At 36.1% G+C, this 72,089-nt stretch overlaps 1 protein-coding gene across 1 annotated transcript; it reads right to left on the reverse strand.

Moving 5' to 3' along the window:
* Positions 1–15,531: 15,531 nt before the first annotated feature.
* LOC149542839 (putative fructokinase-7) lies at positions 15,532–25,197 on the reverse strand. The gene is made up of 7 exons (XM_089797728.1): positions 24,676–25,197; positions 18,261–18,466; positions 17,796–18,008; positions 17,416–17,613; positions 17,131–17,268; positions 16,913–17,029; positions 15,532–15,890 (listed from the first exon to the last, which is right to left on the reverse strand). Exons 1-7 carry the CDS (start codon positions 24,857–24,859, stop codon positions 15,756–15,758), a joined length of 1,191 nt encoding a protein of 396 aa, XP_089653854.1. The 5' UTR covers positions 24,860–25,197; the 3' UTR covers positions 15,532–15,755.
* Positions 25,198–72,089: the final 46,892 nt, after the last annotated feature.

Raw genomic sequence — 72,089 nt, forward strand, 5'->3', positions numbered from 1 at the left:
CAATGTATGACTCACCACAATCAAAGCCAAAGACATGTAGGGGCAAATTCTTCTCGCTAAACCAAACAAAATCAATTCAAACCCATGTCCTTTCACATCTATCTCTTTACCATAGTTTTAGGTGGTTCATCAAAGCTGACAATGCTCATTCGATGGTCACAGATGATGTTTTAGTGCCTGCATTTATCATGGTCTTCAAAACCAAAGGAAAATCTTTTAAAATATTAACAAGCTTGTATATTCATAGCGCTATCACCAAATTTTGGTGTGTGATAAAAAAAAATCATCAAATGATTAATAGAATGGGATGCAAGAACATACAAGGGGGGCGGTGGCTTCACCACATTGTTGTTATTGTCAGACTCGATATCACCATTGTCTGCTACAGAGATGAGAACGCCGATCAAATTTTTAGTGTGGTCCCTTGTCTTCTCTCGATGTTCCTGCACTAATTTATCCATAAACTCGCCTTACTATATACCGATCATCTTCTCCTTACACACACTCTACAAACTCTTGCATGGTTGTTTCCTCAAGAGGCTTCTGATCCTTGCATGCTTTGACGTAACAGAGGAATCAAAGTAATAATCCTCTGCCTCCTTTGCTTTCCCTCTTTTCTTTGCATCACTACACAACTGAACTTACCATCCGCCAACTTTCAAGCTTCTTGTCTTCTCACAACCTCCTTTTCATAAGCCCCCATTTTATTGTCCAAAGAAGGCCTGTCGAAAAAACTGCTTCTTTCCCTCTGCTTCGACTGGGTTTGGTCTAGATTACTGATGGAAATCTAGAGATATAAGTTGGTGTGCCAATAACTGCTATTATGGTCAGTGCTATTGGGCTTCAATACGTCGAATGGGAATGCTCTCCTCCTATTAGGCATTATATCGTCCTTCTGTTAGTGCTATGGAGTTTGAAACAAATACATTTTCGGAGTATTATAAATGTGTGTATTGCCTTTTGGTATAGGTTCGTGCCCCAATACTCGCTACCTTTCCTATGACACAACATCTAGTTTAATACGTGTAAAGTGACTCAGTGGAAACTAATGGATGAGATCATTTCTATGGCCGTCATGCCTCTCTAATAGAGTACCTACCGTTAGATGGAAAATTCAGCTCCTGCTTTTCATATAGGGAATGCCTACGGCGTAAATAGACTCCAACCAACATTCGTTATACAACTTAATTATTTGAAAATTATAATACAAGGGCCCATCTAAGTGTTGCGGAGACAAAGGTAGAGAAGTCTCTCTGACAAGATAAGCTGACTACTAATTATCTTCTTTTCCCACAAACCACCTTCAATCTACGAGCCTCACCAAGTGCACGAAGTGTTGATTGAACGTTGATGAAACTAATTTTAGAAACTGAATGGCAATTTATCCTACACTTGAAGACTTGCCTTGAGCATGAATGGTGTACTTCTTCTAATGAATTGATGTCGTTAGGCAAAAATCCTTATGCATCCCCCTATTTTTTTAACCACTTGGCACCTACGTTTTCAATTAAATAAGTTACGTAACTTTTATTCATAAGGCTGCCAGTGCATTACAAGAAAAGCATTAAAAAGCTGATTGAGCTCACTGTAAACAATTATAAATGCGTCTTTTCAATATTTTGTATTTCAGTATGGAGAAATTAGAGAAATGTTATGAAATTTTAAGCTGCTTCTAGTTTGACGATATTATTATAAGGCCAGGTTGTATGCATGGGGGCTTGCTTTTGAGATATTTTAAGAATATTTCAAAACTAATAGTCGCCTAAATTTACAAGTGCAATTCAATTCAACTTAAATGTAAGGGCAGAAGTTGAGGGAGACAGATATAAAGTTAAATAAATAAAAAATATTTTACCTTCAAATTTTAACAAGAAGTTCATCGGCTTGAATCTGAAGCCCCAAACAGTAAGGACTAGTATCATTCAGGAAGGCATTCCAATTAATCTCATAGCATTTTGAAGATCCTCCATGTAGTCATTGCCTTGCCATCCCCATGTCTTCCAATACTGCAAAATCAGAAAAATGCTACAAATTTAATCTCATGGCTTTTTTTATTTTGCATTTTGAAACCCCTTACTCCTTGAAAACAGATCTTGAAGCTTCTGGCAATACACCATCTAGTCATTACCTTGCATCTCTATATACCAATACTGCAAATTCAGAAAAAATGCAACAAATTTAATGTATCGTATGTACTCTTAAAATTTTATACTACTTGGTATGTTGTTATAATAGCCATTTCCTTGCCATCCTTGTGTCCTCCCCAGTACTTGAAAATTTAGAGAAATGCTAATAATATTTGCGTTTCTGATCTGTTAGTTTATTGATCTTGCCCTTGATGAACTTCCACATAATGTAGACATCATTTTTTTTGGAATTTTTTATGGAAATTATTGTATTGTTATTTTTAAAGTTTAAGTAGAAACTATTGCAACTTCAAGTAGAACCGAATAATAGGGGTTGTAGTTTCCCCAATGTTATTTCTATTTTTTTTTTTTTTTTGATGAATAATTCTTTTCTATTAATAAATTAACATACTAGCTACAAATTCACAAAAAAGGGGCTGGGGAATACAAGATCACCCTGCAAGAGTTCACACAACTGAAGCTGGATATAATAACTATTTATCAAAAAAATATTTAAGCAACTCCCTCAGGCTGCCAGAGCAATGCCAGCCAAGGGAGGTGGTTTATCACAATTATTAAAACCCCAAGCATCCCTAGGATTGGTAGGTGGACTAGGAACAGTCTAGCCATCAACATCATCATCAACAACTTGTTCTTTATTTTTGCCTTCTGCCTGCGACAGAGAGATAACCAAATTCAAGCAGAAAGGCCATTTGGAGCTAACAACACCAGGAGGAGCAGCAGGAGGGGGAGCCACAGGAACCAGGGACCAGCTAGAGTTGCAACAAGGTGGAGAAGCCAAGAGGCGTTGCCAACCATCATCACCACCGCTAGGATAGTGGTGGTGGGGAGCCTGCGAGCGGCAAGAAGAAGAACTGTGACCCCAACGGTGGCACCAGGGTGGAATATGGTCAACTGAGTTAGGAGGCATTCTACCGACCATGCACGGTGCATTACCCTAGTGATTGAGTAGCTCCTAAAGGTGAGCCACCTCTAGAGCCACCTTGTTAGCTTGGACCTGCATTTACAACATGACATTATTACAAATGCATGCTTTAGTGTACATAGCAACATTGATATCAAGAAAGTTGTGAGTGAAAAGAACAACATTCCTATCCTTCGATAAAGTAAACAAAATCTCCATTTTGAAAGTATGCTAGATCTGGGAAAATTTCCTAGGGATCCTAGGGGAATCACCCAGCACAATCATGTGCCAAGAAAAGGGCTCTAGCTTGAAAAGCTTGAAAAAATCATGTATCCAATTCCAATAATTTTGGGCACACCTACAACACCAAAAAATATGCAAAAAAGACTCAAGATGCCCACAAAAAGAATAGCAAGGATCCGGAACACCAAGATGCTTGAGTCGCGGCCCAAGGGGAAGCCCTTGAAACAACAAGCACCAGGAAAAATAGGCAACTTCAGCTCATTGATAGCACTCCAAAAAGTGTCAAATTGCATTCTCCAATTGTAAGTGGAAGACTGAAGATGCCAACTCTGGTTGAGAGTATCCACCATAGGAAGATGGGGAGAAAGCCATCAATATTCTAAGTTGGGTTTGTAATTGATGAAGGGCGTGGCAAAATACTGCTTCTAGTCTTTCCACCAAGGTCGCACAGACTAGATGCCCACCATGTGGATCAAATGATCTAGAAGGGTAGAGCACAAAATATCAAAATTATGTCGATCTAGATGAGCAAGATGAAACTGGACCTGAATATCCTCCCAAGATCTAAGACTTATGGAGATCCTAGAGAAGAAATCCTTAGGATTCTTGATGTCATGTTTGAAAAAATGCAAAGCATTGGCACCTTGAGTCTTGGCTAGAGAAACACCTTGAATGGAAAACAACGATGACCACCAAAGGTTTTTCTGATTTAAAGAAAACTCATCACAAAACCCATTGCAATTCCAGTGAAGCCAAGGCTTAACAGCTTGCCAAGCTTTCCAAATTCTTTTGATAACAAAGGAGCCCTCAATATGAATAGGTTCTTGCATAATGAGAAGGATCTGAAAACCAATCCCCTTCCATGTAGACCTGTTAACAAGGAAACCAAAAGAGATACAATGTTGAACCAACACTTTCCAAGCTTCATCACCAGTGAGGGCACGAATAATCTATTCAGCACAAAGAGTGAGCCCTTGCTTTTGTTAGAAACAATAGTCCACTAAGATAACTAAGAGAGGGGGATGAATTAGTTATCTAACAATTAAAACATATATCTTCTTCAAATAAGCTTAACCATTCAACCAAAGTAAACAACAACCATAATAAGATGCACATAAACAATTATATCATATATGTTGACTAGGGAAACCCTTGATCAAAGGGAAAACCTCGATGAGAATGATGCCCATAAGATGATGTACTAATATAAATATTCCTTGTTAGAGGATGAACCATGTTAGGAGTCTATTACAACATTTAGCACATAGAGTCCTTGTTAAGAAACTTTGAATCCCTGTTAGGAGATTCCAACCCTGTTAAGAGTTGTAGTTCAATGTATGCAAGATGAGCCTACTGCCCAAACATGCAATTTCAACTACAAGATGAGCTCACTGCTCAAACATGCAATTTATTATTATGTTATTTCCTTTATTCTATCAACCGAACCAATCACTGTCAAACCTTATAGACCAGGTCACGAATCTCGAATCCAAATATCAAGCCTCGGATCACTCAGCAAAACCTCAACAATGAAGTTTCTTTCACTTCCACTTTGCTCTGCTTAACTTCGCATTTTGCACTTGTACTACTTACACATTTTTCTGTCATACCTAATAAAGGAAATGTCCTTCCTTTATATCAAGTCCAAAAAAAAATTCTTGAGTCATCTCTTAGACCTTCTCAATTAATTATTATAGGACCACATTAAGAACACGTTACACTTAGCGATAACATAAATCTTTCGTCTTGCAACTTGAATAACTTTCCATACACGCAATATTATGATGAAAAAACTTAGTCACATCATCACCAACATGTCTTCTTTATGTCCTCAACCTCAATTCTCAGAATAACAACTCTGCTAAGAGATATGACAAGTTTACCAGAACATGCCTCTGTAAACTCTATCTCAGAACAGACATCACCAATACTTACATAATTTCTTTCAGACTTATCATTTCTTCTTCCGACATTAACTGCATATACTAGATACTCAAAAATATCTCTCATAACCTCGGATAGTTATAATAATCAACTAGTTGTCCATACCAACTTGGTCTTTCCGTAATTCTTTTGTCAGATACCACAAAAAAAACTACTATTTTGACATCGATGAAAAACTTAGTCATGAATGTAACATATAATTATAGCAACATATTTTCAATACTCCCCCATAGGAATATCATCAACATTCATGCTTGCAACAATCTCCATATTTGGCATTGATGGCAACATAGATGAAAAATATCTAGTTCTAAGAATACCAACAAAAGACTGTTCATCATCTTTTCAAATCCTCTTTATCATTGTCCCTTATTGATATACCTCGATGTGCTTTCTGTCAAACTATCATTCCATGCTATGCTTATGTCGAACTTCTCCAACTGTCATGTTGTTCATAATGTTTTTCATGCAATATTCTCCCCCATTGACATCAACGTCAAAGGTTTCAGCAACCAACTTTACTGTATCGAATTTTGCAATAACTGATTCTACTTAGCTCAAGTGTCCAAAGACACTATTTAAAATAACATCCAACAAGAGTCCTAGATAACTCTATCCATCAGAGATACTCCCCCATATAGGAAGCATCAACATTCGAGCCAAACAACAATTGTGCTTTGTTACACTGGACTAGTGCACTTTTGCATCTTCTACTCTAATGTAGGAAGGGGCATAACCCTAAGCATACCTTGCAAATACTCAAAAGTCTCTTTGGGAAGAGGCTTAGTGAATATATTTGTAATCTGCTATTTAGTGCTCACATACTCCAATCTAATTTCCTTTTCGAAAACTTTCTCTCTTAGCATGTGATACTTAATTGAAATGTGCTTAGTCTTCAAATGCAATATTGGATTCTTAGACATATTTATCATGCTTGTGTTGTCACAATGTATAACAACAGGTTCACCGATTTCTATCTTTATATCCTTTAGCATATGCTTCATCCAAACAACTTGATTGCAATTGTTTGTTGTTGCCACATATTCTACTTCCTTTGCACTTTGTGATGTGCAATCATGCTTCTTGATTAGCTAAGAAACTAATCTTCCTCCAAGAAAGAAGGCTACACCACTGGTGCTCTTTCTGTCATTCATACTACCTACCCAATCAACATTATTATATGCACTTACAGTGAAATCATTAGATCTATCATACCACAATCTAAACTTAGATATTCCATTTAGATATCTAAATATCCTTTTAACTGTTGCATAATGTGCTTCTCTCAGATCATCTTGGAATCTTGTAACAATTCCAACTACATTTGCTATATCTAGCCTTGTGTGAGTAAGATATTGTAATCCTCCAATTATAGATCTGTATTTTTTTTGCTCAACAATAGGTGTCTCATCCTTTGTAGATAACTTGTGTCCAGTTACCATAGGTGTTCCAATGGGTTTGCATGTTTCGAAACCAAACTTTTTCAGTAAATCTTTCAAGTATTTAGTTTGAGAAATAAAGATTCCTTCTTTATTTTGTACAATCTGCAATCCTATAAAATATTTCATCTCTCCTATCATACTCATTTCAAATTCTTTCTTCATCTCTTCTACAAACTTCTCACTTTCCTCATCATTTCTTCCAAATATGATATTATCAACAAATATTACCGAAATCATCAAGCCATTATCAATTTCTTTCCAATAGAGATTACTATTTTCCATACCTTTGTTATATCCAAGCTTTGTCAAATGCTTGTCCAACCTCGCATACCAAGTTCTAGGTGCTTGCTTCAAGCCATATAATGATCTCTTCATTATGCATGCTATGTTCTTGTCTCCTGTCAAAGGACATCCTTCAAGTTGTTCAATGTACACTTCTTCTTCAAGTTTTTAATTCAAAAATGATGACTTGACATCCATCTGATATACTTTGAATTTCTAAGAATAATCTTACTCCTTCTATTCTAGCCACTAGAGCATAGGTTTCTTCATAATATATCCCTTCTTACTGTGAGTAACCTTTACATACCAATCTTTCTTTGTTCCTTACAACTTCACCTTGTTCATTCATCTTGTTTTTGAATACCCATTTAGTTCCTATTGCATTCTTGTCTACTAGTATGGGAACCAATTCCCATGTCTCATTCTTTATTATCTGATCTAATTCTTCTTTCATAGCTTGTTTCCAATAATCATCTTTGCATGCTTCATCTGCATTCTTCGGTTCAACTTGAGGTATCAAACATAGTTCTTCATTGACTCTACTTCTTGTCATCACACCTTTGTCTTTGCTTCTGATGATCTATTCAGATAGTGATTCTTTACCATATTCTTTCCTAAAGTAGGAGTTGCTATCTCAACTCTTGGCTCCATTCAAGGTTCCAAGATTTGTTCTTGCCTTGGCTCTCCTTCATTCTACAAATCATTGTTAGTCTCAAGAAATACCTCATCATTCCTTGGCTTAGTAACAACGTCATCATCTAAATTGTAATCAACTATTCTCTCTTGTATCCTAAATTTCTCATCAATTCTCACATTTGCACTTTCCATATAGTCTTAGATCTCTAATTATAACATCTATAAGCCTTCTTTTTCAATGAATAACTAATAAATGTACCTTCATCACTTCTAGCATCAAACTTACCAATATCATCATCTCTTTTGATATAACACTTACTCCCAAAATTTTTGAAATACTTAACTATAAGTGAGTGACCAAACCACGGTTCATAAGGGGTCTTGTTTGTGTTTTTCTTGACTTGCACATTGTTCATAGTATAGACTATTGTATTCATAGCTTCTCTCCAAAATGTCTTAGATACATCATTCTTAGCTAGCATAGCTCTTGTAGCTTTTGTAATTGACATGTTTCTTCTCCCTGCAATACAATTCTATTCAGGGGTTATCAGAGCTAATAACTGTCTTTTGATTCCATTTTCTTCAAAAAATATGTTAAACTCATTTGAAGTAAATTGTCCTCCTCTGTCTGATCTTAAACATTTAATCTTCACATCAGATTCATTCTCAACTCTCTTTTTGAATATCTTAAACTTATCAAATGCCTCAAATTTCTCTTTAAGAAATGCAACCCACATCATTCTAGAAAAGTCATCAACTAGAATCATAAAATACCTTTCACCATAGAATCATTTAGTCTTTGTAGGACCATTGAGATCTGTGTGTACAATCTTCAACTTTGTTGTAGTAGTAAACTTCTTGCAGGGAAAAAAAGTTATGTTTTGCCAAAACACACTCTTTGCAAATTGTGTTAGTAGGCTTTATAATCTTAGGCAAATTTCTAACTACAAACACATTATTAGTATTCACAATACTATCAAAGTTTATATGACAAAATCTCTTATGCCATAACCGTCAGTCATCTACCAACCAAACATGTCATTTCAATAGAATTCAACTAAAATACATTACCTCTAGATCTGGTTCCTATTCCAATTACCTTTCTATCTGTCTTTGATCATGCATGTCTTCTCTGTAAATTGCAATTGATAACCTTTGTCCACTAGTTGTCCAACACTCAAAAGATTGTGTTTTAAACCATCAACAAAGTATACATCCTCAATGTTATTTTTACCAGCAAGAGTTATAGATCCAATACATTTAACTTGGCATGCTGCATTGTTTCCAACTCTAACAATTCCTCCATCATGACTTTTGAAGTCAACAAAATTGTTCATATCACCAGTCATGTGATGTGAACAACCACTATCAATTATCCAATTAGATTTCTTCTCAACCTATGATACCAAAGCTAATTTTTTCGGACTTTCTTCTTTAATTGCCACAAATCTAATTCCATCATCACTATCACTTAATGCTTGTTCATCATAATCATTATCTTCATTTGCATACAAACACTCTCTATCTTTTCTAGGCCTATAATTTCCTTTAGACTTTTTCTCTCTTTTCACTTAGATGCATAATGATAATATTCATCACAAGTCCAACATTTAAAAAATTTCTTACTTCTTTTTTCTCTTCTTACCAAAAGGGCGGCTACTCCTCAATCTTTATGTCCTCCTCAGATATGTTGTTGCTAGCAAAATCTCCTCTAGCACTTGTGCTCCTTGATAAATTAGGTTGAATATTTAAGGCACTAAAGGTTGTCTCTGTTCTGGTCAATTCTTTGGACTGTCTAAGTTCATTTTCAACTACTTCAAGTCTTCCAAGCAATGTTTCTTTTGTGAAATCTTTGGTACAAGATATCAACAACTCTATCATCTGAACTGCTGACTTAAATGGTGGTGTTAGAGTCTTCAATATTTTCCATATAAATCATCTTCTTTAGTTTCTCCTTAAGAACTAATACCTGCAGTACTTTATGACATCTTGCCTATATATGTTCTTACAGATTCATCTTCCATCATCTTAGCATCTTGAAATACACAAATCAAACTTTGTAACCTCAACTTCTTAGAATGTGCATCACCTTCAAAACTAGTTTCCAAAGCTTTCCAAATCAAATGTGAAGTAGCAAGTGATTTTGTTTGATTGTATTCAATTTCAGGAAGTGCAGTCAATATTGCTTCTCTAGCTCTCATGTCGCACATAAAAAGACCTCTTTCTGCCTCAGTGCAAGTTTCCAAATCTTTTTCAACAATGATTGTCTTTGTTGATTTTATCAAGAGCCAATATATCGGACCCATACACAACAAATGTGTCTTCATCTTTTCCTTTCAACTGTCATAATTTGTTCTATCGAACTTCAGACTGCTTTTTTTGAGCATGCTTGTCATGAATCTCCCAAAGTTGTTAAACTTTATCTTCAAGGACCTGATGCTTTGATACCAATTGTTAAAAACAATAGTCCACCGAGATAACTGAGAGTGGGGGGTGAATAAGTTATCTGACAATTAAAACATTTATTTTCTTTAAATAAGATTAACCATTCAACCAAAGTAAACAACAACCATAATAAGATGTACATAGACAGTTACACCAAATATGTTGACTAAGGAAACCCTTGATCAGAGGGAAAACCCCGGTAGGAATGATTCCCACAGGATGATGTACTAATATAAATATTCCTTGTTAGAGGATGGACCATGCTAGGAGTCTATTACAACATTTAGTACATAGAGTCCCTGTTAGGAGACTTTGAATCCCTATTAGGAGTTGTAGTTCAATGTATGCAAGATGAGCTCACTGCCCAAACATGCAATTTCAACTATAAGAAGAGCTCCCTGCTCAAACATGCAATTTACTATTATGTTCTTAATTTCCTTTGTTCTCTCAACCGAACCAATCACTATCAAACCTTGTAAACCAGGTCACAAATATTGGATCCAAATATCAAACCTCGGATCACTCAGCAAAACCTCTGCAATGAAGTTCACTTTCGCTCTACTCTACTCAACTTCACATTCCACACTTGTATTGCTTCCAAATTTCTTTTTCATGTCATACCTGATAAAGAAAAATGTCCTCCCTTTATACCGAGTCCTCAAAACAATTCCCTGAGTCAGCTATTAGACCGTCTCAATTAATTATTATAGGACCACATTAAGAACATGTTACACTTAGCAATAGCATAAATCTTTCATCTTGCAACTTGAATAACTTTTTGTACACACAATATTATGACGAGTGAACTTGGCCACATCATCACCAACATGTCGTCTTCATGTCCTCAACCTTGATTCTTAGAATAACAACTCTGCTAAGAAATATAACAAGTTTACTAGGACATGCCTCTGTAAACTCTATCTCAGAACATACATCACCAATACTTACATAACTTCTTCCAGACTTATCATTTCTTCTTCTAACATTAACTGCATATACCAGATACTTAGAAGTATTCCTTTATAACCTTGGATAGTTATAATACTCAACTAGTTGTCCATACCAACTTGATCTTTCCGCTATTTTTCTGTCTAATACCACAAAAAAAATTGCTATGTTGACATCAATGACAAGCTTAGTCATGAATGTAACATATTATTATTGTAACATATCTGCAATACCCCCCCCAGGAATATCATCAACATTCATGCTTGCAACAGCTTCTATGTGGAAAGAAGGCCAAGACCTCTAGACTCTTTGGGGAGATAGCAAAAATTCTAGGCAACCTTGTAAAAACCGTGATGATCAGACCTGGAAGCCCAAAGAAAGTCACAATGCAAACGCTCCATCTTGAGGTAGGAAGCTTTGGAAGGAGCCTAGGAAGAAGAGTAATACACATGAGTAGCCACCAACACCTTAGAGAAAATTTAGAATTTACTCACAAGAGAATGGGGTTTAGTAATCCAATAATCAAGTTTTTTCTCAATTTTCATGAGCACAACATTCCACAATTCCACTAGAGAAGCTTGAAAGGCAAAGGGGATGCCTAGAAAGCAAAAAATCTCCTCATGGATAACCCATTTCCACTCGAATTGAGCAAGCTAGGGTGATGCCAAATGGAAGGATTGCCTATAATAGAGTGGCTTGTGCCATTGAATAGCTGAGCTAGAAGCTTGACAAAATGTGTCCAAGCATTGCAAGGCATTAGTGATATTTTTCTCGTCCTCTAAGAGAGTGAAAAAAGAGTCATCAACAAAGTGGTCATTGACAAGTTTAAAAGAAGACTTAGGCAAGGAAATTCCACGAACCAAACCAACAAAAACAAAGTGGGCAAGTAAGTAACCAAACCCTATGGTAGCAATAACATACAAAGTCGAGGCCAGAGGGCAACCCTGCCAGATAGATTGAAAAAGCCTAAAGGCTTCATATTGAGAGTTGTTAATAGTAATACAAGCATTAGCATCACCAAAAAACATTTCTACAGAGTGAAGAAAATTACGGTCGATACCCAAAGGTTGAAGCATAGCCAAAATGAAGGGCCATTCAATTCAATCATAAGCTATGGAAAAATCAATTTTCAAGAACATAGTTTGTTGATTGGACTTGCAAGCCCACTCCATGCCTTCTCAAACAACAATGATGTTGTCAAGAATATACCAAGACTTGATGAAACCGGTTTGTTCTAGGTGCACAATTAAGAGAAGAAGATGTCGAATTTTGAGAGATAAAGCCTTAGCAATGATCTTGTATGACACATTAAGTAAGGTGATGGGCCGCTAGTTGCAAATATCCTTAGGGTCACCAACTTTAGGTATGAATTTAATGTTTCTTTTGTTAATGATGGCTCCTAGACTCTTAGTGTGGTAGGCTTCAAGATATACTTTGTGTAGGTCTGGACCAATAGACTCCCAGAGGTGTTTGTAAAATTCACAAGGGAACCTATCACATCCAAGGGATTTGTTATTAGACATAGAAAAGACAACTTCCTTGAGGTCCCTAATGGTGAGAAATTGTTCACCGAAAACCTATTGCTCAATTGCTAGGCGGTTTGGAGTAACATAAATACAATTTCTGAGGGCTTCCTCCCAAACAATTGAATTTCCCTACGAAGCAAAAACATTTTCATAATGATGAACAAACACTTGCAAGATATCAAGGAGATTGGAAAGAATAGCATTGCCCTGTTTAACCTTTTTAATCCCAAAGTTGGTATGACGAGCTTTGAGAGCTTGGAAGAATTCTTTAGAAGCTTAATTGCCAACCTCCACCCAGTGGAGTCGAGCCTTGATTTGGGCACCTCGAGCAACATAGTTATCAGAAATTTGTTTCTCATGGCAAAGCTAGGCAAGTTGGACTTACAATTCAAAATCAAATGGGCTAAGGATAAGAGCTTCAAAAGCCTTCCTGAGAGCCTTGGTATTGGCTTCATAAGATCTTTTTATGAAAACAACCAATTGTCGCCCATAGATGCGAAGAAATCTAACAGTTCTAGTAACAACATCATTACACCATTGAATCCAACCTATTTGAGAATGGGGACGTGGCTCCTAATACCAGATGCGTAGGATGTGAGTAATAGTGGAAGCATGCATTAGCACTGACGTGTTGAGAAAAATTTGTGTTTTGATAGCTCGTTGGATAGTTGTTTGCCAAGAATGGTAAAATAAATGGGATAGTAGTCTAATAACATCACATTCAGCATAGGAATGACAGGTAACTCTCGATGTTCAAAAAAGGAAAAAAAAAGATTGTGTAGTAATCATAGCACAATCAAGACTTTTTAAAATGTGGTCAGAGCCAACTTGAAAATTAGACCAAGTGTGCCAAACCACACTCTACCAGTGATGGTTTGCATTGGGATCAAAGGCCCAATTTATTGTGCATATAGCACCATGCTTCCTTTTCCCCAACTGTCCAATGAAAGAGCAAAATACCTTCCTTGTCAAAAGCCAACTCTACCATATTAAAATCACCACACATAACCCAAGTAGCTACCAACAAGTTGTCAGCCATCTAGCACCAAAGTTGAGATCTTTCCACAGCATCATTGGGAGCATAAGCATTAACCATACCAAAGGAATGATTATTGGTACAAAGCAATATCCAAATAATTTTGTGCACGTGGTCAAAACCATGCAAAATAATAATAGAATGAAGATGAGGTGACAAGAGAGTAACTACACCACTTCTACCAATTTCGTATTGATAAGAAAGCATAATGTCATCCGGCCAAATGATGTGACATGCAAAAGAAAGCATGGAACCAAAAAAATTAACTTCTTGCATACAAAGAAAATCTACATTACCAAGTCTATGATGAGTACCTTGGACATAGTACTTTTTTCGAAAGGTCTCTAAGACCTCGTACATTCCATGATAAAAAATTCATGAAAACTCTTCCATATCTCCTTCGTCCTCAAGGGAGGAGTAGCTATTCTGCAAAAAAGTAGAAATCGAGTTGAAACCAAAGGGAAAGCCTCTGGGAGTGGTGACTTGTTGCTTCTCATCTGGTTTCTCAGCACGTCTAGGAGGACTACGAGAACGTCGCACATTCTGAGTCTCAATAGAGGACGTAGCAAGCGGAGTGCGAACCACTACAAGAGTGGTAGCCCTCATAGCCGCCTTGATCGCCTATGAAACAATAAGGGTTGAATCCTATGAAACAACAAGAATTGACTCTGATGAAACTGCCATCAACCCTGCAATGGCTAAGGTTTGCACTCCATTCTGAACAGGAGGAGCAGAAGTTGAAACAACATTCGACTGTTTTGGGGTCAAGGAAGCCTTGCCCTTGCGCCTAATAGTGGTCCATTTCTCTTTTTGTTTTCCTTCTACTAGCTTAACAAAAGCATCCTTGGGCGGGGGTTTAACCCTAGGCACTGCCAAAGGGCAATCCTTGATCTTATGATCCGCTAACTAACACTTATAAAAGGTGTTTGGCAGATTCAAATAAAGCACCTTCTAAGAGGTGTGGGAACCAACCTGAATCTCCACAAAATCCTTGAGATCCTTGGAAAGATCGACCTCAACGCAAATGCATTTTTGAGGGCAAGTGTTGAAAATCTTCTTGTGTTCCTTGGTAACAACTTTGCCAAGAGTGTTGGCAATGGACTCAATAAAAGGCCAGCATGGTAGGGGAAGACCAGGAAACTCAACCCAAACAGGAACCCTAAACTTTTTGTCATTAGAGATTGTAAAGTCTTGTGACCACCTTTGGAACACAAGCAAGGAGCGAACCGACCAAGGGCCATTGCCAAAAACCGCATCAGCCTGGGATGGGTTAGCAAAGTGGAATTTAGAGAAAAAAAAAAAAAAAAAAACCTTTGGTAAGGCTTTGGAAAGCTTCAAGGCAGGTCCAGCTCTTGGTAACCCATTCTCTGAGCATGGCTTCAGGAGGAGTTCTACCCACAAAATGACCTATCAATGTATGATGTTCTAACCATTCACATGCAACATCATATTCTTGTAGAGGAAGGATAATATTAGGATTACCTCATCAAAGACCTTTGGGATGAACTTGCGAGGTTGTTTGTTCAATGGAGGCGCCATGGCTATCCAAAGTAGTAGCGTGAACACCAGCATCAACTACTGGGTCATTGCTGACCAGGGCTATTATAAACTAGCCCTAAAAAACTCCCGCACTAAATGCAGTTTGACAGATGGAGACGACAGAAGGAAAGCTAAGAAAGAGAGCCGTACGCAGGAGACGCATGAAACCCTAGCAGGTTACTTCTATTTTGAATGAGATTTAATTTTAGCTATTGATTCAAACATTACACGACTTTTAATAAAAAGAGTTTGTGCATATTCTAGTCCTCTTCGCATTCATTAGACATATTAATGAATCCAGTTTTGCTATAATTGTGAAAGGAATTGTAGATTATTGCTCACTAATTTTCAAGTATGCTAGATAATTATAACATAAAAAACTGAAAATCCTACCTGAAATTATAAATTTCAGACACGGTAAGAAACAGCTTGGCAAATGTTATATGAAAAGAAAATCACGATTAACTCACAAGAAAAAATACATCAATGCATTATAGCAGAATCAAACAAATAAAAATTCACAGTTCCCATCACAGTAATTGCCAACTATCCCAAAAATATATACTGTCAAACTCACCAAAATCCTTAATGACCATTAAGGAAATTCAATCTAATAATAACTTAGTTTGGGATACTTCTGACAGAAAATTTTATTCAAGATAATTAGGCAAGAACTTTTGATAATGCTGCTAGTACTGCCTCTCTTGTTGGCAAAGCTGGGATTGCCCCCCTTTCAGTAACAGTAATTGCACCACAGGCATTAGCAAACTGCAGTGTCTCCCTCAATCGTGTTTCATCCTGCAGGGAAACAAAAAAAATTCAGATTGTTCTGAATTACAAATCAATAACACTGGCCTTGTCCAAACAAGACTTATTTTTATCATGATGCTTGCAATGCTAAACATGAAGTTTTTAAAGAACTCAGAATTCTTCATTTCAGTTGAAACTAAAATTGTGTATTTCTGATCCAAAACTTTCAATAATTCACCAGTGAAACAGAGGTTGACTGAATAGTCAGCGACAATTACAAAGGTATCTCACTCAATAAAAATGTTTAGTGGAATGGTGGGCGTGACAAAAAACATACTTAAAACTCCATCTGAGCAGTAAATAAGACGTTATTTGATAGATTATCTGGCTGTTACTATGAATATAGCATTTATTTCTAGCTATCAACAGACGTTATATCATGGCTGCTGAATTTATGCATGGTAATTGGAATAGAAATAGATCGCAGGTTTCTTCCTGGCAGAGGCAAAAAGGAATAAGGGTGATGATGTATGTCTTTTCAATCTCGTAGATGATATTAAAAGAAAAATATAGATTCTAGTTTGGATATGGAATGAAGGTGCGTTTGTGCCTCTCTAGCCTTTTTCTGAATGTCTTGGGATTCAATATGCATTCCAGATAAGTAGCTGAATCAATTTCAATTTTCAACTCAAACCAGGAAACCTTATGTCGAGATAATTTAATAGCAAATAGGTCAGTTTTGGTGACTGAAAATAATTAGATACAGCCTTATACATTTTTTTACCTGATTAGGATAAGATAGTCTGGCCATAGATATGAGATATGCAATTTTGGCGCTTATCGCTTGATTAAAGGAAAAAAAATAGCCTTACAATTAATATTATATATCCAGCAATGCTAGCTTTCTCCTGCTTGATCAGGAAGAAATGTCCTAAAAATTAATATTAGAGAGAAACAGTGCCCTTACTTGATTAGAAAAAAAGACCGTATAATATGATGCAAATTCTTTCTTTATATTATTTCATATTTTCATGAAATATAAGTGTAGTTTTTCTGGTAACAGAAAAAACCTGAATTATGGTCAGGTCGGAAGCCAACTGGGTAAGAACACCACTGACGAAAGCATCACCAGCACCTGTCGTATCCGCCGCATCCACTTTGAGACCACCCACTCTACCACTGAAATCCTGTTGATTAAGTGGGCACATTCATGTCTCAGTTATCGTATCATAAAAGCCAAATCATAACCTAAAAAATCATGGTATTATTATATCAAAGTCAATCATACCTTTGTATAATATCTACAGCCTGCTGGGCCTTCTGTGACAAGAAGCATCGTAAGGTTTCGGTGGAACAGCTTGCGGACAACATTGTCATCATATGGATCTTCGCCTTGTGTTAAAAATGTTATTTCATCCTCACTTACCTGTGATACAGCCCCAATCAACATTATTACCAAACCTAACCTGTTTGCTCACTAGTGATGGTTGACTTTTACCAAAATATATATGATGAATTTGATTTGTCCTCAATTTACATGGTAAAATATTGAGAAAAATTCCTAGTGATATACCTTTATTATATCTGCTTCATCCCATATACTCAAAATACCTTCCCTAGCCGCCTCTGGTGAATACCATAATGGCAGCCTCAGATTAGGATCATAGGACAATAAACTACCAGAATCTCTAGCCATTTTGATTGCTGCCAAATGTGCAGACCTACAAGGTTCTGCAATCAAACTGATTGATCCGTAATGGAAAATCTTTGCCTGTAATCAGAAATTAATTAATAATCATTAATTGACAACGTCAAGAACTAGACAGAATTGGATGACAGAACAAAGGCATACACAGATCATCAATGATTCATCAATAACTTGATGAAAAGTTGAGGCAAATTAAAAATATTTTATGAAAATTTCTAATTCCAATCAATGATTTTTAACATTGCCTGTTTGATAAGGTCCACATCAAGTTCTGATGCATTTAATAGCATATCTGCACTGGGATTTCGGAAAAACATGAATTCTCGTTCACCGTCAGCTCTTAATGTTACAAACGCCAAAGCAGTTCGAGCACCAGGATCAAAACGAATGCCTCTGTGGTCCACCTTATTTTCTTTCATAATATCAGCAAGCATATATCCAAATTCATCTTCACCCACCTGGACACAGATTATCCATGAAAAAAGGAAATGCTTGAAAGTTAACCAGCTAAAAGGTTGACCAATGACACATTAATTTAAACTGTTACAAATATGATACATTCTTTTTTCTCAATACATTAAAATTTAAAATGTAAAAATTTATGTGAGACAAATTATGAGTGCAGAGTACATTTCAGTCAGGGATTTAATTGGCCAAACATCTCATTGTGAATTGGCTTGTTATAGTTTCAGACTATCATCATCTTCTACCTTTCCAACAAATGCGGATGAGCCCCCAAGTCTTGATATGCCAACTGCAACATTGGCAGGAGCTCCTCCAGCAGCCTTTTTGAATGCAGGTGCTTCTGCTAACGACACCCCAGAAATGGTTGGGACAAAATCAATCAACATTTCCCCAAAGCAGACTACAAGGTCAGATGATTTTCCATTACTATCTTCTGCCAACGCTTTTACAACTGTACAAATACAGCATTTGCTGAATTAGTAAATATAGAATAACAGATCATCATTATGAAATGAATTGTCACCCACCTAGAGTCAATTTTACAATATATTGCAGTGCTAATCACTTGTGATGTAGTAATTTTCCAGAGAGCAGTATATATTTGACAACTTTAGAGCAAATATTTGTATGCCGTATCCACAGATCCAAAGATGCATGTATAGAATATCCACCAATGCGTACTGAAGCAGGGATAAAGACCAGACATTATGTTATTAGATATGTTTTTCCATTACTCATGTCTAATAGAGCGTTAAGTCCAAAATAGCCTAACAAATGTATCATAAGGCACGATAAAAGAAAAATCCACAGAATACAAAATCAGCATATTGATCAAATCAGTTAATGCGTAGTCATAGCCAGTATATCCATCAACCCACACGATGAAGCTTTAATAGTTTTGCCATTAAAGATGAACCATGTAGTTCATTGTATTGTGCATATTTTCTTGATTTTAATTATTTTTTTGATTGATGTTTGGTGTTGTTTAAATCTTTAATATGCTCATTTTACTCAACATTATTAACCTAATGCAGATAACAACTAGTTAAAAATATGGGGTGATGCTACCTTTTTCATGTTATGATTACTCTGTTATCCAATTCTGATGTCTTCAGTATGTATAGTAATATCATACTTAGATATATGTGCAGGCTAATCTAATATTTAAGGTTTTTTATCATTGTGTGCGTGTTATCTCACTTGGATGTACTGATATGAATAGCGAGTGTGCAGATTTCAGCTGCAGTAGAAAAATGAAAAGGGGGAAGGGGAATCCATAAAACCATATTACCACATCAATGTCACTTTCTCTTCCCAAAACACCTTGATTCTTTTTTTCCTTTTTCCAAGATACCCTATGATTAGTCGGCTATGAGATTAGGGGTTAGGAAATAAGAGGTTCATTTAGATGCACATCTTAACCCATCTCCTAGTAAATATATAAGCCAATAAAAAACCAAATTCAGATTTCAACCTTAGCTAGAAAAGAATTCCTAGGTGGAGGATTAGAGGAAATCCCATGGATGTTTTGAGTCCGTAGAAATTTAGTAAGATGAAAAGTAACTCATGTAAGAAAGGAAGGGAAAAGGACATGTGCTACCTTTCCATTAGCTAAAAGGAAAGTCCCTCGAGTATATAGGCTGAAAATTAAAGTTTTTATTGAATTAAAATTACAAGTCTTGTTTGCCTCTAATTTCCTCATGTTCATCCCCACTTGGATTTTCATTTTTTATGGATTTGCAGGATTGGTTGTATGCTAGTTTTTGAGAGAATGCAAGGATTTCCCTTGGTTCTCAATACCCTATTGGACTTGGAACTTTTGGGAGAGTTGCTTTTTGGTCCTTATGCGGATGGTGGAGGGACAAGGTCTTCGGGAACCAAAGAAAGTTTGATATGGTTTTGGAAAATCTACATTATGTAGTTGAAGGCATCATCTCCTCCCATTGTTGACTGCTTAGGTGGCAGAAAATTATGTGACCGGAGACATCCTCTCCTCCACTTGTTGACTGCTTTGGTGGCAGAAACTGGTATTTCTTTTGGGTTACATGTTTGGTTGTTATAGTTACTTTAGTGTTGTAAGAGTAGGAAACCCCTTATGTCTAAGAATTGGCTTCATGGGATGTCCTACGTGTTATCCCAACCCAACAGGATCGATTTTAGATTCCTTTGCGTATCCTTGTAAGCGGATTCTGTCAGGTTTGTGGTTTTTGGATCTCTTTAGGTTTGTGGGATGGTTAGTGTTAAATGCTAATGATGACTTATGGCTGAGTGGTGAGCCATGCCTCTTTATTTGCATGGCTGGATGTGTAGAGTGTTACTGTGTTCTTTATGGTGTAAGTACGTGAGAGATTTTCTGTTTGTAATATTTGATATTCTGTGCCTTCTAATGATAACTTATGGCTGGGTGGTGAGCCATGCCTCTTTATTTGCATGCCTGGATGTGTAGAGTTTTACTGTGTTGTTTATGGTGTAAGTACGTGTGAGATTTTGTATTTGGAAAATTTGATATTCAGTACATTATCTACTGATTGGTGAACATCATCCTGAAATACACTGTATTTAAATTAGAGACAAATGAATATGTACATCATGAAAGCAAAATGCAAATATTTGTGAATATTTTTCTTTTATCTGTATATATAGAAATGTTTGCTTGAATACAACGAATTTAAGAGAAATATTACTTTTGTTGTCATGCAATTTGAAACAAAAATGTAAACTCAAGCAGTCAAATCCAATTGTAGCTGGCACTATATTGGCTAGATATTATTTGCATTGGCAAATGTTAAAAAATTAAAATCGGCAACTTATTGTGTTGTATCAAAACAATTTACAATTTTGGAGAAAGATAGAATTAAGGAAAATAGGATATAAATACAATTTTATTCTGCTCTTCAATGGCTTACCTACAGCAGCCCTTACAAGTTAAGTCATGAATGAATTATCCATTAATTCAGGACCCTTGCAATTTATATAATGTTGTCAGATATCCTTTTCTATTACTCAATGCCTAGTAGAATGTTGAGACCATCAGAAGTAAAGACACAGTAGAAGAATGACCCACACCATACAACAAGCAGCACAAAATCAAGTATAAATGTTGAGTCCAAAATGGCCTAACAAATCTATCAGAAGCAAAAACACAACAGAAGAATAAACCCACGTCATTCAACCAGCTCACAAATAATACAGGGCAACCAAAGAAATAAGGAGTCTGAGAAAAAGTTCTCCAAGCGGTAAGGAATGTTGTTTGCACAAGGGTAAACATAGCTATTAAGTATTATAGCTTTTGTCTTAATAGTTTGTTTGGTCAATTAGTTGAGCTTAATTAGGATTAAGATGTTCAACAAATTAATTAAGTCTTGAGTACATTGGCCACGAAGTTGGATATCCTTGCAAGTGATATAAATAGACACATGCTGTTTTTGGGGGAAAAAAAAAGTTATTATGTCTTTTCAAGCAGAACAACAGAATTCACTATCGAACTATTTCTTTTGTTTTGCAGCTTGAAGGAATCTTCTTTCATGCTTGGTTGCAGGTGAGCCTCTTTTTTGTTGTAAGAAGTCCTATTGTTGTTCTTGACAAGTACATTTCTGATTATCCTGAGTTGAATATTTGTCTATGCAATCTAGGAACAGCAACTGGCACCAGAGTAAGGACAAATCACGTATAAATACAGAAGACATTTTATGTTCCAGAATGTAAACTTCTAATATAAGTATCAAAATTAAGAATAACCTGTTACATTATGAATTAATTTCTGTAAAGTTTCTCTGTAAGCAGTCTTGTCAGCTTAAGATCTATGAGCAAGGAGACATCCTGACAATTTGAACCCTGAAGACGATTTGCCTGAATAGATTTGCAGAATTAGGAGATACAGCCTGCCAATGTTGACCATGAAACCAGTGCACCCATGAAATCTATTTCAGTGCTTGTGGTAGAGAGAATGCAATCAAGGAAAAATATAAAAATAAAAATTCTTACAGTGAAAAGAACTTCTGAATTTCTGCATCAACTTTTGTGAGATTTATAACTATGAGGTGTCATAACACCATCGATTTATTGAAAGACGATACAAACTAGGTCAACAACAGTACCAGAAACTTCAGTCCACATAATTCTCAAGTTTGATACCAAGATCAGCGATTGATTTGTAGCAAGGAGGACTTCTTGATCTGATTACATCGCCTGCCATGCTACTATGGAAAAACAGGAGTTTACCATCCATAAATTCCTTAAAAGCAGATTACAGATGAAGGTCTACAGCAATACTTGTGACTTAGGTACACATAATTCTCCAATTAGATATTTAGATGTTTAACTGGTAGTAAACAGGGCATATTGAGCTGCACATATAACTTTCCATACTTATATGGATAATTATAATTTATCTATAGCGGTTTTGCCAATGGCATCAGTCTGGCTACCCAAATTTGATACTTATGCTTCAAGTCCTTGTGCTTTTGAACAATGCATAGCAAATGCTAAAATCATATTCCCTTGAATAGGGATATTTAGAGCTTATAAGCCATATCATATTATTTTTGTGTTTTGAAAATTGAAGCAAACAAGATGAATTTATAGGATAAGCTTCTAAAAATGCACATATCAGATTATGTTATATAAAATGTTTTTTATGTTTTGAAGCAAGAAAGACCCATTTGTACAAAAAATACTTGTACAACACATGTCAGGCTCACTGGCATTGAGAAAGCAAAAGAAATATGATCATATGCTTATCTGTAGATAAGCCAAATTGATTAATGGAACTCAACGTACATTGACAAAAACTAAAAGTTTAGCAGCGTTTGACGCATATTTTAACCTAGAGATGAGATTAAATGGATCAAACATATGTATATACTTCAAAACCAAAGTTGCTGGTTCAGATTCAGAGACTGCAGTTCACTGATTGTTTTTACCTGGGTTGGGTGTCACTGTACAATACATACATGTGTACAAGAGCAATAGTCAGTAATTAAAACTACATGTTACAATATGTAGGTTGTAGACTTTTGTTTCAGGTTTTTCAATCAATAATAAAGAAAGTTGGTAGCCTGGATGGAATCACCCCTAGTATTGCCAGTCCAGATACGCCACAGGTTCTTCTGAGACTATCCCAGGCAATACCCCAGCAGAACCTGCAGAATGGGACATATTCTGAGCTCAGTTGAACATGTAGAAAGGGATGTATTTGCTAGTTACTAAGGTGCCCATAAATAGACCATACTTGGATCAAGGTCTTACGTGGGTATATGCACCTGTTACCAGCTGAATCCAGTATCAGGCACCAAAACCTTAAACATATTAGGTTTTACATATAAATATACAAATAATTGGAGGCAGACTAGAAAGGATGATCTGCTGCCATTAGTTGTCGGTGCTCAACACCTTAAATTGCATTATGTTTCATGTATAAATATCCAATCAGTGGGAGGTACAATGCAAAGCATGATCTGATGCCACAGATATCAAGGCTGAAAACCTTACATAAATCATCTTTAACATACAAATATCCAAATAGTTGAAGGTACAATACAAAGGATGATCTGTTACCACCAGATATGGACAAGAAGAAGAGACGAAATGGGAGGAGAATATATATACCCCTCAAAATGACACAAATGATCCCTGATACTGTGTTTGAGAACGTCATCAAGAAAGAGTCATGGTCTGATATAAGACGATGGCATCACAGGACTCTTCAAATAGAGCTGAAGCCCCAAGTTCTGATAAGAATGTGGGTACTCCAGCTTGTGTTCAGTTTTTCCCAAATCTATCAGTCAACACTCCTAAACTTGTATGAAACAAAACTCTTTCTTTGAGAATCTGCCACTTTTCGATATATCATTTTAAGTACACTAAAAATTTGCGTTTAGATTGGATTACCCTTGACCAACTAAAAGTTCGAATTTCCAATAAAATTGCCAGGGTTTCTAAGCTTCTTGAAATACATATTTACTCCTAACAATTCTCAAATTCAAGCTTCGATAGATAGCGTTGATGATTCTGAACAAAGAAGCAAGTTACTTCAGAATTATATGCGACCCAAATTACTCTCAATGACGAGTAACCCGATGAAAAACTGATTTCCTGTATGATAAACTATGGCAAGAATTTCTTGAGAAGATTGTCGGTTTTCAAGAACACAGCACAGGACACGGGAAATGGCTTTTCCATTCTATTAGCAACATTAGTAGAATACAGAGCGGTCGTCTAGCGGTCCACGACAACATCAGGTCAAACTCCGACACCAATTTGTCCTAATTTCAGCTCGAATTAAATGCTTGATTTCCCAGCCTAGATTTTCTGCAACATCCACGTACGGATCGAGCGGCTCATCAGCACAAAGTCAACACTGCTATTTTCAGAAACGGCAGCGGCCTGACAAATCAAAAGAGCAAAGAATATTGCACTACAGATGTGGACTAATTGTGTATCCAGAAGAAAAGCAAGGAATTCCGACTAGAACCCAAAAAATCCCCATCCTCCAGTTGATGGAATCGCATTAACGAAGCCTCACATGAAAACATTTACAAGAATAAGAAGAAAAATCCATTATTGCAGATCCAGAGAACGACTAGCTTAAGAGGTCGAATCCAAAAGAAACAATACACAATAGAAATCAGATCTAACATAAGGAGTGGATGGGCATCGTACCTGGGGCTCGTTTGAGGGCTTGTGGAGCCAAGTGAAGCAGGGGTTTCATCTCCAGGCGGGAGGCAGAGCCCTTAGTAGCCAATTTCAAAGTCGAGGAGTTAAAAAACTTGGCCCGCCCGCATAATGCAGAGCTCCCTCCCCCAGTCTGCAAGGCCGCAGTGGGAGCAACACAAACCATGTCCATAATGTAGCGTGCCTTCCGATCTGCCGACTGGAGCTTAACACTGAGTGAGAGAACGGTGACGAAGTTCGTGCCCGAAATGCACAGCTCCAAACTGAACGAGAACAATGTCTGGAAAGTCGTGTAGGATTATATAATATGTATCATGTGCGGATGCTCTACCTAGTTGCGCTGATCGTTGTTTCTCACGGTGAATGTAGGTAAGGCATCCAATATCGGCCGGCGATCACAACAAAGGACACCAACTTCCACCCCCAGTTCGACCATCATCGTCGTCATCATCATCTACTCCTTCACCTAACTGTCATTACCAGTCCTCAATTTTATTTCATACCCAGTTTATGGCGTATGCGACCCTTGGGCGTCCTTTTAGGCCAGGGATCCAAAGTCTACGAGGACTCCATGCATCTGGGTGCTTGCTGACGTCTGCTCTTTTTGCATGAATCGACGAGGAATAAGAAACGCTCCCGCACTCTGCTCCAACTTAGTGCACTTTCACTTTGGAGGTAAAGAATATGTGCTCCTAATGAAACATAGGTCATATCATATGTCTTATGTTTATGTGCAAAATATCTAATATTGAATTACGATCTAGTAGTTCACTCAATTTTAAAAATTGAATATATCAGTATGAATCATTTATATGTTAATAGTTGGTCATTTTTTAATTTTTAAAATCTTTTTAAGTTTATGATTAGTTCATTTGTAGTGAATCATTTATACATTAATAGTTGGTCATTTTTTTTACTTTTTTAAATCTTTTTTTGTTCATGATTAGTTCATTTGTGAACCACTACTAGTGATTTATGAACCATTATTGAAGATTTGTGAACCACTAGTAGAGATTTGTGAAGCATTACTCGACATTTTGTGAACCACTATTGGTGATTGAATGAATAATTATTGGTACAATGGGGTCAAGTATGAGTAAACATTATTTTTGGCCCACTTTTTGACCATTTTATGCATAATGTCTTATGTAGAGTGCATTGTTATCAACGAGAAGTTGAAACCTTAGCTTTAAGCAATTAAGTTGCATATAAGAACAACAACAACAAAGAACCTAAATTTTTTGACATTATTTAGTACCTCAATTAAGCACACGGAATTAGCTATAACCACTACTAGGCGTCTTCCCCTAGTCGATATCATGAACATTTCATATTACTAGAAGTCATCAATAAATTCATATATAGGTCACACACTATGGTACACATCTTATATTACTATATGTAACAAATAGACTCATAAACAAGTTGTCTAATATAATAGATGTTATATATTACTACAAGCTATCAATAAACATACATACAGATCGTTTGATATCATAGATGTCACGTATTACTCTAAGCCATCAATATGCCATGTAAACCCAAGATCGTGGACATTTTCATTATAATATAAGTCATTAGATTCTCTACCCATAGAGAAGTTGCTCAAAATCGTGAATTAGAAAAGTATATTTCTTTCTATGTGTAAGTGGTAATAGTAGATGAAAGGAGAAAAGTTTTAACGTTAAAGGAAGTTAAAGCCAGTCTTTGAGATAAGCGATAGTCTTATATTTTTTTTTTGAAATATTGTTATTTTTTCAAACATTTCATTCAATTTCTCTTTACTTGGTAGATTTTGAAATGAAGTTTTCAATAATAATAAAATGTACTTGATTCAAATGTCATTGTAAGCTTTACATTCCAAAATAAAATGTTGTCGTGTTTCCATTGTCTCAGCTATGCCAAAAATACACTTTTTTCATCTTGTACTTTTTTTTTTTTGTCTATATTTCCACTATCTCGAGTGTACTCCTAAGTTGGTCTTCTGTACTCTTGAGGCAACCTAATTGCAAAGGATAAGTTGCATTTTTGAAAAGAGAGGTCACAAGTTAAAATCTTGAAATAGATAGCATATGTATGCTTCATTTGTAGCATAATTAACTACTTCTTACATGGACTATGAAAAAATTCATCTTTATACCCGTCTTCATCAAGACTTGGTTAATAGCAAAGATGATCCAAGTTAGTCTTCAAATGGGCAATGAGTTCTTTTCTCTCCAAGATATATCAACCTCTCATCTGTAGCATAATTAACTACTTCTTACATGGACTATGAAAAAATTCATCTTTATACCCATCTTCATCAAGACTTGGTTAATAGCAAAGATGATCCAAGTTAGTCTTCAAATGGGCAATGAGTTCTTTTCTCTCCAAGATATATCAACCTCTAAATAGGCCTTTTGTCAATGGATTAAAGTGGGTCTTTATTTGTAAAGGTAATATTTCTTCTTTCTTTGGTTGTGAAGTTTAAGTACATAAATATCTTTAACATTTTTCATTATTAGGGTAATGTTGTGGTGTCCACAACACACGCTCCATTCCTCACCAGGAATGGGGACCCCCTACTTTTTTTTGACTCCCGGACTCACAATTCGAGAGTCAGGAGACGAATTTTTGTTTAGAGTCCAAAAATCACAAAAAAATCAAAAATTGAAAAAATCACAAAAAATCACAAAAAAATCAAAAATTGAAAAAACACAAAAAATAAATATAATAAAAAAAATAAAAAATAAAATAATAAAAAAGGCAAGCACCACGCGCACACCACGGCTGCGACACTCGCGTCGCCCGCACCGCAGCGCCGTGACGAGCGCTGCACGCCACGCGCCGTCGCATCGCGCGCTATCGCGTCGCACACGCGCCGCCGCGCCATGCCCCCCGCGCGCGCATTGCCATGGGTTCGCACCTCATGCACGTGCGTTCTGATGCATTTCGTACATGTGTGTGCGCGCATGACCAAGGGCCTTGTGTGCTTGTCAAGCTATTTTTTCACCTCTAATTTTTCTTGAATAGCCAATGAGAGGGGTTTAAAATATATCGTTTAAGTATAAGTTGATGTATACTTAAGATATATTTTAATATATGCGATGAATCTTTTGAGATAGGTTTCAGACCTCCTGGAGATAAGGTAAAGATTCTAGGAAATTTCAGGGCTTCAGAAATCCAGACTTAGCCAAATTTCAGGGCTTCAAGATTTCAGACTTAGCCAAATTTCAAGGCTTCAGGATTTCAGACTTAGCCAAATTTCAGGGCTTCAAGATTTCAGACTTAGCCAGATTTTAGGATTCACCCCCTGTTTTGTTTGAATGGCTAGTATGTCTTTACTATGCATTGTTAACTCTACGGACTAATGTTTGCTTCTTTTGTAGGTAAAAATGGCATTCTCAACTTGTCGAGATCATAACTTTTGACTCGAGCCTCGGAATTCAAAACTGCTTACACTGTTGGAAAGAACTGAAGATCTAATTTCAAATCCATAAAACAATGAGCTTTCGACTGCCCAATTTTAGGGACCGACAAAGGTTTCAACTTGAAATTTTGAGCAAAAGACCTCCAAAAATGTCATTTAAAAACGCCTAGAAAATTTGTGAAAAAATATGAAAAAGTTGCAAACATTTGATCGTCTTGGATAATCTGGATCACTTGGTTTCTCGCCGGGAAGCATTGGATAGGTGGAGAGAAGACAAAGGATTGGACATATAAAGCAAATCAGGTTCCTCATCTTATGCAGCTATTGGGGACAAGATTCAACGCAGGTGCCTTGAGATTTTCGATTGAAGAAGTAGAGGAAGTGCAAGTTGATGAAAGTAATTGGCTATAAAGAGGGTGTAAATCATTAGAAAGGGGCATGGAGCGTAAACAAAAAGTGATCTAAAACCTCATTTGAACAAAATCCAGAAATTGTTTTCAAAATTGAGAACTTTGATTTTTTGGCGAATTGAGCTCCGCAGGTCCGCAACTTCGCAGGTTCACAGCTCCGCATTTTCATGTAGCTTCGCAATTCAGAGGTGTGCCGATAGTTGACTGCCAGTTCCAAAAATAGCACTTTCCATGCATTGGGAGCACATTCTGATGGCAAGTTAACTCCAACCCACATTAAGTGAAGGGCCAACTTCTATTTATGGTGTCTCCATGCACTTCTACTTCAACTGATGGCTTCCTCCTACTTTCTCTCTCATGCTTTCATTGTTTTTGACATGTAAAGGGCTCATGCATCCAATTAATGAATAAAATATGGATGGAGTCCCTCTAAGCACCAGTTAGATTACCAGTTTGTATATATTTAGTTTGTTTTAATGTTTTAAAAGCATTTTATTGCATTAAGATATCTCTCACTCTCAACACAAATTGAGGAGACGATTTCTTATAAATACCCCATTGTAAAATGTAACAAGGACCATCGTTATTATGCAATAAAGTTATGCTTTTGGTGCTAGCATTTAGAGTGTAGTTATTCTTGCCTGAATGTGTCATTGTTTTGTGGATTTATTCATGATATTGTGATTGAGCCAAAGGTTTATTGCGTTGTTTCTGGTTGTGCGATCTTTTAGTTTTGGTGTTTGCTATAGATATATGAATTCCGTTGACATAACGAGCTTGAGAAGAAATCACCCGATTGTGTCTACATAACTTTTTGTCTCACATGAGCGCACTTTCTGTGGCCTTGTGATTTGATGAAGAGTGAAACATCATTCGATTTGTTATAGATTCTCACCGACGATTGCATCAATGGATTCTAGGAAGCACTACTCCTGTTTTCATTGGTTTTCTACCGATTTCTTCAAAGGTTTAACTCGCAGCATGTTGTGTTCTGTAGCTTATGTCTGTTTAGGAATTTCACTTTCAAGTTATTTAATTTCATGTTATTTGCTTTCAATTTCATTATTTTCTTTGCTAACCCCCCCCCCCCCCCCCCCCTCGTTAGAATAGGACCTCATACTAGCTGCATTGTTAGAGTTGCATTCATTGAAAAATAGAAAATACAAAAAATATTATTCTTTTGGTGTGATATTTTGAGACAACGAATAGATTTTACTTGATTCCAAGGTAAAAGAGTTTTTGGAACTAGCAAAGGCCTCCTCGTGAACATTCACATTTATCTTCTACTGAGCGGATTTTGGTACGTCGCAAGACAAACACTGAACTTTGGAGTGGATCCTTAAAAAGATTTTCTTTTCAAGAGAGGAATTACACTATGGATTCCTGCCATTGACCTCGTGCAAAATGAACGCCCAATAGGTAAGTATGCAAATGATCATATCATTTGCTCATCCACCTAGACTTGTACTTCATCCATAACTTCTTTCTTTCACTGAATTCATCAATGATGGGCTAGCAAATTTCCTCCATAATTTTCTTGATTACTTTCACATGTCCTAAAAGCCTACCATATCATTGGCTTCACTAAGAACTATACATATTTTATTTAAGAGAATTTCACTGGGGACCAAAGTTTTAGCTTGGATTTTCTTGTGATTGTGAATTTTTGTATTATTTCTATCTTTATCTCTTTAGTATGCAAAGTGTCGCTAACCATATCTCACATACATAGAGTGTAATGCCTACCCATAGTTTACTTTTCATGTTTTATTGTTGAATTCTTTTAGGCCAGCTTTTATGGTTGTGTTATGATTTAGTAGTACTTGGTTACTTGATTTGATTGATGTTATTTCATACTTAGATTATATATTTGATGAGCTACTTGATACTTGGTTATTTCATGTGTTAATGGTTATTCTTTCGATGATGATACTTTGTATGTTCATATAGTGATTTCAGTTGTTTCATGATAATAGGTTTCCTACGTGTCTTTGTTGCCTATGGGATTAAGTGTGACTTGTTTACTTGGTACCTTTGAGATAGATTACTATCAGAATTCCTTGGCCTAGATTCTTGTTACGACTTTTGGATTGTTATCCGTTTGGGACTTGATATTATCTCCTCAGCATAGTGGGAGTGGGCCATTTATGTTTCACAAGGTTAGGTGGTAGTGTTTCTTATACCATTGAGCTCTGACAACTAGATGTAATTATGCAGTTGTTCCATTCTTTTGATCTTGTGATTTTGTTCTATGGTCATGCTTTTGATATAAAAGTAGCCAAAACTAGGAGATGGCCCTTTACAACAATGGTGGCACAACCAACAAAAAGCCAACCAACAACCAACACACAATACCCTTAATAATTTACATCAAAAACAAAAGTAACAGAATAACGATAATTAAAAGGACTAGGGATCTAACCCTTAGAACCAGCAGAGTTTAATAGTTTATCAAAAAGCATATATGTGGTCATCACATCGTACCACCTATAGCCTAGAACTAAGTTCTACCAAAAAATGAAACCATCAATAAAGGATGGAGAGTGAAAACCAATAGAGTAACAAACACAACATAAAACAAAAGGCCACTAAGTGACATCTTTTTTCTTTCCTTTTCCAGCCAGGAGCACCTTGACCCAAACTTCAACAAGGAAGCCATAAAGAAGCTTTGAGTCATCCTTCCCCAAGCTATCCTCCTCTGACGCATTAGCCAGCAACTGAAGAGTAGTGGCAAATGCATGAGTCACCTTAAGGGTGAACTTTGAGAATAGGAAAAATCCCTCCTCCACAACATTGCACTTGTCTTTGAGCTCTTGGAGATCCTTGCAAGTAACCTCCCCTTTTTCCTCCATTCCCAACTTTAAAGCCTTGTTGTTCATTAGAGTTTTGTTGCTATCCTACACCACAAGATTATCAGTGGGCACCTTTAGGTTTACCAGACCATCTTTTTAATTGGGGACAAGATGGTGTCAAGAGAGTCAATCATAGTTTTGGAGTTATCCTAATTGTTAGTTGGAGGCTGGATGATGGTGTTAGAGACATGGGTGGGGTCAAGGGAGGGGTCCTTGATGGGATTTTTTTCCTCAAAATCCTAAGTACCATCCCGTGTATCATCACATTTCTCCACCTCTTTGTCTGTTTCATCTTTCCCCTTCTCCTGGTCATCCCTCAAGTTCTTGTCACTCTCCTTAGAGTTAGTGTCATCCTCCTTCTCCTCCTGAGAGCAACTTGCCAGTTACTTAAATATTCCATGAGTCTTAGCAATTCTTCCCAACCATCTTCTACCCCCACCAATTTCCTCATCTGAATCCCCAATTTCTACCTCCACCCTCTTATCCATTTTAATTCTCTTATTAGTAGTCAATTCTGAGGCCATCTTGTTCTTCCTACCCTTAACAGGGGTTTGGCTAGGGGAAGGCTGAGGGGTGGGGGCATAACTACCACTCACAAATTCTAAGTGCAAGGGAATCCTAGAGGGGAGGACATTATCAATTGCAATCACACAAGGTGGGCAAAGGATAAAGTGAAATTGGAAAAGATGAAACATGAGACCTTGGTGTAGGATAGTAAAGTTGGTCCCTTTCTTCCTTTTTTCTATAACACCCATCATAGTCTCTTCAAGCATTTGCATTAAAAAGAAAGGAATGCAAACAAGTTCCCTGTTATGAAAATAATTAAGAAGTGGGAAATGGAAAAAGTAATACACACCGTGTCTTCCTTCCAGTGTCAAGTATTTCATAATCATCATACTAACATCGTCCCATGGGTCTAGCAGTTTATCCCTCCTAAAACCATTGTGGTAATGGTCTAGGGCCTCATTGCCTCTGAAGAAACTAGTCACACTTGCCTCATCCACCACCTTCGTAACCTTCTGACATTTCCTACTAGTAATTTCTAGTCTCATTGCCATGGCAATATACTCCTCATTCACCTGAAACATAATTTCATTTATGGTCACACACATATCCTTCCCACTAGCAACAAACTGTTGCAAATAGTTCTCATCATAGCCTACCATAGCCTGCATGTAGGGAGAAACACTCCTTCCTTCAACAAAATCCAAGCGGCCTGCCTTTTGGAGAAATCCTCCATTTTAGTGGGCTCCAATATGTTTAAGTCCCCACCCATGTGAATAGCTTCCTCAAAGATATCCCCTTCCTCAATCTCAGTAATTCTCATTTGCACCCAAAAAATTGCGAAGGCGGGGCTAGAAATGCAATAACCAACAATAAAAAAAACTATCTTTCTTATGCTTCACGAGACTACAAATTCTATAATTTACTAACCAATTTAAAGTATCATTACAAGGAGTGTAAGAAATACACATGTATTACCTTAAAGATCTAGCCTTAGTCATAATGTGATTTCTTTCCATAATCCTACCTTAATGCTGAAAAATGATGGTGCTAATTTTAATGTTGGTATTAGTAATTGAATCCCCTTCTCCGTGCCCTTTCATGAATCAATGCACATAATTAAACCTTGTGAAATGTCTTGTCAAATGTCATATGTTGATTTACTATACTTTGATTATTTGAGATCTTATGAGATGTTGTACCTTACCATGATGTATATTCTTTTAGCATTTCATACCCTATGACTTGTATAGAGGATGATCATGCATTTTGGTTATGTCATGTGGCATCTTATGTACTTGTATATTATTTCATTTGATTCATACTTATGGTTATCCTATGGTTTGGACTTGTTATATCAAACTTAATGTATGTAATTCAACGTCATGGAACCCTTAAGAGATGCAACTGTTAATGTATTGCTTATGTATGTATGTGAGTTATTGCTTTCATTATGTTATCTGTTATTGTTTTGATCTTTAAAAAAATGTTTAGCAAACTTAGTGACATAATAGCTTAATTTATTTTGGATTCCTTGGCAGGGCATTACATCTGGTATCAGAGCCAGGTTTCTACATTAGAAGCTCAGGCTATATTGGAATGCCACTAGACGACAACTAGTTAAATGAAACTTAAACAACCATATGTATCTATTACAACTTGAACTTCACACTCAAAAGCTTAAAAATAGAAAAATGTAGACTTGAATAACTCTTGAATAATTGAGAAAGAATATTCTGGTAGAAGCCAAGACCCTTATCAACCTAGAAAAAATCTAGGGGTGTACGGTGGAGATCTAATTGCAATTATGACTAATAATGGAATTTGGGGAATGAGTACAAGTCATAAAGGCTTTTTTGGAAATCGCAATTAGCTAAGGTTATCATTGTCTTTTCAACACATTTTGTGGGTCAAAATTTTCATTTACTACCTGTGTTTCTATAAGGAAAACTATTTTGGCACTCTTCAAAGGAATAGAACCAAAATTTCATCTATAAAGGAGTTGCAAAGCTCGGAGTGTATGATAATTGAAGGAGTTGAAAGTGAAGAGACGGTTGGAGAACACTGTAGAAAGGAGTTGGTGGGGGAAGCGGAGAAATGGAGAAATAGGGGAAAAGTTTGGAAAAATTTGGAAAAGGGAGGAGTTGCAAATTACATTGCAAAACTTCATGGGTTTGATCCTAAGGTCACGAACAACATGGTGAATTCATGGAAGGATGGCAAGGTTAAGGTGAATGGTGTTTCATTTATGATCACAGAGGAGGTTGTCGCTGTGGTTACTAAGATTCTAATGGAGGGTTTCAAGTTTTTTAGGGATAAAAAACTCTCAACCAATGCAGTGAAGGATTTTGTGAAGAGCACTAAAGAAATGAATGAACTAGTTAAAAGAGAGACATTTTATGTCATGGAATCCATCAAGAAGCTCTGGAGGTATGTTTTGTGTGCTGTCATTGAATATATTACTTTGAATCCTAGGTTTGATTGAGTAAGAACCCATCATTTCGTTCTTCTAAATCATTTTTCTCATGATAGAAAAATCTCTTTCCCTTACTATTTATTTACCTCCATGAGTAAGGAAATGTCTAGTTTTAAGAAGAAACCTACTGTCAACCCTGCTCTGTATGAGAGATTGTTACTGCTAATCCATGAGCACTTCAAAGCTCAGATGATTAGCAACAATCCCTCACTGAAAGCGGAAGCTGATAATGGTAGCTCCAGCTACTCTTCTGATTCTAATGACATTCAGAGCATAAGCTCGGAGGGGGAGGGGAATAATTCATTTGGAAAGAAAATTAAGGGTCAAGATAAGAAGCCGCCCTCTTCAATAACCCCAAGAAGAAAGAGTCCAAAGGATCATGGCCAAAAAATCTTTGGTAAAAATGAGATGGACTATAATGAGGATGAGGAGGACATGGCTTCAGATGATGAGAGTAAGGAGAAGGAAAAGGAGAATTTGGAAGATCATGTAGGGAAGAAACAAAAGAGGGATGGTACAGATGATGAGAGGGTTTCGAATCAGAGGCCGGATGTTATGATTCTCCCTCTCTCCCCTATCCATCCCCAATCCCATCCTGGGGAGAAGGAAAAGGCTAATATCGGTGGTAAAGAGGGGGAAGTGCTTGTCAAAGATAGGATAAAAGCTTGGAGGAATTTCAATGTTAGGACTACAAAGATGGGAATTTTTAGAGAAGCTATGAATCCTTAGATTCTAGTGGCTAACTAGGAACAACCCCAGCTTGAAGAGCTCATTGACCTAGCTATTTTGGCTATCACTGATAATGTTAGGGAGACAGGAATGAATCTTTTGAACAACGCTTATAACAACATGATTGATAATTTCAGATCAATCAAGTGGCCATACCATTAGCTAGAAGAGGTTAGAGAGAAGGTTGGTTAGCTAGAGGGCAACAAGAAGAATACTGATAATGAAAACTTGGAGGAACAGGAGGAAAGAGTCAGTCTGGCTGAGAGGAGAATAAAGAATCTGGAAAACTACAATTATAACTTGGCTAATCAAATGATATCTCTCCTCAATTTGATCAATGACAACATTCTCTCCTTAACCATTGTGCTTAAAGACAGAGGCCTACTAGTTGGTGAGGATGGTAAGGACAGAGGTAGAGCTAGGTCTGATGAAGATATGGCCACTGAAACCACCTACACCAATTTTGACCAAGATATGTAGAAAGCCCAAGACCAGATTGTCAAGGAGAACCAGAAGATTTATGAGGCAGCTCAGGCCATGCAGGAAATCGAGAGGACGAATGAAGAGTAGTCCTCATGTTCTATCTTTTTGTTTTTTGCTGTGTCTTTTTTGGCTTTTGGTTATGGCTTTTGCTAAGTTATGTTAAAAGACAGTTTGTTTTTTTTGGCTTTTCCGTTGGCCTCTATTTTTGGCTAGGCCTTGTGCTTATTATTAGTCACTAGACTTGTTTTTATCTGGCTAGGCTTCTATTGCTTATTTTTAGCCATGTTACTGTAGCTACTTTTGGGTTTCAGGGTCCATGTAAAACCTATTTATCTTATCAAAAATTATTGATTTAAATTCCAAAACATGATTTAGTATGCCTTTGTTGACTTTGTGGACATTTTTGTGGTTATTGCTTGGATGTTGTAGGAGGATGGTGTTTAAGACTAGATTAGTTGTTAGGGATCATAGTGTAGGCCAAGGTAGAGGTCATGGTAGAGGTGGACATTATAGCCCTCCTCTGATTCATAGAGAGATTCCTATTTAGGAAGAGAACAAGGAGGAGAACAATAGAGAGCAACATGTTGATTTAGAAGAGGCTAATTTAAGACAAATGATGTGGATTATTCTAGAGGAGCTACCCCTTCTAAAGGGTGTTTATAAGGAGGAACCACATTACCTTGGAAATGAGGAGAGACAAAGAACCAAGAGTCCTCAAGGAGATCCTCGTGGTGATAGGTAGAGGTCAACCAAGGTCATGTAGATGAGAGACTTACAGCGAGCTAAGATAAAACCCTTCACTAGGCAAGGTGTTGGTTATGATGCAGAGTAGTGGTTGATTGCCTTGGATAGATGCTTTGCAATGCAAGACTTTGAATCCAATGTCAAAGCAAGATATGTCATCACATATTCAGGAATCTTTGCAGCCACATTGTGGAATATTGAGGAAAAGAAGCCGGGTGTGGAAATGAATACTGTTACCTAGGAGTTGTTCCTTGAAAACTTTCATCATCGCTTCTTACTAGAATAATGCCACCAATAGAAAGTGGATGAGTTTCATAATTTGAGGCAATTTACCATAATTGTGGTGGAGTATGAGAGAAAGTTTTATGAGCTCATGCCATATGCAAGAATTAATGATAGATCACCACTCATGGTACAATACTTTATTCAAGGTTCTAACAACTATTTCATTGAGGGTGTGAAGGTTTTCCAGCTTAAGACCCTTAAGGAGGTGGTTCATCGGGCTATTCTTGTGGAGCATAATGTTACTTTGGGACATGGTGGCTTTGTGGGTGTACTTGCTCATGGACATGCACAATCTAGATCCAAGGGCACACAAAACCAGGGAACGAGTAGTAATAGGAAGCCTCCTTCTTCCAGAGGCAATCAACAACGACAAAAAGGAGGATCTTATCCTCCAACACAAAGTGGTGGTGGTGGTTCACACTATAGGGATTCTCATTACTCTCATCGCAATAGGTGTAATTAGTAATGACCAACCAACAAAAAGTACTCATTCTTTTGCTAGTGGGGGTAGCTTTCAACATTCCAACACACCTAGAGTGCAATGGTGTTTTGTTGGAAAATGTCAAATTCATGTGGACAACATGGGCACAATTCATCCCATTGTCCCCAACAGAAACCACAATTCTCAGATCAAAGATCTTCAATTTCAAAATCCACAGTTGGAAATATGGGTAGATCTCATAAGGTGTTTGTAGTGGAGGCTTATCCTCCTATAGGGGGAAAGGGTCCAATGGGACCCGCACATTGAGTTCTTGAGCTTTATATTTCTTGTAGGCTTCCACAAGTAAGCCTAAGTCTAGAGTGGTGGATGTAGTGCCTACTCCTAGTTTACTTTTCATGTTTTATTGTTGAATTCTTTTAGGCCAACTTTTATGGTTATGTGTTATGATTTAGTAGTACTTGGTTACCTGATTTGATTGATGTTACTTCATACTTAGATTATATATTTGATGAGCTACTTGATACTCAATTATTTTATGTGTTAATTGTTATTCTTTTCATGATGATGTTTTGTATATTCATCTAGTGATTTCAATTGTTTCATGATAATAGGTTTCCTACGTGTCTTTATTGCCTCTAGGATTAGGTGTTACTTGTGTACTTGGTATTTTTGAGATAGATTTCTATCAGGATTCCTTGACCTAGATTCTTGTTATGAATTTTGGATTGTTATCCATTTGGGACTTGAGATTATCTCCTCAACATGGTGGGAGTGAGCCATTTAGTTTCTACGAGCTCGGGTGGTAGTGTTTCTTATACCATTGAGATCTGACAGCTGGATGTCATTGCTAGATGTACTTGGGTAGTTATTCCATTCTTCTGATCTTGTAATTTTGTTTTGTGGTCATATGTTGATTTACTGTACTTTGATTATTTGAGAGCTTATGAGATGTTGTACCTTATCATAATGTGTATTCTTTTAGCATTTCATATCTTGTGACTTGTACAGAGGATGTTTATGCATTTTTGTTATGCCATGTGGCATCTTACATGTATATTTTTTCATTTGATTCGTACTTATGTTTATCCTATGATGTGGACTTGTTGTATCAGACTTAATCTTAATAAAACTTATGTATGTAATTCAACATCATGGAATCCTTAAGAGATGTAACTATTAATGTATTGCTTTATGTATGTCTATGAGTTGTTGCTTCCACTATGTTATCTCTTGTTGTTTTAATCTTTAAAAAAAATGTTTCGTAAACTTAGTGACATAATAGGTTAATTTATTTTGGGTTCCTTGGTGGGGCGTTACATAAAGAATCACCAAAGTTATTAATAGTCCAAATAAAAGTTAAAATTTTTCCCTATCCCTTACTCTACCTCTCTACATATATTTTTGAAATGCAAAAAAATCTCTTCTAAAGGTTCTCTTTTCAATGCAAGTTTCCCAACTAAGATTGGTGTTAAAACTAATTGCAAGTTATTTGTACTTGGTTACTTCCTTTGGCTACTTTCTTTGATATAAAAGTTGAACTAATTCTTTCTAATTTTGCTTGGAAGATAACACAATCTTGGTCTTTGTAGTATTAACTTGCATACCCACATATTTGCAAAAGCACCAAAGGTGGTAATCAAATATTTTTATAACCCTTGAGTGGGCCAATAATTAGAATGAAAGCATTAGCATGCAAGAGGAACTTGAAAATGTATTTCCCTAAAAGAACACCATCTCCACCTTTTAAATTTAGCCATTCTTTAACTTTGCAAATAATCTAGAACAAAGAGTGGAGGAGACAATGAGCATCGTCAACCTTGATAACACTTCTAAAACTTTTAAAGGTAGCTACTTTAGTTTTATTTTTTACTCTAAGTTCACAATTTCTATGGACAACCATTTGAAATTGTATTGGGATAACAAGATCATTTATTCCTATGTCAAAATCCTTGTTGAGATATTTAAATCAACAATGAGCTTCTTTTTTAATTCTAGACTTTTTCAATGAAATGTATCAATGTGATTCATGAATATTTGTTGAATGTTTTGATCAAAAACCTACTTACACTTTTGGTTTGTTTCACCCACTTGTTGAATTTGATCAACTGTGCTACCGAACAACTTTGCTAACAAAGGATTGATTGATGATGGTCCAATAGTTAGAAGGATTTTCAACATCCCCACTCTACAAGTGGAGGAATTTCTAAATTGACAAGTTGGTCACTTGGAAACTCACATTGAATGCTAGTCTTGAATATTTTTATAATTTATGAGTGCTAAGGATTTGCATCCACCATTTTAAGTATTCATCTTGAGGCTTAGTTGTAGTTTTAGTCTTTTCTACACTCTTCTCAATACTTTGCTTAACTTCTTGTAGGGTGAAAAAGTTTTGTTCTCATGCCGATCCTAGGGCACCTCAACTCCTAACTCCTAGCCATACAACTATTTTGTACATTCAAACCACTAAGTGGTTTCTATGTCATTATTTGTTTTCCAATACAAATGGGGAAGACAATCTTCTCTCTTAGACACCTCTTTTTTACAAAGTGTGGATAGAGTTCGAGATGCAAAAAAACTTAAGATTGGCCAAAAAGTGAGAGAATGTGAAAATTTAATCAACTTATGGTGCCTTGTTAAGATATTTTTCTTTCAGTTGATTCATGCTTTTTTGCTTGCATTTAGCTTAGTTTAATGTAGGCTTTTTAATTATAAGTGGTAACAATTTAGCCATCTTTGTTTGGCTCAAAATATCCCAAATTTGTGATTGTACTTAGCCCTATTAAAAGGATGATGTGATTCTTGATTTTGGTTATTATATATATACAAGAGTGGACTCCACATGTCTATAAATATAATGCTAAAAGAATGAGTTGTATACATATCTCCTATTAAAGTAGAATATTTTGACAATCTAATCTTTATCTTCATTCTGAAATAATTTCAGCCATCTATATATTTTAAATCAAATTTAATTTTAAAATTATAAGTATTTTCTTAATAATTAAAGGACTATTTTATATTAAAAACATATATTTTGTAAGAAATATTAAAAATAATATTTACTTTAAGTTTTTGATTAGATAAACAAGTTTTACAAGGACCCTGTAACCCAAGAGTTAAAACAATAACAAGGTTGATAATAAGCATGAAAAGCCTAGCCAAAAGAGTTCAAGTTCAAAGGCTGATAATAAGCCCAAGGCCCAGCCTAAAAAAAAAGATCTTAGAAAAGACCAGGAATAGAAACTAATTAGAAACGACAAAGGCAAAAGCCCTGACAAAAAGCCAAAAAATAGATTGAGACAAAAGAACAGGCAGTGGATTAGTCCTCTTTCTTTCTCTCCAGGTCTTGCATGGCCTGAGCAGCCTCATAGGCCATCTGGTTCTCCTCAGCCTCTTGTTGGTGTGCCCTTTGATCCTCCTGGTCCTAACCATTGTTGATGTTGTCCTTTTTAGTGTTGACCACCAGTCTCGCTCTTTCCCTATCTTTTCCTTCCTCTTCTTCCTTCATAACTCTGTCTTTGATCCAACCAGTTAAAGAAATAATGTTGTTGTTAATGGAGCTTAGTAGCAAAATCATTTGGTTCGAGAGATTATGATTGTAGATTTCGAGGTTGTTAATCCTTCTCTCCGCCAGATTGAGCCTTTCACCGTTGTCGTCTCTATTATTAGAATCTACTCCATTCCTGTTATCCTCCATATGACCCACCTGCTCTTTGACCTCCTCTAGCTCATGGAAAAGCCACTTGATTGATCTAAAGTTATCAATAATATTGTTGCAGGCATTGTTCAAGAGGTTCAACCCAGATTCCCTTGCATTATCTGAAATAGCCACAATTGTCGGGTCTATAAGTTCTTCAAGCCGCACCTCTTCTTGGTTTTTCACAAGGACTTGCGGGTTCATGGCCTCTCTAAAAATGCCCATTTTCGAGGTCCTAACATTTAAGTTTTTCGAAGCTTTCCTCCTATCTTTAACCTACACCTCCCCACCCTCAGTCTCAGAATCCATTTTTTGCTCCTCAGGTTGGGCTTGTGTATGGATAGGAGAAAGAGGCAGCGAAGACATATCCCATTCTTGCTGCAATCTCTCATCCTCCAGACCCTCCCTCTTGCGTTTCTTCTCTCCTCGATCTTCCTTATTTTCCTCCTGCATCTTCTTTTCCTCCTCTGTCATCTCCACATCCTCCTCATCATCGCTATCAACCTTCACATACTTCATAGGTTGCTTCTACCCATGAGCCCTAGGGTTTTTCCTACTTGGGGTAATGGAAGAAGGCGAATTCTTGACCTAAAGGGTAAAAATTTTATCAACGGAAGAAATCTCGCCATCCTCAGAGCTAAAGCTCTAAATATCATTCGAGTCTGAAGAGAAGCTAGAGCTTCCAAAGGTCACATTCTCAGTCTGAGGGGGGGCATTGCTTATAGTCTGAGCCTTAAAGTGCTCATAAATGAGCAGGAAGAGCTCCTCATGCAGAGCGAGGTTATCAGTGGGCTTCTTTTTGAAGCTAACCACCACCTTGCTCATGGAAGTTAACAAGTAAAAAGGAAAAGAAATTTTACAGCTGTGCCAAAATGATTCAAAAGAACAAAGTGGTTGGTATGAGCCCGATCAAACCTATGGTCCAGAGTAATGTACTTGATTACAGCTCTCAGAACATATCTCCACAATTTCTTCATGGTTTGAGGAACATAGTATGTGTCAATCTTCTTTAGGGCTTTTAGTTCCTCTGTATCCTTCACAAAATCCCACACAGCATTAGTCGAGAGCTTCTTGTCCCTGAAAAACTTAAAACCCTTAATTAGGATTTCAGAAATGGTCAATATCACCTCCTTAGTGATCATGAAAGAAACCTCATTCACCTTAACTCTGTCGTCCTTCCATGAACCAACCATACTATTGGTCACCTCCTAATCAAAACCATGTAGTTTTGCAATGTATTTGGTAATCCCACCCTAATCCAGCTACTCCCAAACTTTTTCCCTACTCCTCCATTTCTCTATTTCACCAATTGGCTCCTTTCTGCACCTTTCACCTACCATATCTGCACTTTGCGCACCCTCAATTCTCATATGCACCTCGCATTGTGACTGATAGGAACCTTTTTGTTTGAGCAAAATACAGAAAGAAATAACCTTTTTGTTGCTCCTATTGCAAATGCAAAAAATGACCCATAAAGTGTATCGAAAAGTCTGTAATAAATTACAACAATTACAATTTCCCATGCTACCTTTTTGGGAAGTACCCTTTCCCCTTGATCCATTCATACTCATAATTCATACTCATAATTGCACATTGATCTTCTCCGTACTTCCTTGGATCTTATCCAGTTCGATCATGCTTTTGATATCCACTGGAAAAATATTTTCGGGATGCCATGTCATAATTTGGTTTGCGCCGACCCCTACATTAGCAAACCTATCAGCAACCGAGTTAGCTTCTCAAAAAATATGAGTGACGTAGACTCTATCGAATTTGGCAAGAGTCTCACGAGTGTCATCAATAAGATTTGCAATCGACCATGATGGTTGAGAATTGCCATTAATATAATTTATAATGTTGTTCAAATCCCCTTCAAGCCAAAGGTTAGTAACTCCAATTTCAAACAGTAGTTTGACAGCATTACACGTAGCATTTGCTTCCCCAGAGTGGTTGGTTTGAAATCGCAACGGTAGGGAAAAAGCTGCAATACCATTGCAATTTTCATTCCTTATTATGCCTCCACTTCCCGAGGAGCTAGGATTTCCCTTGGATGCTCTGTCGAAGTTAGCTTTATGCCATCCTTCTGGGGGGAGAAGCCATTTGGCTTCATGTCTTTTCATCTTTCTGTCTTTTGCCTTCTCGTTGTTTCTGCCACCTAATTCTATATCTCCCCCTTTCCTTACTAAATAGTTTTCCTTAATGTTTGCAAATATTTTCTTTCCTATCAGTATAGTCGGCTCCTCTTTATCTTTGAAAATTCTGTTATTTCTCTCCTTCTAGATGCTCCAACAGAAATGAGGCAGGATCCAAGAACTTAATTCCTGCAAATCAGACCTATTGAACATGCATTTCCATTGATAGAAGAAATCCAAAAGGTTAAAAGGCACACACCAGCTGAAGCCCAAGTCCTGGGTTAGGAAAACTCAAACCTCTCTGGAGAAAGAGAAATGAATGAACAAATGATTGCCAGTCTCTATTTGATCTTTACATAAAACACATCTGTTGGGCATAATATGACCTCTTTTAATGAGGTTATCCTGAGTGAGGATTTTTTCCTGTAGAGCCAGCCGATAGAACATATTAATTTTTGGAATGAGGCCAGGAAGCCAAGCCCTTGACCAAGGAGGAATCTCATTTAATCTCCAAAGGGTTGAATACCCAGAGGCAGTAGTATATAGCCTATTGCCATTATCTCCCCAGACCAATTCATCCCTATTGTTATTTAGGGTCATAGAGTTTAGCATTATCATGATAGGATTAAGATCTTCAGAGATGACACATAGGTCTATCCATCCCTGGTCGTTCCTATAGTTACTAACTTTCTACCCAAAATGGTTGATGCAGTCATTCACCCAGACCTCATAGCTGGGGTTGTTCATAAGAGGGCCCTGAATAAGCTAGCTATCATACCAAAACTAGATATCCTCCCTATTTTCCAATTTCCAAGAGACTCTAGAATTTGCTAAGTCCCTGGCTTTTAAAAAACCATTCCAAATAGCAGAACCTCTTGGGATATCTTCACTGAAGAGGGTAAACTATTTAGAGGGCCTCTTTATATACTTTTTTCCCATAATGTCTCTCCATTCCCCTATGCTACTAAAGATACACCATATTTTCTTAGCCAAAAGAGCCTTGTTGAGGTGAGTAAGCTTCATGATGCCTAGACCTCCATATTTCTTGGGGAGGCAGACTTTTTCCCAAGCAATGAGAGGATACCTTTTATTCTTTTCAGCCCCCATCCATAAGAAGTCTCTTTGAATTTTTTCCATCCTCTCAGCAAATTTCCAGGGATCACAAAAAGGCTCAAAGCATAAACAAGAAAGTTCTGAAGGGTGGATTTAACCAGTTGGCATTTTCCAGCTTGGCTAAGAGAGACCCATTTCCAACCAACCAGCTTCTTATTGAATCTATCCATAATATCGTTCTAGAAAGAATTAGGAGGATTCGTGTCCAAAGGAAGCCCAAGATAGGTAGAGGGAAGCTTCCCCACACTACATCCCAGAATTCTGAAGATTTTCTTTTGTCTGTCCTCAGGAGTGTTGATAAAGAGAACATAACTCTTTTCCCATTCCATGGACTGTCCCGACCCTCTAGAGTAGATATCCAAGATGTCCTTCATTGCCTTTGCCTCCTTAATAGAAGCTTCCCCTCCCATTATAGTATCATCAACAAATTGCTGATGCGTAAAAGGGGCACTTTTAGAAGAAAGTTTAAAACCTTTGATTCTCCCTTCCTTCTAATTATTCTCTATAAGTCTGCCTATGCATTCCACCAAGATTATGAAAAGAATAGGCGAGAGAGGATCCCCCTGATGAAAACCATGAGAAGGTTTGAAAAAATCAAAGGGGGATCCATTGACTAAGACATCAAGTGAGGAAGTAGTAACCAGCTGAGAGATTAGCTTACAAGTTTTGTCATCAAACCCAAAAATCTTAAGCACAATATCTAGGAAAGACCAGTCAACCCTGTCATAGGCTTTTGAGAGGTCCAGTTTAAGTAACATCCCTTCCCTTTTTCCAGCTTCCATAGAGTGAATCACTTCATGCACCATCATTATGGAGTCTAAAATTTGTCTGCCTGATACAAAACCAGTTTGTTGTTGAGAAATAATCAAAGGGAGGAGTTTGAGCAACCTAGAAGTAAGAACCTTCAAAATGATCTTGTAAAAAGAATTGCAAAGACTAATTGGTCTAAACTGTCCAAAGAATTGGCTCTAGGAACTTTAGGAATGAGAACTAAAAAAGTAGAGTTAATCTCCTTGAGAATGCTTCTAGCCCCAAAGAATTCCTAAACAACCTTCACCACATCCTTCATCAAAATAGGCCAAAACAATTGGAAAAAGAAAGAAGGGAAACCATCAGGGCCAGGAGATTTATTTGCTGGTAGAGAGAAGAGAGCTTCTTCAACTTTTGAATCAGAGGGAATAGCTCAAAGCAGTTTATTATGGTGAGGAAGGATGATCTGAGGGATGCAAGAAACAACGTCATCCTGATCCACTTTGGATAGCATAGGATCCCAAGACAACAGGGAGGAGAAGAAATAAATAGCCTCAGTTGAGATTTCCTCATCCTTGGTTAGCATTCCCTAGCCTTTCTTTAAACTTGTGATTTTGTTATTAGCACGATGTTTTAGAGTAGTAAGATGAAAAAAATTCATATTTTGGTCTCCCTCTTTGAGCCAGTTAACCCTTGATCTTTGTCTCCAGAACTTCTCCTCTTGACTGATAATATCGTGTAAATCTAAAAGGATAGACAACTCAACCTCCCTATTTAACTCGTCATACCCATCCTCCTAAATTGAGGCTTGGATAAAAGAAAGATTATCAGATAGGACTTCCTTCTCAAAAAATATGTGGCCAAAATTAGACTTGTTCCAAGCTTTAACCATCCTTTTAACGTTGCTTAGTTTTTTGGCTACCCTATACATAACTGTGCCTTCTACATCAATACTCCACCAAAGCTTAATCTTGTCTAAAAGATTGGGGTGGGAGGTCCACATTTTTTCAAAATGAAAAGGGGGAGGCCTTTTGGGGCCTAAAGGAACAACCAAAAGGGAAATAGGGAGTAGTCAAAACCCACTCTAGGCAAAAGAGCTAATTTGCAAGAGGAAGACTACAGCCAATCAGGAGTGATAAGAGCTCTATCCAATCTTACTTGAATACATTCCTAACCAATGTGTTTATTTGACCAAGTAAAGGCACCTCCCATGAGGTCCATTTCTAGAAAAGCCAGACCATTAATGAAGTTTGAAAGGTCATTTTTACTTTCCCAGTCCGGAGGTAGACCTCCCTTCTTCTCCTCATCCAACAGAGGAGTGTTAAAGTCACCCATAATAATTCCTTTCTTTAAATTGCTACTATACACCAGACTCTAAGCTCTAGTCCAGTAATTCTTTCTTTCTCTCTTATTGTTGGGAGTATATAAATTCGGTAAGAACCAGCTATCATTGGAAGGGATATGAAAAAATTTACACAAAAGAATATTACCTTCATTGTAAGCAAATTCCATTCTAAAATTTTTGGTGTTAAAAAGGGTCAGCAATCCCCCAGAGGCACCATCAAAGTCCGAAGCCTCCCCACACATCAAGTTGCTAAACTTAATCTTCCCCAAAAAGTTCTTTTTCATCTTAGTTGCCTGGATCATCAAAATGTCTGGTCTCTAATCTCTTATTAGGTTCCTAATAATTTCTTGCTTATGGGCTCTATTAAGGCCCCTAATATTCCATGATATGACCTCAATGATTAATTCTTGGAACACTCCTAAAGAGTTCTATGGTGCCCATTTGCCAAGCTTCTTCTGGTCTCCTCCTCTCTGGCTTCCTTCTCTAATTTTTTGCCTCTTTTGGCCACTGAGTCCACATCCAGTTTGCAGCTACTTCTAGTCTCCACCGGAGAGGCCAAAGAAGGTTCTCTCATGTTTTTCTTCTTGGGCTTAGGGGATAGAAGAACTTTACTCTCCATGCCAAAATTCAATGACCTAGAAGTCTTAAAAGCAATCTTTGGGTTGGTTGGAAGATCCTCCCCCTGGTCCAGTTCCTTCACCAAAACATCCAACTTTCCTGTGCTGGTCCCTCCAACTATAGAGGAAACAAGATTTTCCTTTGGGTCTTGATAGATGATAATATCCCTATTAACTCTATCCTTCTCCACCTCAATGGAAGCCAGGTCAAGCCTACCCATAGAAAGTGGTGAGCTTAACATCACAACCTCCTGAATAGCCTACTGTAGGGCTTCCTTGCCTTCCTCATCTCGTAAAATCACTTGAGGATCCAACCTTCCCTTAGCCAGAGCACCCTCAGTCAGTTGGGGTTGGACATTAATCATTTGCCGCTCCCTAATGACTAGAGAGGAGTTCGGGGCTGTCTCCAACAACTCAACCTAAGGAACAGTCTTTCTATTCATGCCCAGAGGTAGAGTGGAATCAGAAGGTTGCAATTGATTTACCTTCTTTGAAGCTTCTACTACCTTCTAATTCACCGAAAGAGGACCCTTTTGGCCCTGGTTGGTGGTCTTTATTTTCCATACTTTCTTGACCCTGAAGAGAGAAGCAGTAGAGGGATTCTTCTTCTTCTAAACTGACTTTGTTTTTAGGCATTGAAAAGCTTTATGGCCTATCTTAAAATAATGAAAACATCCAAAAGGGACACTCTCATAATACAATTGCTAAATATGCATGCCAAGTTTTGACTAAAAGCACACCACTTCAGGCATTTCATCCCCTTCCCTTACACCTATATAGATCCTTGCATAGGTCAACCTACTCTTAGAAGTAGTAGTTGGGTCTATGGAGAGAAGCTCTCTAAAAGAATTGGCCACACCCATAAAACCATCCTCACTCCAGAATTCCAAGGGAAGCTTAGGGAGTCTTACCCATACTAGAGCTTCCTGATAGAAAGATTCATTTAAATCCAATTTAGAAGACCATTTTTGTAGCATCAAGGTAGCCCTTCCAATGATCCAAGGTTCTTAACACAGGATGTCAGCCATATCCTCTTTATAGGTGAATTCAAAAGAAAGAATCCCTTTGCCATAGCAGTAACACTGACCTGCCCTTTCAGACTCCATTTCTTTGATGTGAAGGACCAGGCAACATTGATGTTCGGTCTCTGACCCATAAACTTCCCCACAAGTGTGGAAGCCATTGTAGCAATATTGTGGTCAATAATTTTGTCTGGAATGGCAATTGTGCACGATCCCTTTTCCAGGCCTAACACAACCTTAACTAAAGGGAAAGAGGACTTACTTGAAGGCTTAACACCAAAGAGTGAGGCCCATTTCACTAGGAGATTCCCTAGTCTGTCCACCTTGGATTGTGTTTCTGGCTTTTGTTGGGTTCCACCATCTACACGTGGGTTCCCATCCCCAGACTCTGCCTCTCCATAGTCAGCCTAGATCCTATCCTGTGTACTTGGTTTTTGAGATCCACCCCCCGGAGATTTCCCACCCGACGCTAGGTTTGAAATTTGAACATGCACTTGCTGATCTCTCCTCTGCCCGCTCCCCTACCTGCTCCCCTTCATCGTATAATATTTACTTTAAGTTATTAAAAATTAAATTGTCATTTTATGCATCCACTTTGCTTTGTGCTTGATTTAAAAAGCAACGGTTTCAAATACTCAAAAGAATAAAAGTTGCATCCATATCTAGTGTTGAAATATAATATTTTACCATCAAATCTCTATCTTATTCACAAAAGAATGAATTCTAATGATTTTAAACTATTTTTTGTTTTAGTTATATTAAAAGTGTTATTTTTATTCTAAAACATAAGAATGACACGTGTAAAAAACATGGATTTATTTTAATCTTAACCTTAATCTCATAATTATTTTACTTTCAATGTATTTCAAATTAATTTTTTGATTATAAATAATTTATCAACATTAAAAGTTTATTTTATATTAAAAAGATAAGAATGACATTGATAAGAAATTTTTCTTTAACATATTCAATAATGAAATTGTGAATTATTTTTTAAATATTAATAAAAAATTATATTTCCATAAATAAAAATATTCTTCCAAAATGTATTTTATTTAAATCTATTGAATGCTCTATTGTAGATCACTTTTGCATATAATTACCAACTTTTCATAATGTAAAATGAGGCACATGTATTGTTTACATTCTTTTTTTTCCCTCTTTTTTTTGTTAATATAAACCTAGTTTAGGTCCGTGAACTACAGAAAAATGAAAGCAAGGAGACTCTTCTAAGCCAAAATGATGACTACATACAAATAAAAAAAGAGGTATTACAAGCCAAAATACATATAAGACCATGGACATGAAGAACAACAAGCCAAAGCCTTAAGGGCATTCAATAACTAAAAGAGAGTTTGAAAAACACCCAAGCAACATGGAAAAGAAATTAAGTGGAATCTCATCCACCTAGATCACCTAAAATCTCTTATTAGGGTTATCCTTTGGAATCAATCAAAGATAGTTTGACGAAAATCCAAGGAGCAAGGAAAAGAAACTAAGTGAAATCTCATCTACCTATACCACCTAGAGCTTCTTATTAGGGTTATCCTTTGGAATCAATCGTATGGGGTTATCCTTTGGAATCAATCGTATGGGGCCATATAAATTTTTGCATAAGTCTAATCACTTCATAAGGGAAGTTACTCCACTTGTCACAAATACCACTATTCTTCTGTTATGAACTTCTAGCATTCATAGTCTGGTCGCTAACCCAATTCCTACCTCTTTTGATATGAGAGTGTTTGAACTACTTGAACCTCTTTGACCACTCATTCAACTCGTGTGAAAATAGCTTCCACCTCCAATTCTACATTATATTGCCCTTTGTGGTGTCAATAATTAGATTACAACCCTCCTCAATCCATAATTTATTCCACCAGTTCTCTTTGTTTATCATCAGGTTGATAACAAAGTTCTTGCCTTAGCTAAATTATTGGTCCCTAACCCAATCTCCAATTCAAACAATCCAACTAGCTAACAATTGTTGTCATTCGGAACTCCCCTACCACTAGCCTTGTCAAGATTTTTGTTTTTCACTACATCAAAATTGGATTTCACTTAACTTGGATCTAGAGGAAAGAGAAAGGGAAAGATCCAAGCAATAGAAACATTGTCAAGCACCCTACTAAATCAAATCACTAGCTTTGACCAACCAACAACTGCCTTTTGTATTTCCATGATCTTGCCAATTCAACTTTGCACTAAATCCCATGTTCTATATTTTGATTTACTAGAGTCTTGAAACACTCTCGTCTTTCTCTCTATCTAAAGATTCCAAACAATGTTTTTTGGAAATTCACTGTAAATGAACTTCAAGCCAAGGTTGTATGCTTTGAAGACCCAACTCTCCAATAAATTCAACAAATTCCCTAGGAGGGCCTAGATAACCCCCATCTCACAAGAAAACTAGACCATATATGCCAAATAAAACTTTAGTGAAGGAACAAGTGGTTGTAGTTTTCCTCCTTAATCACACAAATCATACACTTTGAATGCCCAGATGTATTGATGGATTTTAGCCTACCCCTAGTGAAATCCCTATTAGTCAACCCAAAGGAAGGTGTTAATTTAGGAACTCCACTTTTGGACCAAACTTACTATCTTGTTGATCTACTTTATCCATATTATAAAAATATTTGAAAAAGCTTTAGTAACTATATTTTGACCTGAGCCTATCACCCCACACTAATCTATCCACTTCCTCAGGACCACATACATACCTTGTAAATAATTATACTTGAATATCTTCACAAGCCTTACTTAACTCATCTATAAGGGTAACAAGAGTATCTCAATTTTTAGAAGGGGGAGACCCTCCAAGGAATCCATAATTCTATCACCCACAACATCCTTAAAGAGGGAAATCAAGTGTCAAAAACATAGAGAGTACATAAGGGTCTCAAGATCCCCCCAAAAATCATGCTAAAATTTTACTTTTTCTACCATCTAAAAGGAACCATCTCAAATTAGACTTAATGATTCTAGTGCAATAATTGAAGAAATTTCAAAACTAGAATATGAAGTACCTAATCAAACTAATTAAAATATACATTTTTCTTATTAGATTTTTTTAAAAAGGGATAAAATTAACCTATGTACTTAATTAGTTTTTTATAAAAAAAGATAGATAATTAACCTATGTACTTTATGAAATAATAAAAAAAACCTCATTAAAAGCCCTACACCTCATGGATAATATCCTTGTTGGGTTGCAAATCATTTGTAACAAAATTCTTTATGCTTCAAATCATCCGAACAAGATGAATTTATGTGGCTCTAAGGGTACAACATACAAACAATTCAAACAAATTTTGAGAAAATAATGTATTCTTGTTAAATCCTTATGTAGGAGCACAATTTTCTATTTTTGATCATTTATATGACAAGCATGGATCAACAAGACAATATAAGTACCCTGCTTCAAGGGTTTCCAAATTCCTACAAACTACTATCTAACATGGATATATGTTTGGAAAGGATAAAAATAATTCTATTGGAACAAAAAGTTATTCAAATACTTGAACTGACATGATAGGTGCCACATATTTTTCAAGGAAACAATAAAATATAAAAATTATAAATGAGTTTAACCAGTAGCCATGTGGAGCTTCCACTATCACAAAAGAATGAAGAAATGTCTAGACATTCAAACTCAGATATACAAAGTTCAAAATCCCTTTCTTACAACAAGAAATCAAACAAAAGATTATTTTAGTGCACACAGATGAAGTTTTTGGTAGGTCTAATTTGGCTCGGATTATACTATTGATCTTCTAGAATTACCTTTTTTTTTTTAACTTAAGTTTTTGGATGGATCACATCACATTGGAAATGAGGAGAGATGAAGATCCAAGAGTCCTCAAGGAGATCCTCATGGTGGTAGGTAGAGGTCAACCAAGGCCATGTAGATGAGAGACTTATAGAGAGCCAAGATCAAATCCTTCACCCGAAAATGTGCTAGTTATGATGCGAAGTAGTGGTTGATTGCCTTGGATAGATGCTTCAAATGCAAGACTTTGAATCCAATGTCAACACAAGATATGTCATCACACATTTGGGAATCTTTGTAGCCACATGGTGGAATATTGAGGAAAAAGAAGCCGAGTGTGGACATAATAGGTTAATTTATTTTGGGTTCCTTGGTGGGGTGTTACATAAAGAATCACCAAAATTATTAATAGTCTAAATAAAAGTAAATTTTTTTCCCTATCCCTTACTCTACCTCTCTACATATATTTTTGAAATGCAAAAAAATCTCTTCTAAAGGTTCTCTTTTCAATGCAAGTTTCCCAACTAAGATTGGTGTGAAAATTTATTGCAAGTTATTTGTACTTGGTTACTTCCTTTGGATACTTTCTTTTGATACAAAGGGGATCATATGATAAGTTCCATAACATAATGTTGATACAAAAACTATACCAAAAAAAATGCCCACCAATTTTGCCTACAGGTATATAGTGATCAATAAATCTCAAACAACCAACCAACCATATGATCTCAAAACAATCATCTAACCAAATGCAAGATATATAGAACTTGATCTTTAAAAAAAACCATTTTTGTATATTATGTTTTGAATGCAAAAATAATACATTACATATATACATGAGAGACCAGCCTTAAAAACCACTTTCCATTACACTAAAGTTTATTAAAAAACTTTCTACGTGATCATACCAAAAAATTGGGTCTAAAATAGAGACTTTAGTTCTCATCTTGCCCAATCAAGAAGGTTGCAACCTACTCCACTATGTAGGATCAAAATGTCAAAAAAATTCATGGATTCAGATATAATAATAAAAAGATCAAAATACCTATACAAAGTATAGGAGTGCCTGAATAAAAAATGTAATTTATAAAACTACCTTATTCGTCCTTCGACATGACGTCCGATATATCTTCACCAGCTAGAAATCCATGATATCTAATCGACCCATCAATCAATAATGTCATGACTAATTCCACACAACTCTCCACCAAGTCAAAATGAGGCACTAATATAAGAAAGGCCACCAAGGTCATAGAAACACACTATGTTGTATGGTATGTTGGTTGCATGAACATGGGCTTAGGAATCTACAAACTTTCTTATGATGACAATGATACCCAAGGTTCAAAGGAAACTAGAAAATCTACATGGCATTGATGATTCAAAATTGCAAGGATAGAATGGACTTTAGTAAACACTCCTGCTAATGTACTCCACATAAACTACTACACAAACTCTACTTGTAATATACTAAAAAGGCTAAATGTGTCAGAGTTTGAGAGATGCCTTAACCCTATCCATGAGCATGTGAAACTCATTGTTTTCTTGAATAAGCTCACATAAGAAAACACGCCAACCAAACCTTGAACTTCCCAAAAATTATATTTTTCTAGAGCACCCATAACGATTGCATCCAACAAAAATCCATCTTTGATAGTTTTCCTTATTACATCTTCATGTTTAGATGGAATGTGTAGAAAATCAACAATATTTGATAGGAAAATATATACTAGCTCGGTGGAAAAATAAACTTGTTCTCCCTTGGTGACACCACTTTGATCCCTAAGTCATGTTTTGTATTAATTTCAAACACTTAGTCATTTACAAGGTAGGGTTATTCAGTCATCACTATGACCGAGCCATCGTATGTAGGTTGAGCTAAATATTGATATTTTCTATATAATTTAAGTTATGTGTCGAGCAGTAGTTAGTATTGAGAAAGCCAGAGATCGTTGAGTACTCTAGTGATTGTTGAGTTTATCAAGGATAGTAGTTGATATCGAGTGATACATAGGCCAAGTAATTTAGTATATTCCTAGTGTAGTTAAAGCCGAGGGACAACATGATGTAATAGTTAATGTTGGGCATTAGTATGGTATAAGTGTTGAGTAACATAGTTTTTCATATTTGTCTGGAATGACACATAATCTGATGTAAACTATTTTTATTGAGTTGGAAGCATGTTTTGAAGAAAGACAAAGTAATCAAGGAGTTGATTACACATCAAATGGAAGATTATTAATCCCTATGTAATGCAATCCACCAATCAAAAAATTGCAGTAGAAGTTTAATACTAGTATATTTCAATTTTTAGAAGGTCGGTCACTTAAGAAAAGACTATATGACCCGAGCATCACCACCCAATGTTATGTGAATGATGGAAAGGAAAAAGTCAATGTTGAATAAGTAAGGAATGAAATCAATCAAACATGGAGGAAGAAGTTTGTTGGAAGCAATAGTTCCAGTGGTGAACCTGTGATCATTGAATCCAATGGACTAGGTGTTTCCCTCACCTCAAACTAAATGATAAGGTATATATGTAACTATGTTTCAAATTGGTAAATCATACATTAGTTCCTAAAACTGTATACATGGAAGTCCAAATTAGTATAATATATGTACAAGGATACATCAAAAGGTTTGAAAAGAGAAGTGATTTTTGGTGTTGAGTTGAAATCTAGTAAAGACTGAGTGCTAGTATTGGAGTCTAGTGAAGATTGAATTGTAGTATGTGTCAAGCTGTAGACTGAAGTATTAAGTTAAATGTTAGTATGAATTGAGTCATGATATTGACTGAGTGAAATTGAAGGAATGTGTGGATTGAATTTCACAAAGTTGACCAAGACAATTGTAGGGAACTTACACTATGTACAGAGCGTTAATTAAAGACCTAATTTGACTATTTGAATATGTATAAAAGATTTTATTGATCATTTCTTTCATCTAACAATTGGGAATTTATAGAGCAAGGATCCAAGTGATTGAAGAGCGAGTTTGAGAAAATCTGTGAAAGAATTTAGTGTGTGCTAACAGAAATACAAGGTTAGTTGTGTAAAGTTTATTGTGAACCAAGTTGCAAAGCTTGAGGATTCAAACCCTAGGTATGAATTGGCATCCAGAAGTGAGGAGAAAGAAATATTGAAGGAAAAAAATGATCAAATTGTTTTAAATGAAGCTTTCCCTCTATCAAAACTTAAGGCATACCCTAACATCACATTGAATGAAGACTCTTCTGGTGTGTTATCATCAATTCCACCTTGAGTAATTATGGTTCATGATGTGAGATCATGTTACATGTGCAAGATAGCAAAAATTGGAGATTTAAAGATAAGACATGCATATGACAAGTTATGTGAAAATGGAACGTTGAAAGATGAGCAAAAAGTAGTGGCTGAGAAAGGGTTAACTCTTGCCCTAGATTTTCCAAAGGTTTTTAAAATAGATTGGATAAAGATTGGGTTAATTCACATCCATGACATGAAGCTTTTGTTGGAGAACAGACTGATAAAAGTCATGAATTCACTCATTCATCATGTCACTGGATACCCTATTATAGATAGGGTAAAGATCATTCAATGTTAAGGGAGAGATGTAATTGATAACAACACCAAGGAAAAATGGAATGATAGAGGCATGTTGTTAACACTATTGAAGATCCAAAGATTGAGTTCTTTGTTAGGATCATTGCACACAAGTTTTATTAGTTGAGCTGACTGAACAACATGTGTGTAGCTGTAGATGTAATGCCCCACCCAGAGATCCTTGGAACAATGATAAACAAAAGCCAAGCTATTTTTTTTTAACAAATATGGATGCACATGGCAATCAACATACAAGGATAAATAAGATCACAAAAAAAGACTTAACTGACAATCCCAACATCCAACAAATCGCCAAATGCCATAACAAACTGATACATTCAAATAGAAAGACGAAAGCCAAAGACAACAATAAAATGAATAATCTTTGATCTGTCAAATCCTTGAAAATTAAGTAATCCTAAAGGATACTCAAAACATCAATTTGTGCTCTCCAAAAAATAGCAGAGATAACCCCCTATTTTCCACATGAGAAAATATAATTGATAGTTTTGTGCAAGGAAGTGTGCTAAGCCATACAAGGAACTACCTTCCCTTGTAAAGGAATGCTTGGCCCAACCACCAAAACCTTTGTACTAATGCCAAGTCTTACATGAGGAAGTACAATGATCCATGCAAGGAAGTGCAGTGAGCCATGCAAAACAAAAAACTCTCGTGTAAGAGAGTACAATCTTGTGTGAGAAACCACATTAGCAAGAAAGGAAACCAAAGATGAAAAGATAGGGAAACACATTTCCTCCATACTGGGGAGTATTGGATCCACAAATTGAGGTATAGACACTCGAATACAATAACTGCAAGATGGAAATTGCATCTAACCATCTAAACCATAGCAATAATAGAAAAGTACTGAAGCAACATCACATTGTACAAAAACAACTGCACAATTGCATGATTCCTTCCAACCATAATAGCATCATGAGACCTCAAAGGTCCTAGACATCCCCTACGTGTAACATCCTAAATTGCTGACTGGATAGTCAAAGTTGTCTTATGAGGGTTTCACTACTGAAGCATATTAACATCATAAGAATATGAAATCTAATATGTTAAACCAATAAGAAATATAAACTCCAACTAAGAAATCACATCATTTAATCATATGCTAAACATCATAATAAAGAATGCATTAAATAAACTAACTTCATCTAAACATGATATCCAAGCATTCCAATGAAAGCATAAATCACAAGGAAGCATACTTTGGAATCCCTAATATACCAAGTGAACATCAAGCACCAATCACACTTGAATAATAGACCATCTCTATGCATTGGTCCCTAGCAATGGTATAGGTAGCTATGCCTCCTAACCACGTGAAACCCATAGGTCCACTCCCATCATACTGATAGAGATAATGATCCAACCAAAAACACACATAAAGAAAACTTCCATGGCTAACACTCATGCTAGACAATAAAGAGGACTGCAACCAAGATCATGAGACAATGCAAGTGGATCAAGTCCTAGTCAAACACTCTATGGGTCACTATATAGGGGTTTACTAGAGGGTAAATAACTTGGAATAAAGTAGCCCAAGCTAGTGGTGGTAGCATCAACTTCCCAATGAAAGATGCACAATCCTGGCAGCATCAACTTCCCAATGAAAGGAACACAATCCTGTGTCCTCAGACTTAACTGGGTGCTCACATAACAAGTGCCATCTAATTGAATTGGTTCTCACTTAAAATTTTATTATCTTTAATTTATTATCCAATTTATTTATTTAGTTATCACTTAATTAGAACTTAATTACATCAACCCTCTGGGAAATAGTCACCAAGGTTGTGAGAGAAGCCCCTCCATAATACCCTACATATCCATACTCATCACAACAACGAGTTCCCTTAGGCATGCATATTCCCAACCCAACCCTAATGAAAATAAATCAACCAAAATACAAATGAGAGATTGGGCCTTGCAAGCCACCTCACAAATGCAAGTGCACGTGCTCATGTGTGGTGTACCACCATGATGAAGATCATAACACAAGGGTTGGATGAGAACACAAGTAGACAATAACACTCAACCAAATACAAGCTCAAGAGGATGAATGTGGAATGCATCTCAATGCAACATTAAAGTGTAACAATGGTCTATCTGATATCCTATGGATAATCTAGGTCCATGACCAACATCATGCTAAGAAAACTTAAGAAAATTAGGTGGCACACAAATTGAGGTAAAAACCCCAAAACTCAAAAAATTTGAAACTAAAGCCCATTTGGTCTTAGGGCACAAAAGCCATGAAATTAAGGCTTGGACACTATATGAAAATATGACAAACATAACAATGTGAAACCCCAAATCCTCATCCCAAAAAATAGGAAAATGTTCATACCATCCAACCGGATAGAACTAGCAATCAGAAATGGAGGGCAACACTAGTTCTCATCCTCCTAACATACAACTACAAGAAATGGAAGTAGAAATGGAATTGAAATACAAAAATGGGGGAGCCCTACCTGATAGCAAAAAGGGATAAAATGGGAATCAACCAGATAAAAGAAATATCCCATGGAAGCTTTCAAAAGTCATGGCAAAGCAAGGTCTCCTCAAGTTGGATCCAATGAGATCGATCTCACAAAGATCCCATGCCCATAGCTCTTACAATGAACAGAAACACAATCCTCTAGAAGAGGATTTTAGAAAAAGCTCTCAAAAGTTTAATTTCCAAAAGTGAGAAGTGAGGAATTAATTTCTTCTTTGGATACTTATTCACTTTTTGAGTGCATAATCAATTATGGTGAATAACCAAGAAGACTAGCTAAACCCTGAACCAACGTAAATGAAAATAGGCTATTCCAAGTAATTGTAATTCATCTATGGCAAAGCTGCCAAAAATTGAAATTAATAAAAATAAAGCCCAGAAATCCCAAAACTAAAATCATAGAACTCCTAAACAATTTTGCAACAATGCAAACCTCTAAATGCACATACATGTTCATAGGTCTAATCACACAATGAAAATAAGTTTGGATTTATCAAATCACCATAAGGTTTAATTTAAACATTTAAATAAGATACATCAACCATATAGGGATGACATTGGTAAAATATGAACAATTGAATCACTAACTCCATGTTTCACTACCAAGGACATAAATCCTACACACTAAAACACATGATCAAGTGTAATTGCATATAGTAACATAGTCAAAGCAATAAATGTATTTAGTAGGATAATTTAACCATTTATTCAATTATAATGAAATAATCCATTTACATCACTCACGTTTGCATAAAGTATAACAAAGCAAGAATGAAGTAATTAACCATAGCATTAACTCCAACATATAACCAAATTAGAGATATGCCCAAATATTGAATAACCAAATATCATCATAAAAAATATTGACATCTCAAAATGGCATCATCATGGAAATATGATCCACTAAAAAACATAGTAATATAACATTTATGATATTAAAATCAAAGTATAACATCCAACCCTTAGGTCATCTCAAATGTAACAATAACATGAGTACAAGTATCTCTCGTATCAAAATAAAAGGTACAAACTACAAACATGAGAGTCACTAGAGTATACACGGGATACAAATTAGTTAAGAAAGATCATAGCTATGATTTGGCCAAGACCTACAACTTACTCAATTAGCCAAGAACCTAGGAGCAATAAGGAAAGCGGAGAATAGTTCATGTGTAAGTTTGGTTCACTTATTGTTTATATTTTATTTTATGTGCAGAAATCATTACCTACTATAGGACATGTTGTGTGAGACAAACAAAGGCCAATAACCCAGAAAATCAATGAATATATCAATGAAAGTGAAAATTTTGAAACTATAATGGATGGTTATTTTGAGGATTTCAAATTGAAGATGAGAAACATGTTTAGAATCCCTAAATCATTTTTTGATCAATATTATGATCACGTGTGATTTCTTGTTGACATTGATTATCCTTATGTTCAAGTTGTTATACCTTGAGTCCCATGGTTAAAACTTCTTCATTATGAGATGGACATTGATGAAGTCTTAGTTGGTATAACTACATTATTGGCTGAAGATATAGATAAGAATGTTGAATCATTTGACACTTATGAGATAACCAAGGTAAAAATGCTAATGAAAACTAAGGTTCCTAAGATTGACATGGAAAGAAAGAGGATGATAGAAATTTTAGAGGGTACTTTTGGTGAAGCACTACTATAGATAATATAGGGAAAAGGTGAAGACCTTAGTAGTGTAGATGACGATGAAGGTGATGATAATGAAGACCAAGAAAATAAAGGTAAAGAATTGGCAGTTTTTGAGCCCAAGAAAACCAAGGATAAACAAGTTTTTGTGGTTGAACCAAAGGTGAAGAAAATCTTGAATAAGGTGGCTACTAAGCCCAAAACCACACTAGAAAGGGTAACAAGATAGAGATCTAGAGTACCAAGCACCTCAATTGCTGAGCCACCAAAGAAAGGAATGATAAAGGTCACTAAGCCCATTCAATAGAAAAATATTAAGAAAAGGATATCAAATATTGCAGAGGCTGAGGAGAAAAAGCCAAAGAAGAAACCAAGAAGTTTGATAGTGAAGTTTGATGATGATGAAGATGAGGTAGAGAGGACATAATTTGTTGATTTGAGCCAATTTAAAGTGGCTATATAAAAGAATCCTCAAGAATTGATGAAATATGTGAAAATTCGAGTACAAAAGAATTACCAAGATTCAATTTTATAAAGTATGATACCTTGATAAAGGCTAATAAGGAAAAGGTAGAACAAACTATTGTTGACATGATGATGAATTTAAAGCACACACCAATTGAATAAGGCTAGAAACTACCCAATGAATTGTATAATAAGATTGATGCTAAATGGAAATGGGAATTAACAACAAATTGACATCTCAACATGTCACTGCTAATATCATTGATACATAAACAATTCCTATTGATACAAATGTTCAAGTACAAATAGAGACAAAGGATGATGCTACTGTTACTGAGCAACCAAATGTGCTAGAAAATAAAGAAGGTAATGCACAAGAGGGAAGTAATAATGTAAATGTTGAGAAAGAAAAAGTAGAAAAGGATTAGAATGATCAAGTAGAGAAATCTACTATTGGCAAGGAAAGGCCACAAGCCTTGAGACGTTAGATTGAGGGGACAAAGGAGGAAGGACAACATAGTTCTAAAATTTCACTCAAATCCACAAATGAAAAGAGATAGAATGGAGAGCCTAAGAAGGTTGAAGAAACAAAAGATGAGACTTAGAGATTGAGTCTGGAGCTTCAAACCCAAAGCTTTCAAGTATTCATGCCGAGATCCAACACTCCTAGTAAGAAAATTAAGAAGAAACAAGTCCAGTCCCCAATTTCATTTCAAGCTAATACTGTTATGCTTGATGAGGACATAATCATACCAGACTAGGACACATCTAGCTTGACTAAAGAGAAAATGAAGATTTTGAATGAATTATTTTCTAGGAAAGCAAAGAAAGTCAAGCTAAGAAGGGAGAATCATCAAAGCCAAGCACAAAAATAGGTGCCATATGACATAAATGATATATTTCTTGCTTCTTTTATTATTGATAAATTAAATGTGAATGCTCCCATTATTGAGAAATTGATTAAGATTGTAGAAAGAATAAATGAACTTGATAGTGATGCAAATGAAAAGTTTATTCAATGGTTAGAAAAGAAATTTGAGAAGAGAATAATGGAGAAGGTAGCAGTAGAGATTGCTATCAGATAGGTTGAGTTATCAAAACTTGTGACTAATTTGGAACAAGTTTTAAATAATGTGCATATAATTTGTATGAATTTGTGTGATAACTCAACATACTCAAAGGACATCATAGACATGATAGATAAGTTAGAAGCATATTTATAGTATAGTGTCAATGCACTAACTATAGATGCCAGTTCAAATGTAGTCTAATTATTCAAGGTTAATGTTCAACAGGAAAGGCTTACAAAATTGATTGCAAAGTATAACCAAACAAGAGAAAAATTGATTTCAATATAAGCCATGATTATGCAGATGCATTTGAAGAATGCAAAATAGTTAGTCCAAGTAGATCCAAACTTGTCATTTGTTTAGCATGGTGGATCTTGTAACAAAATCAGAGATAGATATTTAGGGTATTGATTCCATCTAGACTAACTAGGATACTTTATTAAGTAACATTTTACAAATTCACGAACCATTTTTGGATAAGTTTGGTTTGACCCCTACACCCGAGCAACCATGAGTGAAAAAAACAAGGGGGATAGATAATGATAATGATCAAGATGACACTAATGATGATACCAAGTGCAGAGTCAAAAAATGTATAGATTTTATTGAGTCAAGTTATGGATTATATTTGAAGGGAGAGTACTTGTGTTTCATTTTTGTAATGCAAAGTTTTAACCATGAAAAATTATTTTTTCCACTAATGTCAAAAGGAGAGATTGTTGATCCCTAAGTCATGTTGTCTATTACTGTCAAACACTTAGTCATTTAAAAGGCACAATTGTTTAGTCATCACTATGACCAATCCATCCTATATAGGCCAAGCTAAGTATTGAGGACTTGTATATATTTCAAGTTATTTGTCGAGCAGTAGTTACTACCAAGCAAGCCAAAGGTCACCGAGTACACCAGTGTTTGCCAAGTTTATCATGGACAATAGTTGATGTCAAGTGATACAAAGGTTGATTAATTTAGTATATGTCGAGTGTAGGTAAGGACGAGGGACAACATGATGAAATAGTTTATGCTAAGCATTAGTATGGTATAATTGTTGAGTAAGACAATTTTGCATATTTGTCTAGAATGACACAAAATTTGATGTAAGACATTTTTATCGAGCTAGAAGCATGTTTTGAAGATCAAGGAGGTAATCAAGGAGTTGATTACTCATCAAATGGAAGATCATTTATCTCTATGTGAGGCAATCCACCAATCAAAAAATTGCAAGACCAAGTGAAAAAAAAAATCTAGATCGTTGATTGAGATCTAGAAGGTTCACCCAAACAACTATTTAAGGAGGGTCTATGACCTACTTTGTGTGTGTAAATATATATGGATGAAGAGTTTAGTTGCATGCAAAGTTTTGGAGGTGAATCAATCAAAGGAGACTAAACAATGAAATGAATAGTTTTTAAGTAGAACCAAAGAAGATCAATCACCATAAGGTGATAATATATTGCATAGAGGAGATCTGATATCAACATTGTAAGTTCTTATTGAAGGATCAAGTACTAAATATTCTAATAGGTGTTTTAGGGTTTAAATCTCTTAAAAGAGTACTTTAATAGGCTTTTGCAAATCTCCTAATAGAGTACTCACTTAGTTGTAATGTAAAATACTTTAATCAAGGCAAAACCTAATAGTTATTTTAGCCTTTAATAGGGTAGACCCCTCATAGGGTATACCATAATAAGTGATCAAACATTGTAGCCTTAATAGGCACACTTTATTGATGTGGTAGCAAAGATTTTGTGGGTGTCATCCGCATTACAGTTTTACCTTCACCTTGGAGGGTTTATGTGTTACCAAATCTGTATGTTAATGTGTTATGTACTTATGAGTTTCATTCATGTAGTTAAAAGTTAATTCTGATATTATATTGATGTGAATGATTATAATGAGGCAAGGTTAATGTTCAAATGAGGGCTTATGTGAAGATATAAAATATGTTTTATGTTTGAAGTAGAAGAAGTTTTATAGATCTTGATTCACCCCCCTCTCAGTATCACACTTTCCCTATTATATTTCCAACATTCTACACCTAAAATATGCTTCATGCACTGCACATAATGGGGATACTCTAGTTTGAAAGTGATGCAGAGAAAATCATCTGAAAGGAACCTGCTCGTAGGACCTTCCCATGAATTGACTAGAACCTGTAATCACCCAAAAATGGTCATCTATACTATGAGCCCCCTTTTTAGCATTTTTGCATAATTTATCTAATGCTTATACTTGATCAAATCTCCAAAAATCTATTTATTTGATTTTATCCTATAGTTTGACCACTTTATCCTAAGTTCATATTTAATTAAAAGAACATGTGCCCCTTTTAATTAAATAAAATTCCCCACTCATCTCTTATCCTAAGTTGCATGCACAAAATAGTTTTCCTTATTAAAAAATAAAAGAAAATACATTTTTCCCACACGGGGGACAAAAGTCAACTCTTCATCATGATTGGTGGAAATACTTGTGTACATGGGTCACTCCCACTTTCAAAGTCCATCCTTGATCACATGCATCTTGCCTCATGATCTATATTGTCCATTTCTCTTTAAAAGGGAGAGCTCTCTCTTCACTTCAAAAACTCCACTCTTTTACTATGTTGCAAGATTGAAGATCTCATACTTGTGGAGCTCCTCTTCTTCTATCTTCTATTCTTCATTCTTTATGCTTCTCATTTATTCTAGTTTCTCTTTATGCTTATAGCTTAAATAATCTAGTCTAAATAGAGGTTGTAATACTTATTTTCTAGTTTATCTTTCATTCTACTCTCTCATTTAGATTTTATTTGCATTACATTCATTCTAGATTCTTGGATGCTAGCATTCTTGTTCCCATCTTTGAATCTCTCATTCTATGGTGCACCTTGCAAGGGTTGCATAGTTTGGTTCATTTGAGAGCCACCATATCATTGCCTTTGCACATCATAGATAGAGAACTATTAGCTACCTCTTGAGATGACCTCCTTCATGGATATTCTCAAGAATAATGGTTTATAGAAGTGTGATACTTTTTGTACACACATTTTTGGAGCCCACTGTGGGACTAAAGCTAAGTTTTTAGCTCCATTTTCTTTTTGGTATTTTAGTTGCATTCTTATGTCTAATTTTTTTATAGCAGCATATTGGATCTAATCAAGTGATTTTGCAAGTTTATCACTTTGGTTTTAAAGCTAACCCTTATGCAGATTTGTTTGAAGGCCAAAACCCTAGGGTTCTAAAGAGTTGATCATATCTCTTAAACCATTTAGAGTTTGGATCTAAAATTTATTTTTTAGGTTGGGGATGCATCCTAAATGTCAGTCCAATTTTCGGAGTGTTATGAGTTGATTTGTATTTTTTATGAATTTTTATTTATCTTTCATAAAATATCATTTTTGGGCACAAATCAACAATTTTTTTTGGAAAGGGTTTTTAATTCTATAGGGTTTTTTTTCCTTTGTGTTTTTAATTTGGAACTCATATTAGGGCTCAATAACTCAATTTGAAAAAACTATTCTTTTTTGGGAAAATGGGTCCCTAGGGCACAAATGAAGAGATATTGCTAAATTTTTTGCATTTTTGGAAAGATGTCTAGTTTTTAGTAGGGGCCTTTTCTTTACATTTCTATTTTTGTAGCTGAAATAATAGCAAACAAATCAAATCTTGTTGACTAGGTAAAAAACATAAAGTAGAAAAGAGAGCATTTGTGATTAGTTTGCACTTTTTTTCATATGCTTGATTGGAAGACAACTTGGTTTTTTGAGGAAACGAACCACTTTATGTTGTAGGTCTTATTTATTTTTTATTCCCTAACCTGTTTTTTTGTAGAGGTTGCACAATTAATTTCCAAAACAAAATAAAAGAAAATATGTCAAAGACTTAATGCTAAGAGGATACTAATTCTTGTTTGCAGGGCTGCCTAAAAGCACAAAAACAAACAAAAACGTGTGCTTTATTTTCCTTATTTTTGTGTGCAAAAATATTTCTAGTTGTTCATATTTCATAGGCACATAAAGATTCCAATTGGGATCTCTTGATGGTAAGAAAGTATTCTCTTCACCCTTGTGGTGAATCAAAAATATTGACCCACACTTAGATTTCAAAAGTAAGTGGAATAATTGAGCTTCTTGGTGTGTTGGGGGAACAATTAGAATAGGAGAGTATGCTTTTCACCCTTTTGGTGAATTAGAAATCTTGACCTCCAAAAGTGGATCCATTTTGTGTACTCTAAGATCCTTAGTGGGCCTACTCTTGATTAATCAAGAGGAACAACCTAAGTGGGGACAAGAGAACCCCGACTCTTCGAACCCACTATAAACTCAAGGCTATAAGGGACACAAAATCTTGGTATACATAGTACTTTTCTTCATCTAGTGAGATTAATTGTGGGATTGGGACCATGAGGAAATCACTAGATAAGGATGCTTAAGGTACTCTTGTGGTTGCAAGGTCCATAACTTGCCACAAGGTAAGGAGTTTCATATTGGGAGCAAGAGGAGTACTATGAACAGAAGCCCTTTCTAAACACCATAGGATTAGAATCTACCCTCTTTTTCCACTCAACATCTTGGTGCAAGGATCAATCTTAGTGGACTACCTGAATCACCCCAAGATTTAAGACTCACCATTTGTGTCCCTTTGGTTATGCCATTGGCATTTCCATGACAAAGACAACATGTATTGTGGGAGACCACTTTGTGTGAGGTGAGGGGGCATCAAGTGTGGGCTAAGTTGTTGAGTAATGAACTACAACCTTAGGTAGTTTTTGTTGGAATGTGTCTTTACATGTGAAAAGACCCATGAAAATATTTTGAACATAAACATGACAATAGTTCTAGGGCTTTCTTTTGAGACCTCACATATGCTTGTATCATGAAATATTGTTTTGTCCCTTTCTTGATTGTTTTAAGACTACTCCATGTGTTACATCTTGTTTTTAAAAATTGAACTTTCTATGCTATCAACTTCGTGAACCAAGTCAAAACATCAAGTCTAAACATTTTTCTTGTGTTTCTTACTAAGGGAGTTTCATCATTTGAATTTTATTTTCTATGTCTAGTGCTTGAACATGCTTAAAGTGGCTTTTAGTCTTACCCACCTTATTCATCTATGTCCTCCTTCTAGGACCCTCTTTTTCTAAAGGCTCCCTTGATCTATTGACTACACTCTTTTTCTCACTTGTTTTTCTACTTGGCTATTTGGGTTTCTTGCCTAGCTCTTGACTTGAGTCACTAGTGTCAAAATCTTCTTGGACACTTTTCTTGATAAGTCACTTGTTCATTGTTACCTCTATTTGACAAGTGAACACTCTGCCTCTCTATTTTGGACATCAAGTTATCTCGTGTCACCTTATTAGCTTCCTCAAGTCTCATTTGTGATTTATTATCTATCTACCACTATGACATTCAAATCTTGCACTACCAAATCTCAACCGAGTCTAGATGATCATGAGTTCTTCTATGTAGCTAAAGAGTTTCAAGATCTATATGATAGATATAAATAACTAGAAGAAACATGTGATCTTTCTTACCTTCATCTCACTAGGAACATGATAGAAATGAAGTCTAAACTTTAGAAAAAGGTTAGATGAGAAGATTTCATTCTTAAATGAATCTCCCTTAAGACCTTTACATACACATGGGTCATCTTCTTCAAGGTCTATATATTCTAATATGAGACATCAAATGTCTTCATCTTCTAGATCTAAATACTTCTTTAGAGAAAAAGAAGGTGATACCTCCTTTGAGCCTATGTCATGCTTTAATGATGGACCTATCTTTGACCAAGACAATAATCATGACATAGATGCATGTTATGCACTTGAGAAATAACAAGAAGATTCTAGGTATACTTTTGAGAGGAATTTTAATCCCTTGGAATATTCTTATGATGATATTTTGCAAACATTTCTTGGCACTAAGCTCATCACATTGCCAAAGTCTAGCTCATATGGAAACCAATTCTTGGATATTTGTTATGCTTACATTGACATAATGAGCATAGTACTTCATATTACATTGATCTAGAACATAAAATCTAATATCTTATTGATGACGAGATTGTTGATACCTCTAATGACTCATGTGATAAGGATACTTCTCTCGAGCAAGATCATGTTCATGAACGTATGTCTAGTGATGGTCTCCATGACACCCCTAATTATGTCAACACTCATGAACCTCTCAAAACTTCAAAGCTTTCCAACATGCCTCCATCAAATAAAGAACCTAATACTTTTTGCATACACTATACCTATCCTCAAGGGCTACCTCTAAAAGAAAATCAAGCTAATCTTCACTTGGCTGCAAATATTTTTCATACTACTAAGCCTAAAGATCCTCAACTTTCATGCAATGCTATGCTTACTATTCACACTTCAACTAATCTCCCATTAGCTCTTTAAGAGCCTATCATGCAAACCTCATATTTTCCCATGTTCTTAGGAGTGGCTCCATGTCAAGAGGACTCTCAAAAAGCTAAAGCTATAAATTTCAACAAAGATCAAGATCAAAAATCCTTTCATATCCTTCAAGAGGTCATTCTTCCATCCTATGCCTTATCCACTTCCTAAGTACGATGAAGACATCACTTCCACTATTTCCATTGAGCTTACTGAAAATTATGAGAAAAGTTCTCTTCATATCCTATCCAAAGCTACTTGTCAAGATCAAAGCACCCCCTCATGTTCTAAATCTCCATATCCACCTTAAAACTATGCTCAAGCTTTAAATGATCCTACCAAAGCTACTCATGAGTCTATTGATGAACTTGGTCACATTGCTCACTCTAAAGATGTTGATATCCCTATACACTATCCATTTGCATCTCCTAAGTCTATCCTTGATACTTTTCCATCTAAGCTAAAGTCTTCATACCTTCCATCCATATTGGGAACTTATGTTCCTTCATCTCCCACACATTCTACTTCTAGCTCTCCTATTGTACCTCAAGATCAAAACAAACACTCATCCTTGATAAATCTTCTTCCATCTATCCATATGAACCATCCATATCAGCCTTGTTCATCCATAAATCCCAAGTCTTTTGGAAGCAATTTAGTTTGTCAACTTAAGAAAAAACACAAGACTACATTTACAAATGAAGATCACTATGCCCTATATAATTGACATGTGAATACAAAGAAAGAATAATTATTCAAGAGACCACAAAGGTCCACTATCCAAAGAGCTAAATCAAAGCAAATGTGGGTTCCTAAATCCATTATTGAAGAAATGTGTTCTAAAGCATCCAAAGGAAAATATAAAGCTATATGGATTCCCAAGTCTCTCTTAAATGACATTAATATTGGACATAAATCTAAGTTGAAATTCAAGCTTCCAGAGGCTTCCATTCCATTTTATTTCAAACATCTTCATAAAAAGCTTCCAAATCCTTCCACTACATCATTTTCCAAAATTTCTTTTCTACCTCATACATCTAAAGCTCAAGATATTTCATCCATCATTCCTCCATCATTTCAACACGCTTTATGGTGTGTGTCAATGTTGATCTTTCCTAATATTTCAGCTACCCTCGTGAAATCTTGTAAAGCTTACACTTACTTGTTATCCATGTTCGGTCAGTTCTTTCAAGGCATGAACTCTTATGCTCCATATACTCTTCCTACTATTATCTCCCATCCATCACCCTATCAACATCTTTGATAATACTTATTTATGGTCTTGGCATATCATGACGTATCTTTCCTATAGGAGCACTATCTAACTTGAAAAATCTTGAGCTCTTTCTAAAAAGAAAAAAATAAAGAAAAAGAGAAAATGTGCCTCAGTGAAAATCACTTCTTGTGGCACCTTGGTAGCAAAAGTAAAGAGAAATAATTTTTTCCTATGGTGAAAACCACTTCTTGTGGCACCTTGGATAAGTACCATGATGAAAACCTGGCAAACATGCATCATGTGTAATTCTACCACCATCCATCTATCCCCTTTCTCCCTCTTTTATCTTGAGAATGTTGAGCTATCCTTGTGTATTGACTATCTTATCCATGAGATTCTCTATTGTGCTTGCTCATTCATTCATAGCCTTTATATCTAGCTTCATTCTTATTGCTCTATCCCATCACCATCTATCTAGTTGACCCCTTGGTCTTGATCACAATAAAGAAAAATATGGTTCTTAGGCCTCTTGACATGTCTACTCTCTTGGATTACACACTTGTTGGTCATTTTTGCCTTCTTGCCAAAATTGCCATATTTGGATTCAAACATAGTAACATTCATATATTTTAAGTATTCAAGTTGGGACATGTGAAAATATATCTTTAAGACTTTAGGTTATATTTTATTTCCTAAAGTAAGTACACACTTTAATATTTCCATGGGCTCACAACTTTCGCAACCGTCAGATCTTCCCATATCTATGACTGTCACTTTGCTGCTTTATGAAGTCGCAAGGGTTTTGTGGAAAGTGAAAAAGGGATATTGTGACATGTGAACCTTTTGATGTCATTCCCCTTGGTGGGACACAAAAGTAAAGACTTGTTAGACTAAGTGGATCAGTTTCAGACAATTGGAAAAAGGCAGTGTTCTCATTGGTCAAGTTCTAACATGGTGCATTTTTGGGACAGTCACATGGATTAAGATCCATGGTTGTCACTTTGTTGTTTTATGGAAAAATTAGGTAGTTAATTCATGCAAGAAAGTGAGGAGTGGAGACGTGTACATGGTGAGCCCAGTTTGGAAGGTGATAATGTAGTTAGCAATCACAGTTTAAGGGCAAAGGTGAAGTGTTCCAATCTTATGATGAAATAGTGTTGTAAGATCATAGGTACAAATGATGTAACTACCAAACTCATGAAAAAAGGCTAAGTTAATTGTGATAATAGGATCATAAGGATTAAGTGTTTATGTTCTAATTGTATGCCAAATCACAATTGTGAGTTGATAAGGTCACATCACAAGTAAAGATCGAGGGTCCCATGACTAGATGTCAAGGTAGATCATAAGATCGTAAGGGAAAATTGGTAGGCTTCCAATGCTATGAAATATTGGTGTGTCATTAGATTGTAAGAAGGGTAAAAGTAGGACCCAATGTTAAGATAAGTTGATGATCGTAAGATCATAGAGGTTATAAAGGGATCTTCAACCAATGAAATTATAGGAATGGTACAGGATGAAGGTTGAATATGTTTGACTTACTATATATTTTATTTTGCAATCATCAAGAACAAAAGGATGGTTCTTAATGATCAGATTGATCTTTTGATTGCCTACAACTAGTTTTTGCTTTCTCCAGGCTTGGTAAATGAATTTTCTATCTTCTTGTAGCTGTGGATTATCCATCTGCCCAATCTTCAATTATGGCTGCCATTTTTGTCCCTTCTAGAGTTGAATATGCGTATGGAAATCAAATTTTTGCATATGGGCGTGCACCTGAGAAAATCCTTCTATATCAATATTGATGTCTCTCTACAACTTGATAATAGTGGTTGATTTTCTGGCTTCCAATAGAATTTTCTCAGTTATGCTTGAACTATAAAAGAAAGTTTACCCTTTCAAAGGGTTGATATTTCGCTAGTTCTCTAGTATTGCTTCCCATGCATACTATATAATTTCTTGTGCCTTTGATCCATTGCAATTCTCTATTGTATCTCTTTCAACCATTAACACACTATGCAAGATTTCTTTGCCTCTAGTTAATGTTCTTGTCTATATTCTATGATTTGCACAATTGTATTTATTTTTGGCATTTGAATGATACTGAGTGAAGTTTCTTCCTATAGCATTCTTTTTTGTCTGATCTATATGTGGTTGTTAGATTAAGAAAGGTCTGAATATGTATTTTTTGAGGTTATAACTAGTTAATTGTGCATTTCTGAGTAGTGATAAGATCAAACACTCACCTCCTTAGAATAGATTAGGTAGTTTGCTTCTATGCATTCCTTCTCCCTTTTCCTCTCTAAGATTAGTTGGGTGCATCCTGATAGTAAAGGAAGTTAGCCTTCTCTAAAGTCTCAACCTCACAATTCAAGTTCCACAGCTTGGAGGTTGTTTGCATGTTTCACAAGGTTGTCTGTAGATAAAAAATTTGAACAAGGGTGAAAGATTTTATGAAAAAAAAATTTGGCATGCCCAATGAGACTAATATTTAGAAGATTCCAAAGCCTATTAGTGTCAGAAGAGAAGAATTTCAAGATAATTTTGAGAAGATGGTTCTGCTATCAATATTCTAGACCTTTAAGAGGGTTATTTCCACAAAGCACTTGGTGACTCTACATCCTTCATATCTAGTGTCAGACAAAGTTGCAGTGATTCATGCCCAAAGCAAAAACAAGGGCATCTTCTCAAGGTAAATTTCAGTACCAAGAACTTTCATTTTCAAATCCTAGAAGAAGAAAGACTAGAGTATCTTTATCATCAATTAGGAGTACAAAGGAAATACATACCCCTGCAAGATCAATCTCCAATCCTCCTATTCTGAGATCTCAACCTAAAGTACCCTCTACTCATAACAATGGGTCACTTGCTTATATGGTTAGAGCTAATTCTTTTGTCACCTTTAATGGTGGAAGTCCTTTGTTGTTAGCCCAAAGACATGACATACCATTTGTTGCACTTAAAAGTATATGTGAATTTATTGGTGAAACTTCCATCTCTCCCTTAGAACACATTAAATAGGTTGCAAATGTCTACAATATCCATGGTATTATAGAAGATGATGTGGCCATTGGACTCCTAGCTTCATCTTTAAAAGGGAAATCCCAACAATGGTACAGGGGTCTACCACATGGTTCTATAACAAATTTGGATGGGTTAGGAGGATGACTATGTAAACATTTTGAGGACAAAAGTGACTATTTGTCACTTTAGAACAACTAACTACTATAAAAAGAGGCCCCCATGAATGCACGATTGATTTGAACTATAGATTTCAAAAGACATGGGACAAAATACCTACTTCAGTGAAGCCTACTCTTGGTAATGCCTTCTTGCATTACCTCAGAGCCTTTAAGAGTGATATTTCCACTATAATCCAAACTATAGGAGGGGAAACATTACCTAATGGTTATGAAATAGTAATAAAAGCATTAAATATCCTAATACAGGGAGGAGAGTTAGCTCCAAGTCCCCCTATGCCTTTCTTCCTTGATATGCCAAATCATCAACCAACAATAGCCCTTATTCCCACACCTTCCATATTACACCCGCTTGCTCTAGCCCCTCAAGATTCCACCTCTTTAAATGAAATTGATACAATTAAAGAGATGATGCAGTCTATAATGTGAAACATAGATAGGAGATTTAATGGCCAAGAGAAGAAGCTAGAGGATAGTCTTTCAGTAATACAGAAAGTTGGCAATAAGGTGGTGACTCTGGAAAGGAAATA

This window comes from Cupressus sempervirens, chromosome 8 (genome assembly GCF_028749045.1).
Source record: "Cupressus sempervirens isolate cs-2001-9-10 chromosome 8, ASM2874904v1, whole genome shotgun sequence".
Classification (NCBI taxonomy): domain Eukaryota; kingdom Viridiplantae; phylum Streptophyta; class Pinopsida; order Cupressales; family Cupressaceae; genus Cupressus; species Cupressus sempervirens.

Bases quoted from the DNA above. Each gene is read 5' to 3' on its own strand.
- LOC149542839 (XM_089797728.1), bottom strand. From the start codon at position 24,859: ATGGACATGGTTTGTGTTGCTCCCACTGCGGCCTTGCAGACTGGGGGA. The intron at 17,614-17,795 runs GCAATGTTAAAA...TTCTGATTACAG, and splicing joins ATGTGGACCTTATCAAACAG to GCAAAGATTTTCCATTACGG. The intron at 17,269-17,415 runs GTATATCACTAG...GCTGTATCACAG, and splicing joins ATGAAGCAGATATAATAAAG to GTAAGTGAGGATGAAATAAC.